This window comes from Mus musculus, chromosome 7, assembly GCF_000001635.26.
Source record: "Mus musculus strain C57BL/6J chromosome 7, GRCm38.p6 C57BL/6J".
In the NCBI taxonomy this organism is placed as follows: Eukaryota; Metazoa; Chordata; class Mammalia; order Rodentia; family Muridae; genus Mus; species Mus musculus.
Genome location: NC_000073.6, coordinates 26,908,552 through 26,980,640, shown reverse-complemented (window position 1 = coordinate 26,980,640; position 72,089 = coordinate 26,908,552). Strand labels below are relative to the sequence as shown.

General features: G+C 43.1%; 1 protein-coding gene and 3 pseudogenes across 4 annotated transcripts; 2 read left to right on the top strand and 2 right to left on the bottom strand.

The window, feature by feature from the left end:
* On the bottom strand, positions 28,089-34,683 carry Cyp2a21-ps (cytochrome P450, family 2, subfamily a, polypeptide 21, pseudogene; annotated as a pseudogene).
* Cyp2a22 (cytochrome P450, family 2, subfamily a, polypeptide 22) lies at positions 41,228-49,010 on the top strand. Of its 4 annotated transcripts, none has more exons than XM_006539859.3 (9): positions 41,228-41,458; positions 41,739-41,901; positions 42,413-42,562; positions 42,774-42,934; positions 44,156-44,332; positions 45,742-45,880; positions 46,325-46,512; positions 47,021-47,162; positions 48,006-48,095. In XM_006539859.3, the coding sequence occupies exons 1-9, from the start codon at positions 41,282-41,284 to the stop codon at positions 48,020-48,022; spliced, it is 1,314 nt and encodes a 437-aa protein (XP_006539922.1). In that variant the 5' UTR covers positions 41,228-41,281; the 3' UTR covers positions 48,023-48,095. The 4 variants fall into 4 exon arrangements, with proteins under 4 accessions (XP_006539922.1, XP_030098310.1, NP_001094937.1 ...); NM_001101467.1 differs by lacking the exon at positions 48,006-48,095 and adding an exon at positions 48,109-49,010 and having other exon boundaries at positions 41,255-41,458; XM_030242449.1 differs by lacking the exons at positions 41,228-41,458; positions 41,739-41,901; positions 48,006-48,095 and adding an exon at positions 48,109-48,468 and having other exon boundaries at positions 42,476-42,562; positions 42,829-42,934.
* Positions 44,978-63,262, bottom strand: LOC115486453 (annotated as a pseudogene).
* Api5-ps (apoptosis inhibitor 5, pseudogene) lies at positions 61,302-61,868 on the top strand (annotated as a pseudogene).
* Positions 63,263-72,089: the final 8,827 nt, after the last annotated feature.

Below are 72,089 nucleotides of genomic sequence, written 5' to 3'. Positions count from 1 at the left end.
CAGCACCAGCTCCGGGTCAACTTGGGCCCTCACTCTGCAGATGGTCCCATGGTCCCCAGAGGACTCTCCACGTGATCTTAGGATCACTGGTGAGTGGAACAGAACATCGCTTCCAATCCAATCGAGCTGGGCCTGTGCCAGCAGCAGGAAAGTAGAAAACCTGCCTGACCAGGGGCTCAAGTCCCTTCTGGTCGGCACCAGCTCCAGGTCACATGGGCATGAACTCGAAGGACAGTCCCAGGATCTCCAGAGGACTCTCCACACGAACTTAGGATCACTGGTGAGTGGAACACAACATCGGTTCCAAACCAATTGTGACGGGCCTGTGACAGCAGGAGCAGGGACACAGGTGCCCTGCCTGACCAGAGGCTCAGGTTCCTTCTTATCTGTGCTGGTATACCTTGGTTTCAAAAGCACCAGACAGCCCCATGGTCCCCAAAGAAGATACCATTTCCAGGAACTGTAACACGCCCAGGATCTTAGAATAACAGGATAAAAGGATAACAGGAGCTTGGTCACACCAGGATCTCAAGGGCTCAGAGGAAGCTTAACTGCCAAGAACTATGACACACACACCCAGAATCTCAGGTTCACAGGAGCCTGGAATCACAGGATCACAGAAAAGGCTGGACTCTGAGGAGTCCTGAATCAACCTGGATTATAGGAAGGACAGGCTCCAATCAGATAGATTGAAGGCAGCAAGCACTTGATATAATCAGATGGCAGGAGGCAAGCATAAGAACAGAAGCAACAGAAACCAAGGTTACTTGGCATCATCAGAACCAAACTCTCCCACCATAGCAAGTCCTAGATACACCATCACTCAAGAAAATCAAGATATGGATCTAAAGTCACTTTTTATGATGATGATGGAGGACTTTAAGAAGGAAATAAATAACGCCCTTAAAGAAATACAGGAAAACACAAGTAAACAGCTAGAAGCCCTTAAAGAGGAAGCACAAAAATCCATAGAGAGTTACAGGAGAACAGTACCAAATGGGTGATGAAATTGAACAAAACAATCCAGGATCTAAAAATGGAAGTAGAAACAATAAAGAAATCACAGAGGGAGACAACTCTGAAGATAGAAATCCTAGGAAAGAAATCAGGAACCATAGATGCAAGCATCAGCAACAGAATACAAGAGATGGAAGGGAGAATCTCAGGTGCAGAAGACTCCATAGAAAATATGGACACAACAAAGAAAATGCAAAATGCAAAAAGATCCTAACTCAAAACATCCAGGAAATCCAGGACACAATGAGAAGACCAAAGCTAGGGATAATAAGTATAGATGAAAATGAAAACTTTCAACTTAAAGGGCCAGTAAACATTTTCAACAAAATTATAGAAGAAAACTTCCCTAACCTAAAAAAAGAGATGCCCATGAACATAAAAGAAGCCTACAGAGCTCCAAATAGACTGGGACAGAAAAGAAATTCCTCCTGACACATAATAATCAGAACAACAAATGTACTAAATAAGAATAGAATACTAAAACAGCAAGAGAAAAGGTCAAGTAACATATAAAGGCAGACCTATCAGAATTACACCAGACTTCTCACCAGAGACGATGAAAGTCAGAAGATCCTGGACAGAGGTTATAGAGACACTAAGAGAACACAAATGCCAGTCCAGGCAAAACTCTCAATTACCATAGATGGAGAAAACAAAGTATAATATGACAAAACTAAATTTACATAATATCTTTCCACGAATCCAGCCCTTCAGAGGATAATAAGGGTAAAACATCAACACAAGGAGGGAAACTATTCCCTAGAAAAGCATGAAAGTAATCCTTCAACAAACATAAAAGAAGACAGCGGCAAGAACAGAATCCCATCTCTAACAAGAAAAATAACAGGAAGTAACAATTACTTTTCCTTAAAATCTCTTAATATCAATGGACTCAATTACCCAATAAAAACACATAGACTAAGAGGATGACTATATAAACAGGACCCAACATTTTGCTGCTTACCTGAAACCCACCTCAGGGACAAAGACAGAAACTACCTCAGAGTAAAAGACTGGAAAACAATTTTCCAAGCAAATGGTCCAAAGAAAGAAGCTGGAGTAGCCATTCTAATATCGAATAAAATCGACTTCCAACCCAAAGTTATGAAAAAAAAAAGGAAGGAAACTTCATACTCATCAAAAGTAAAATCTACCAAGATGAACCCTCAATTCTGAATATCTATGCTCCAAATGCAAGGGCAGCCACATTCATTAATGAAACCTTAGTAAAGCTCAAATCACACATTGCACCTCACACAATAATAGTGGGAGACTTCAACACACCACTCTCATCAATGGACAGATCCTGGAAACAGAAACTAAACAGAGACACAGTGAAACTAAGAGAAGTTATGAAACAAATGGATTTAACAGATATCAACAGAACATTTTACCCTAAAACAAAAGGATATACCTTCTTCACAGCACCTCATGTTACCTTCTCCAAAATTGACCATATAATTGGTTACAAAATAGGCCTCAGCAGATACAAAAACACTGAAATTATCCCATGCATCCTATCAGATTACCACTACTAATGCTGATCTTCAATAACAACATAAATAATAGCCAACATTGACGTGGAAGCTGAACAACACTCTACACAATGATACCTTGGTAAAGGAAGAAATAAGGAAAGAAATTAAAGACTTTTTATGAATATGAAGCCACCACAAACCCAAACTTATGAGACACAATGAAAGCAGTCCTAAGAGGAAAACTCATAGATCTGAGTGCCTCCAAATAGAAACTAGAGAGAGCATACACTAGTAGCTTGACAGCACATCTAAAAGATCTAGGACAAAAGGGAGTAAATTCACATAAGAGGAGTAGACAGCAGGAAATAATCAAACTTAGAGCTGAAATCAACCAAGTGGAAACAAAAAGAACTATGCAAAGAATCAACCAAAATAGGAGCTGGATTTTTGAAAAAAATCAACAAGATAGATAAACCCTTAGCCAGACTCACTAGAGGCCATAGGGACAGCATCCTAATTAACAAAATCAGAAATGAAAAGGGAGACGTAACAAAAGAACCTGAGGAAATCCAAAACACCAGATCCTACCACAAAAGGGTATACTCAACAAAACTGGAAAACCTGGATGAAATGAACAAATATCAAGACAGATACTAGCTACCAAAGTTAAATCAGGATCAGATTAATGACCTAAACAGTCCTATATCCCCTAAAGAAATAGAAGCAGTTATTAATCGTCTCACAACCAAAGAAAGCCCAGGACCAGATGGGTTCAGTGCAGAGTTATATCAGACCTTCAAAGAAGATCTAATTCCAATTCTCCTCAAACTATTCCACAAAATAGCAACAGAAGGTACTCTATCCAATTCATTCTATGAAGCCACAATTACTCTGATACTTAACCACATAAAGACCCAACAAAGATAGAGAACTTCAGACCAATTTCCCTTATGAATATCAATGCAAAAATACTCAATAAAATTCTTGCTAACCAAATCCAAGAGCACATCAAAACAATCATCCATCATGATCAAGTAGGTTTCATTCCAGGGATGCAGGGATGGTTTAATATACAGAAATCCATCAATGTAATCCACTATATAAACAAACTCAAAAACAAAAACCACATGATCATCTCATTAGATGCTGAGAAAGCATTTGACAAAATTCAACTCCCATTCATGATAAAAGTCTTGGAAAGATCAGGCATTCAAGGCCCATACCTAGACATAATAAAGCAATCTACAGCAAACCAGTAGCCAACATCAACGTAAATGATGAGAAGCTGGAAGCAATCCCACCAAAATGAAGGACTACACAAGGATCCCCACTTTCTCCCTACCTATTCAATATAATACTCGAAGTCCTAGCCAGAGCAATTAGACGACAAAAGGAGATCAAGGGGATACAAATTGGAAAGGAAGAAGTCAAAATATCACTATGCAGATGATATGATAGTATATATAAGTGACCCTAAAAATTCTACCAGAGAACTCCTAAAGCTGATAAACAGCTTCAGTGCAGTAGCTGGATATAAAATTAACACAAACCAACCAATCGCCTTTCTCTACAGAAAGGATAAGCCGGCTGAGAAAGAAATTAGGGAATCAACACCCTTCTCAATAGTCACAAATAATATAAACTACCTTGGCGTGACTCTAACTAAGGAAGTGAAAGATCTGTATGATAAGAACTTCAAGTCTCTCAAGAAAGAAATCAAAGAAGATCAGAAGATGGAAAGATCTCCCATGCTCATGGATTGCCAGGATCAACATGGTAAAAGTGGCTATCTTGCCGAAAGTAATCTACAGATTCAATGCTAGCCCTATCAATATTCCAACTCAATTCTTCAACGAATTAGAAAGGGCAATTTGCAAATTCATCTAGAAGAACAAAAAATCTGGGATAGCAAAAACTCTTCTCAAGGATAAAGGAACCTCTGGTGGAATCACCATGCCTGACCTCAAGCTGTACTACAGAGTAATTGTGATTAAAAACTGCATAATACTGGTACAGTGACAGACAGGTAGCTCAATGGAATAGAATTGAAGACCCAGAAATGAACTCACACACCTATGGTCACTTGATCTTTGACAAGGGAGCTAAAACCATCCAGTGGATAAAAGACAGTATTTTCAACAAATGGTCCTGGCACAACTGGCGGTTATCATGTAGAAGAATGCGAATTGATCCATTCTCATCTCCTTGTACTAATTTCAAGTCTAAATGGATCAAGGAACTCCCCATAAAGCAGAGACGCTGAAACTTATAGAGGAGAAAGTGTGGGAAAGCCTCAAAGACATGGGCACAGAGGAAAAATTCCTGAACAGAACAGCAATGGCTTGTGCTGCAAGAATCGACAAATTGGACCTCATAAAATTATAAAGCTTCTGTAAGGCAAAAGACACTGTCAATAAGACAAAAAGGCCACCAACAGATTTGAAAAGGATCTTTACCAATCCTAAATCTGATAGGGGACCAATATCCAATATATACAAAGAACTCAAGAAGATGGACTCCAGAAAATCATATAACCCTATTAAAAAAAAAGGGGTTCAGAGCTAAAGAAAGAATTCTCAACTGAGGAATACTGAAGGGCTGAGAAGCACCTGAAAAAGTGTTCAACATCCTTAATCATCAGGGAGATGCAAATCAAAATAACCCTGAGATTCCAACTTGTTGGGAGCCGCCCTCACATTCGCCGTTGCAAGATGGCGCTGACATCCTGTGTTCTAAGTGGTAAACAAATAATCTGCGCATGTGCCAAGGGTAGTTCTCCACTCCATGTGCTCTGCCTTCCCCGTGACAACAACTCGGCCGATGGGCTGCAGCCAATCAGGGAGTGACACGTCCTAGGCGGAGGATAATTCTCCTTAAAAGGGACGGGGTTTCGCCATTCTCTCTCTTGCACTCTTGCTCTCTTGCACTCTTGCTCTCTTGCACTCTTGCTCTCTTGCTCTCTGGCTCCTGAAGATGTAAGCAATAAAGCTTTTGCCGCAGAAGATTCCGGTTTGTTGCGTCTTTCCTGGCCGGTCGCAAGAACGCGTGTAAGACCACCTCACACCAGCCAGAATGGCTAAGATCAAAAATTCAGGTGACAGCAGATGCTGGCGAGGATGTGGAGAAAGAGGAACACTTCTCCATTGTTGGTGGGATTGCAAGCTTGTACATCCACTATTGAAATCAGTCTGGAGGTTCCTCAGAAAATTGAACATAGTACTACCAGAATATTCAGCAATTCCTTTTCTGGGCATATACCCAGAAGTTGTTCCAACTTGTAATAAGGACACATGCCTCATTATGTTCATAGCAGCCTTATTTTTAATAGCCAGAAGCTGTAAAGAACCCAGATGTCCCTCAACTGAGGAATGGATTCAGAAAATGTGGTACATTTTCACAATGGAGTACTACTCAGCAATTAAAAACAATGAATTCATGAAATTCTTAGGCAAATGGATGCATCTGGAGGATTTAATCCTGAGTGAGGTAATCCAATCAAAAAAGAACACACACACACGGTATGAACTTACTGACAAACAGATATTAGCTCAGAAACTTAGAATATCCAAAATACCATTTGCAAAACAAATGAAACTCAAGAAGAAGGAAGACTAAAGTGTGGATACTTTGCTTCTTCTTAGAATGGGGAACAAAATACCCATGGAAGGAGTTACAGAGACAAAGTTCGGAGCTAAGATAGAAGGAAAGACCATCCAGAGACTGCCCGACCTGGGGATCCATCCGATATACAACCACCAAACCCAGACACTATTGCATATGCCAGAAAGATTTTGCTGACAGGACCCTGACATAGGTCTCTTTTGTGAGTCTATGCCAGTGCCTGGCAAATATAGAAGTGGATGCTTTCAGTCATCTTTTGGGTGGAACACAGGGCCTTTAATGAAGGAGGTAGAGAAATTACCCAAGGAGCTAAAGGGGCCTGCAACGCTATAGGTGAAACAACAATATGAACTAAACAGGACCCCCCCAGAGCTGTGTCTCTAGTTGCATATATAGCAGAGGATGACCTAGTCGGCCATCAGTGTGGGGCGAGGCCTTTGGTATTGGGAAGATCTTATGCCCTAGTACAGGGGAATGCCAGGGCCAGGAAGCGGGAGTGGGTGGGTTGGGGAGCAGGGTGGGGAGAGGGTATAAGGAGCTTTGGGGATAGCATTTGAAATGTAAATGAAGAAAATATCTAATAAAAATTGTAATTTTCCAACTAAAAAAATAAAATGCAGAGATACAATTATGATTATATAAATATGTGTTCATAATTAAACAGTATTTCTTATAGATTGCATCCAATATCTTTGGATTTCTCTGTCATGTGACTGAAGAGTTCTAAAAATGCCACTATAAATAAAATGTTTGATTTCCCCCCCCCCCAAAAAAGAGACATTGTTTTAACTCTTATTTCTTATAAATCCAGTTTCTAGGATAAGAATCACATAAAATGTTATCTAAATTTAGAAGTATCCTTTGAGGCCTAGTTTCCTTGGCTGGTTCATGCCATATGCCATTGTTTAAAATGACTCCAACCCTGAGTTACCAGTTTTAAGCTAATTTTCTTGTTACCAATGTTACACCTTTTTAATCATACCCAATAACTTATAAGCCAATACTCTATGACCAAGATATGCAGAACATATTTATACCTTTAAGACCAGTCAGAATCCAAATGAATTGGCTACACGACTCTTATACATTTAGACCAATCAAAGCATTTTACTTTTTCTTTTTTTTTTAATTAGGCATTTTTTTTTCATTTACATTTAGACCAATCAAAGCATTTTACTTTTTCTTTTTTTTTAAAAATAGGTATTTTTTTCATTTAAATTTCCAGTGCTATCCCAAAAGTCCCCCATACCCTCCCCTCCCCCCCCAGTCCCCTACCCACCCACTCCCATTTCTTGGCCCTGGCATTCCCCTGTACTGAGGCATATAAAGTTTTCAAGACCAATGGACCTCTCTTTCCAATGATTGCTGACTAGGTCTGATACATATCCAGCTAGAGACACGAGCTCCGGGAGGTACTGGTTAGTTCATATTGTTGTTTCACCTATAGGGTTGCAGATCCCTTTAGCTCCTTGGGTACTTTCTCTAGCTCCTCCATTTGGGGCCCTGTGATCCATCCATTAGCTGACTGTGAGCATCCACTTTTGTGTTTGCTAGGTCCCAGCATAGTCTCACAAGAGACAGCTATATCAGGGTCCTTTCAGCAAAATCTTGCTAGTACAAGGAGATAGGAATGAATCAATTCGCATTCTTCTACATGATAACCGCCAGTTGTGCCAGCACCATTTGTTGAAGATGCTGTCTTCAACTGGATGGTTTTTGCTCCATTGTCAAAGATCAAGTGATAATAGGTGTGTGGGTTCATTTCTGGGTCTTCAATTCTATTCCATTGGTCTACTTGTCTGTTGCTATACCAGTACCATGCAGTTTTTATCACAATTGCTCTGTAGTACAGCTTTTGGGCAGGCATGGTGATTCCAACAGAGGTTCTTTTATCCTTGAGAAGAGTTTTTGCTATCCTAGGTTTTTTGTTATTCCAGATGAATTTGCAGATTGCCCTTTCTAATTCGTTGAAGAATTGAGTTGGAATTTTGATGGGGATTGCATTGAATCTGTCGATTGCTTTTGGCAAGATAGCCATTTTTTTACTATATTGATCCTCGAAATCCATGAGCATGGGAGATCTTTCCATCTTCTGAGGTCTTCTTTATTTCTTTCTTGAGAGACTTGAAGTTCTTTATCATACAGATCTTTCACTTCCTTAGTTAGGGTCACGCCAAGGTAGTTTATATTATTTGTGACTATTGAGAAGGGTCTTGATTCCCTAATTTCTTTCTCAGCCGGTTTATCCTTTCTGTAGAGAAAGGCCATTGACTTGTTTGAGTTAATTTTATATCCAGCTACTGCACTGAAGGGGTTTATCAGCTTTAGGAGTTCTCTGGTAGAATTTTTAGGGTCACTTATATATACTATCATATCATCTGCATAGTGATATTTTGACTTCTTCCTTTCCAATTTGTATCCCCTTGATCTCCTTTTGTTGTCTAATTGCTCTGACTAGGACTTCAAGTACAATGTTGAATAGGTAGGGAGAAAGTGGGTAGCCTTTTCTAGTCCCTCATTTTAGAGGGAATGCTTCAAGCTTCTCATCATATACTTTGATGTTGGCTACTGGTTTGCTGTAGATTGCTTTTATCATGTTTAGGTATGGGCCTTGAATTCCTGATCTTTCCAAGACTTTTATCATGAATAGGTGTTGGATTTTGTCAAATGCTTTCTCAGCATCTAATGAGATGATCATGTGGTTTTTGTCTTTGAGTTTGTTTATATAGTGGATTACATTGATGGATTTCCATATATTAAACCATTCCTGCATCCCTGGAATGAAACCTACTTGATCATGATGGATGATTGTTTTGATGTGTTCTTGGATTTGGTTAGCAAGAATTTTATTGAGTATTTTTGCATTGATATTCATAAGGGAAATTGGTCTGAAGTTCTCTATCTTTGTTGGGTCTTTATGTGGTCATGTATCAGAGTAATTGTGGCGTCATAGAATGAATTGGGTAAAGTACCTTCTTCTTCTATTTTGTGGAATAGTTTGTGAAGAACCGGGATTAGATCTTTGAAGGTCTGATAGAACTCTGCACTAAACCCCTCTGATCCTAGGTTTTTTTTTTTGGTTGTGAGACTATTAATGACTGCTTGTATTTCTTTAGGGGATATAGGACTATTTAGATCATTAACCTAATCCTGATTTAACTTTGATACCTGGTATCTGTCTAGAAATTTGTCCATTTCACCCAGGTTTCCCATTTTGTTGAGTATAGCCTTTTGTAGAAGGATCTGATGGTGTTTTGGATTTCTTCAGGATCTGTTGATATGGCTCCCTTTTTATTTCTGATTTTGTTAATTAGGATGCCGTTCCTGTGCCCTCTAGTGAGTCTGGCTAAGGGTTTATCTATCTTGTTGATTTTCTCAAAGAACCATCTCCTGGTTTGGTTGATTCTTTGAACAGTTCTTCTTGTTTTCACTTGGTTGATTTTGCCCCTGAGTTTGATTATTTCCTGTCGTCTACTCCTCTTGGGTGAATTTGCTTCCTTTTGTTCTAGAGTTTCTAGGTGTGTTTTCAAGCTGCTAGTGTGTGCTCTCTGTAGTTTCTCTTTGGAGGCACTCATAGCTATGAGTTTTCTTCTTAGATATGTTTTCATTGTGTCCCATAAGTTTGGGTATGTTGTGGCTTCATTTTCATTAAACTCTAAAAAGTCTTTAATTTCTTTCTTTATTTCTTCCTTGACCAAGGTATCATTGAGAAGGGTGTTGTTCAGTTTCAAATGAATGTTGTCTTTCTATTGTTTATGTTGTTATTGAAGATCAGCCTTAGTCCATGGTGATCTGATAGGACGCATGGGACAATTTCAATATTTTTGTATTTGTTGAGGCCTGTTTTGTGACTGATTATATGGTCAATTTTGGAGAAGGTCCCTTGAGGTGCTGAGAAGAAGGTATATCCTTTTGTTTTAGGATAAAATGTTCTGTAGATATCTATTAAATCCATTTGTTTCACAACTTCTGGCAGTGTCCATGAGTTTCTGTTTCCAGGATCTGTCCATTGGTGAGAGTGGGGTGTTGAAGTCTCCCACTATTAATGTGTGAGGTGCAATGTGTGCTTTGGGCTTTACTAAAGTTTCTTTAATGAATGTGGCTGCCCTTGCATTTGGAGCATAGATATTCAGAATTGAGAGTTCCTCTTGGAGGATTTTACCTTTGATGAGTATGAAGTGTCCCTCCTTGTCTTTTTTGATAACTTTGGGTTGGAAGTCAATTTTATCCGATATTAGAATGGCTACTCCAGCTTGTTCCTTGGGACCATTTGCTTGGAAAATTGTTTTCCAGCCTTTCATTCTGAGGTAATGTCTGTCCTTTTCCCTGAGATGGGTTTCCTGTAAGCAGCAGAATGTTGGGTCCTGTTTGTGTAGCCAGTCTGTTAGTCTATGTCTTTTTATTGGGGAATTGAGTCCATTGATATTAAGAGATATTAAGGAAAAGTAATTGTTGCTTCCTTTGATTTTTGTTGTTAGAATTGGCATTCTTTTCTTGTGGCAGTCTTCATTTTGGTTCGTTGAGGGATTACTTTCTTGCTTTTTCTAGGGCGTGATTTCTGTCCTTGCATTTTTTTTTCTGTTATTATCCTTTGAAGGGCTGGATTCGTGGAAAGATATTGTGTGAATTTGGTTTTGTCATGGAATACTTTGGTTTCTCCATCTATGGTAATTGAGAGTTTGGCCGGGTATAGTAGCCTGGGCTGGCATTTGTGTTCTCTTAGTATCTGTATAACATCTGTCCAGGCTCTTCTGGCTTTCATAGTCTCTGGTAAAAAGTCTGGTGTAATTCTGATAGGCCTGCCTTTATATGTTACTTGACCTTTTTCCCTTACTGTTTTTAATATTCTCTCTTTATTTAGTGTATTTGTTGTTCTGATTATTAAGTGTCGGGAGGACCCTCTTTTCTGGTCCAGTCTATTTGGAGTTCTGTAGGCTTTCATAGTCTCTGGTAAAAAGTCTGGTGTAATTCTGATAGGCCTGCCTTTATATGTTACTTGACCTTTTTCCCTTACTGTTTTTAATATTCTCTCTTTATTTAGTGTATTTGTTGTTCTGATTATTAAGTGTCGGGAGGACCCTCTTTTCTGGTCCAGTCTATTTGGAGTTCTGTAGGCGTCTGGTATGTTCATGGGCATCTCTTTCTTTAGGTTTGGGAAGTTTTCTTCTACTATTTTGTTGAAGATATTTGCTGGCTCTTTAATTTGAAAATCTTCATTCTCATCTACTCCTATTATCCGTAGGTTTGGTCTTCTCATTGTGTCCTGGATTTCCTGGATGTTTTGAGTTAGGTCCTTTTTGCATTTTGCATTTTGCATTTTCTTTGATTGTTGTGCCAATGTTCTCTATGGAGTCTTCTGCACCTAAGATTCTCTCTCCCATCTCTTGTATTCTGTTGCTGATGCTGGCATCTATGGTTTCAGATTTCTTTCCTAGGGTTTCTATCTCCAGTGTTGCCTCACTTTGGGTTTTCTTTATTGTGTCTACTTCCCTTTTTAGGTCTAGTATGGTTTTGTTCATTTTATCACCTGTTTGGATGTGCTTTCCTGTTTTTCTTTAAACACTTGTAACTCTTTAGCAGTGCTCTCCTGTATTTCTTTAAGTGAGTTATTAAAGTCCTTCTTGATTTCCTCTACCATCATCATGAGATATGCTTTTAAATCCAGGTCTAGGTTTTCAGGTGTGTTTCGGTGCCCAGGACTTAGTGAGGTGGGAGTGCTGCGTTCTGATGATGATGAATGGTCTTGGTTTCTGTTAGTAAGATTCTTGTTTGCCTTTCACCATCTGGTAATCTCTGGAGTTAGTTGTTATAGTAGTTTTTGGTTAGAGCTTGTTCCTCCCGTGATTCTGTTAGCCTGTATCAGCAGACCTGTGAGACTAGCTCTCTCCTGAGTCTCAGTGTTCTGAGCACTCTCTGCAGACAAGCTCTCCTCTTGCAGGGAAGGTGCACAGATATCTGGTGTTTGGATCTGCCTCCTGGCAGAAGATGAAGGCCTGAAACAGGGCCTGTCCCAGAAGCTGTTAGCTTCTGTAATCCACATTCTCACCTGTGCAGACTAATCTCAGAGGGATCCAGGAACCAAGATGGCTTCCCCAGGTGCTCCGGTAAATCCCTCCCAGGCAGGGAGGACACCTGTCCTCTGACAGGGTAGGTGCCCGGATGTCTGGAGCTCGAAACGGGGTCTTCTTCAGAAGCTGTCCTCTAGGAATCTTGGGGGTGTCCTCTGACTCCTCACCCAGGTGACCCTGTGGTGGTGCAGACCAGAAGGGACTTGTGACCCTGGTCGGGCCAGGTTTTCTGCTTCTCTAATGCTGGTCCCGTGCAATTGGAATGGAACAGAAGTTGTGTTCCACTCACCGGTGGTCCTAAGATCACGTGGAGAGTCCTCTAGGGAACTTGGGGGGGGGGTGTCTGCTGACTCCACGCCCAAGGAGGCCCGGTGCTGGTGCCAACCAGAAGGCACATTTTACTTTTTCTAGTTATAATTTCAAGACAAAAAGCACTTTGTCATTTGCTGAACCCAATATTCACAATTGCAGAGAATTTTTTTTGGAAAAAACAACGGTCAGCTTATTTGCCTTAGAACTAAGAAGCTGCAGACTCCTTTCTAAAAACAGTTTTTTCAGCAGAGCCTTTCCCGCTGTGCTTGACTCTTGACTAAGGGTGTGGGTTATTTTAAATAAGCCTCTGCTGTGTAAACTGAGATTGATTCAAGAGATGGATAGCCAGCAGATAAAGTTTTAACCATGTTTTCTTTTCAACATGAAACATAGAACAACAGTCATTTAGACAATGAACCAAAAACAGACACGAATTGACACGTGAACAGATTGGTGCACCAAACACAGACAATACAGAGAGTATAGAGAACTTGATGTAACCAGAGCTAAAGGTGTCTCCTGTAGGGGCCAGAGAGAAAGCAGGACTTCTCCAGATTTCCCTCTGTCTCTGGGAGAGCTCTGAAATCCATTTTCCTTCTCTCTAGGTCTCTCTCTCTCTCATGTCATTTGTATATCTAGCATTTCCCCCCTTTTCTCTTTTTTAATTTAATTTAATTTTATTATTTTAAGCCCTATTCCTCTCACCTGATGCAGTTCTTGATGCAGACAAATGCCTGTTTAGAATTTTTCACCCCCATTTTCCACTGTCAACACCAGGCTGATATCAGTGCTGGGCCAATGCTGACTCAGTCTAGTCTGTATCCTTTTAGCACCCTTGTGATCAACAGCCTTCAAAAGATGACATTTATAGTGCTCATATTAATGCTGTATGTTGCTTACTGTGCACGGATACATCTTCTTACTTTTCTCGTGGAGTTCCACCAAGACAGTGTTTCCTCACTTGATCCTTCCATATTCAGGCCACATGTTCGAGGCACCACCTATAGCTGCTCACAGCTACACAAACTTGGTTCCTGAAAATTAGGCTGGGGCTGCATGGGAGAAAATGGCAAGAGACCCAGACAAAGATACTGATAAGGGCCCAAAGTTTACTTAAGAGTCTGAGCTTATATGGGGGTGGGGGGCGGGGCAGATCCCATCCCCCACCATGCCAGGATCTCATTTCATCAGGATAGTGTCAGGAGAACAGGTTTAGCCTCTCAGCAGGTAATGTCTTGGAGGAAACTGCAGAGGTGGCAGAAGAATAGACCTATCTAGGTTGGAAAACTCCGCCCTAGGTGGGCTTGCTCACAATGGCAGAACAGTCTGAGCCAGCCTGCTCATGGCTGGATGAGACTACACCATCCCATGAAAACCACACACACACATTCTTATTGTGCTGCATCAGGCATTTAAAAATTATTTTCATTAAATCTTGAAAAATTTCATGCATGTATATAATGTATCTTGATCATGCCCACTGCTCACTAATAGTATCACTCTTTACGTATGGTCAAGTATTCAAACACATGAATATATTCAGACCACAACAATACACCTGAGCACGTGGGTAGCACCAATGTGACACAGTGGGCTCTAGATATAGTCAAGTTGGCAACCGAGAATAGTCATCACAATCTATCTCATGTCTCTCAGCACTCTGGGGAAAGTCAAGTAGATTTCTGAGTTCAAGACCAGCCTAATCTATAGAGCAAGTTCCAGGTAAAGAAAAGCTTAGACAGAGGCATGTAGATCTCTAAGTTCAATGCCAGTCTATCTTAGACAGTGAAGAAAATAACTGAAAACAGAAAGCTGATGAAGACAAGGGGGAGGCATGTTCTGGTCCCAGAGAGCAGCAGAACATAGCAGCTTTATGTCATGTGGCTCTGGCTTCAGAATCAAGAATAGAAAGGGTTACTGGGACTATTGATGTTGGTTAGCTGGAGCTAAGAAATTAGTAATGATTAAGAAGAGACCAGCATCACTGAGGTGAAATCTAGGAAGTGCTTTCTGAAAGCACAAAGAAACTGTTCCAGAGAGAGACCTCATGCTGACAGCTTTACTTGGTAATGTATAAGAATCAGCCAGATGGTACTGGTTTTGAAGGCATGAAGGGGTCATGGAGAGCAGCTGAGGCTTGGCACTACAAAAAGCCATAGAAGGCCATTGGTGAAGGTGCAGCTTCAGTTGCAATTGATGGCTCAGGACTGAAGGGGTCATGCAAAAGAGTTGTGGCTTGGCACCATGAAGAGAGCCTATGAGAGGCTATTGGTGAAGCCTAGTTACAGCGAAAGACATCAGTGTTTTGGAGATGCCAGCACCATGGGATGACAACCAAGAACAGCAGCAGCAGTAGAGTGGAGTCAACCAGACCCTGGACTACTCCAGATGGTAGAGCTGGAAATGTGACTTAAGCTCTTTAGAGGAACCCAGAAGATCATGTGTAGATTCCAGACATTGGAGCAAGAAGTGTGAAATTGAAGTTGCCTTGGAGACTCCAAGATGTTAGAGATGCCATGACATACCTGCTGTGGGTGTTTGAATATTCTTGGCCCAGGAAGTGGCATTATTAGGCCTTGTTGGAGGAAATGTCACGGTGAGGGTGGGCTTTGAGGCCTTTCTGCTAGCTGCCTGGAGACAGTCTTCTCCTATTTGTCTTTGAAACAGGATGTAGAATTCTCAGCTCCTTCTCTAGCATCATGCCTGTCTGGACACTGCAATGCTTCTTGCCTTGATGATAATGGGCTGAACCTCTGAACCTGTAAGCCAGCCCCAAATAAATGGTGTCCTTTATAGAAGTTGCCTTATAAAGATCATAGTGTTGCTTTACAGCAATCGAAGCCCTAAGACAGCTGCCAAGGAAAGCTGTTAACAGGGAGTGGAAACAGCTAAGAAAAAGAAGTATATGGCAGTCAACAAAAGTTTAAAGGAGTTGGACATCAGACACAGAGTTGCAGAATTCAGACTTTGCCCACCTGGTTTTTTGTCAAGTGTTTCCTCGCTACGCTCCCTACCCTGATGTTGGAAGTATGTGATCTGCTTTTTTATTTTGATTGTATAGAGAATTACAGTTAAGAGAGTTCATGAATTACAGAAGAGACTTTGAACTTTGGACTTTTAAATATTGTTTAAACTGTGATATGCTATAGGGAATTTGGAAGTTGGACTAAATGCATTTTGCACCACATTATGGCTACAAGTCTATGTTAGCTAGGGAGTGGAATATGGTGGTTTGAATAGGTTTCGCCTCCATAAATTCACGTGTTTGAATGCTTAGTCGGGGGAATGGCACTGCTAGGTGGCATGGCCTTGTTGGAGGAGGTATGGCCTTGTTGGAGGAAGTGTGTCACTGTCTAGGTGAGCTTTGAGGCCTCCTGTGCATAGGCTCCATGAAGTTTAGAAGATAGTTTCTGCCTGGCTTCCTTTGGATCAAGATGTAGAACTCTTGGATCTTCCAGTACCATGTCTGCCTGCACTCTGCCTTGCTTCCCACCATGATGATAATGGACTAAACCTTTGAAACAGTCATCCAGACCGAATTAAATGATTTTTTTAAATGGCTTGGTCATGTCACTTCATAGCAATGAAACCCTAACTAATATATATGATCATCAGTAGGGCATGGGTAACCCTTCCCCTTTCTCCCATAAAAAGGTGGCTGACTCTCTCTTAGTAGCCATTAACTGCCTATAGTTCCATAGCTAGGGGTTGGGCCTCAGGAGCTCCTTCTTCTGTTATACTAGAATGTTGATGGGATTCATATTGTACAGGTTTTATGAAGGTAACCATGAATTCACAGGTACAATGACCATGTCAGATCTGGAACACAGAATTTCACAGCTTTCTTTCCCATCTTTGGCTCCATCATCCTTTCCAGCCCCATTCTGTAATGTTCCCTGAACCTTGTGTATGGGGAGGCTGATGCTGATGACCAATCTATGGTTGAGATTCCAATGACCCATCTCTGGTTGAGCAGAGATTCATAACTGGTAAAGTGCTGAAAGTAAGTGACTACTGAGTGCTTATTTTATTGTGGTGAGATAGTTATATTATCATCACCTTTCTATGTTTCTTGAGACTTGCTTTCTGCCCTAAGATGTGGTCTAGCAGTTCTATGAGCTGCTAAGAGGAATATGCAATCTGTAGTGTCTGAGTGGGATAGTCTGTGATGCCTGGTCTATGATTCTGTTTAACTCTGATATATCTATTTAACCTTTTTTTTTTCTGGCTGTTCTGTTCATTAGTGAGAGTGGGGTATGGAAGTCACCTACCATTACTATGTTGGTGTTCATATCTGTGGCCATGCTCACATATATGCTATCTGAAGTTGGAAGTACCTGACTTTCACTTACATGTTTAGAATTTCAATGTCTTCTTGTTTTCTTGGTTGGTATGGAGCAGTTCTGATTAGCTTTGGCTTGAAGTTTATTTTGTCTATGAAGTCTATTAGCTATGCCTGCCTATTTCCCAGTTCCATTTGCTTGGAGAACCTTTCTCAGCCTTTCAATGTAAGGTGCCTCCTGTCTTTGATAGTGCTGTGTTCTTTACAGAGAGTATAATTACAGGTTCTTTACCATATTGTCATTTTCTTTGTTACTTTGAGATGAGGGGCGTGGGGAGGTTGAGACCATTACATTGAGAGTTATTATGGAAAGATGTGTACTGAAGTTGAAAGACTGTTGCTTTTGTCTTGCTTTCTGTGGAGGGCTAGGACCACAGGAGGCTTTCCTGAGACCATGATGTATGAAGAAGAAACACAGTTCCTTCTTTAAACAAGGAACATGCTTGGCAGAGCCAATAATGGCCTGGGGGCCAGGTCCTTGAGGGGAGCTTAGACCTTGAGTCCTGACAACCTTGTGTGTCTGTCACAGGGCTACTGTGTGCTCAGTCTTTGATGTCCTTGGATAACCTGTGTCTCCCTTGTGCAACAGTGCCTGATTACTTCCCAATGACTGTCTCATTTTGTGATAATTTTTGTTGACCCTGGCCCCCCCCTTTTTTTTTCAGGAAAGATGCATACAAGATGAGATGCTGTCTTCTTAATCAGTTTCTTTGGCTTAAGACATGACTTGTGAAAGATCTCCTGACCCCATTTTTTGTTTGTTCGTTTATTTTTAAAAAACATTCTTTACCTCCTCACCTCCCTGTTCCTCCTTCTTAGGGCCCTGTCATTGAAGAATGAATGACCTGTTAGTTGAGGTCATTTTCTCAAAACTTTTATTATTTATTTATTTATTTATTTATTTACTTAGAGACAGGGTTTCTCTGAATAGCCCTGGCTGTCGTCTTGGAACTCACTCTGTAGACCAGGCTTTATTAACCATGTGATTTTGTTTATTTTCCCTCTGTGGTCTCTTGGGTGTGTTTAATGTTCTCTTCAGTCTAAAGTATTCCCTCTATTAACCTCTGTAGAGCTAACTTAGTGGTCACAAATCCCTTTAGTCTGTTTTGATTGTGGAAATATTTTATTTGTCCTTCAATTATGATAGAGGGCCTATTGGATATGAGTAGTCTGGGGGGTGGCAGTTGTGACCTTTCATAACTTGGAATACATCTTGCCCAATCCTTCTGGCCTTAAACATTTCTATTGAATAATCTGTTATCCTGATTGGCCTGCTTCCATGTAAAACTTGGCCCTTTTCTCCAGCAGTTTTCAATGGTCTCTATTCTAGGGTTTTGTGTTTGGAGTAGATGGTTAGAAAGTCCCTGTCTATCTGGTGTTTTGTCTGCCTCTTGTAGCTCAGTGGGCATGGCCTTCTTCGAGTGTGCAGACTTTTCTTCTATGACTTTATTGAATATACCTTCTATGGCTTCGGCATGAAATACTTCTCTCATGACAACATTTTCTAGATCTTTTTTTCATTTAGTTCCGAAGCTCTCCCAGGTTCTATTTACATTTTTCTCTTAACATTTCCACTGACCTCAATGGAACAGTCCTTCAAATTTTTTCTGAACCCTGACTTTCAACCCTCCACATGACTCATTCCATTGGTAGGACAACCACTGAGCCAACTGAGTTTTCATCTCTAGCATCTGCTCAGTTTCTTTAACAATTCAGACTGAGTCCTGTTGTCCTTTCTTTCACTGGCTTTTAATGCAGTTTCTTGCTATTTTCTTGGGACCCATTCACATCTTCTCTGGGCCATTTGAGCATACTTATAGTCTTTCTCTTGAATTCCTGGAAATTCTTCTAAGTCACTCTCATTGAATGTCATTCTGATGCAATTGGTAAGGTTTGGAGGAAATAAAATATTTTGAGGTCATGGATTTTCATGCTGATTTTGTTTCTGTACCAGAAATTAGTTTGTTGCTTGGGTGTCTCTCTCTTTCTCCTTCCTTCCCTCCCTCTCTCCTTCTCTCCCTCCTTCCCTAGTCCCTCCCTACACCCTTTGTCTAACCCTCTTCTAACCCCCCCCTCTCTCTCTCTCCACACACACACACACACACACACACACACACACACACATCACTAATTTAACTTGGGGACTTGAGATTAAGAAATAGCCACAAGTCATGGACCCTCAGTTGGCCTGCTATAGCCCCTGGTGAAAAGACTCTGAGGAAGGCAGTTGTAGAGAGCAATAGGTCCAGAGACCAACAAGTTGAAGGATGCAGGTAGCAGGAGGCTCAGGTTGGGCAGGAAAATACACAGGAAACTGTTGTTTCACTCTCTGTGGCTAGAAGCACATTTCATCAACTGAGAACAATTTTCATCAACTTGAGTTTGAGAGCTCTAAACCTGAGGTCCACTGTTGGGTTGGCCTCTGGAGCTCTGTATATGTCATTCGAGAATGCTATAGAGCCTGAGAATTTTGCAGATCCAGGGTCTGCTTTTTACCCACGGAGGTATTCCTCCAGAAAGGTGGCTAACACATAGGAGGTCTTGAAAGTTCTCTTCCAGGATCAATCTTAGTGCTGAGATTGCTGCTCACTCTCCCACGTACTACATCCACTTGGATATACTTCTTACCTAGTCACCACAATTTAACTGGTCTCAGGAGGAGGGAAGAAGGTATGCCATTCTCACAGACTGCAAAGCTAAATGTGGCCAGCAGAGGCCGCTATTATTCAAGAAGTCAAGCTACCAAGGGGAGGTCTTCACAGGCAAGGAGAGGGGATGGGGTGGAGGATGAGGTTGGGGATATGGGGGACTGGGATAAAGGGGACCATTAGGGAAAAATCCACAAGTTTGATTGTCCCTCCTCCACCTCATGTACATAACTGGCAGTATCAAGCTTTCAAGGGCCCAGAATGGAGCTGCTCACCCCAACCCCTTCTTTCCATTGACTGTGGGGAGCGGGTGTGGCGGCAGTCCCAAAGGCGCCAGGGACTGCAGCTAAGTCATATGACTTGCACCTGACTTCCTCATATAAGACACAAACATCTTGAGTGCTGCGCAGGTGTACCAGGATACAGGTGAATCCAATTTGGTGGAGATTTGCCCCTGCTGCCCTGATTAGCTGAAGCTGCGTGCCTGGTGAGGTGGCGTGGCCTGCTGTGTGTGGATGGGAACTGAGAGTATAAAAGAGTGAGAGGCCCAGGGTTCGAGGGAGATATAAAAACAAGGGAGATATAAAAACAAGGGAGATATAAAAACAAGGGAGATATATAAACAAGGGAGATATAAACAGGGGAGATATAAACAAGGGAGATATAAACAGGGGAGATATAAACAGGGGAGATATAAAAACAAGGGAGATATAAACAAGAGAGATATAAACAAGAAGAATCAGGACTGAATAAACGTGTGCAGAAGGATCCTGTAGCAGCGTCGTTCTTGCTGGCGAGTTGGGGGCGCGCGCAAGAAGTGGTGCCGAAACCCGGGACAAGAAACATCTTCAGGCATGAGCGAAGACCCCCTGCTACAGGAAGGATTCAGAACTGCATCACTGGGAAGGAGCGGTTAATAAAGTGTTCCCGTAAAACAGACTGTTGAGAAGGATCCGGCGTGGATTCAGAACTCTTCAGCTGGGGAACGGTACTGATGAAGAGAAAGAAGAAAGATGAAGACTGAATAAACTGCTGTTAGAAGGACTGGTGGTCACGTCGTTCTTGCTGGTCGAGAGTGGGCGCGACAATTGGTGGCCCGTACGGGGAACCGACTCCCCCACCGAGTTCAGAACTTTCAGCAGTCAGTGGTTGCCAGCAGGGTAAGTTCACGGTGAGTGAAACTTGCGACCCCAGGAGTTTGGGAAGGACCTCAGATAAAATAGAGGTGAGCATAAAGTTGCCAAGAAGTAGGCACAAAGTAACCCAGGAGTTTGGGAAGGACCTCGGATAAAATAGAGGCGAATATAAAGTTGCCAGGAAGCAGGCACAAGGTAACGAAAGGTTCCCGGCTTTGGGACAAGTTAAGGTTCCCGGTTTGGGGACAAGTTAAGGAACTATGATAACCTCAGTGTAGTGATCAATAGATCCTCGCTGTGTAGTTATGCTTTTTTCTCCTATTGACCCTTTGTGGGTAGGTCTGATAGTTTTGGTCTTGTTTGTTCTGATATATGGACTCTGTTACTGTTTGAAATTGTGTGTAGAGGCAGTCAAGACAGGTCAGAAAATCCTTATAGAGCAACAAGAAAGTATGTCGGAAGAGAAGGGCTTAAAAAGAAAAAGGAAAAAGAAAGGAGACACAGTGTTATCAGGTGGACAGAAAGGACAAAACAAAAGAGCTGAGGTGGAGGAGGAAGGCGAATTAGCTTCTGTGCCTCCTCCCTATGCCTCCTCAGCAGCCACCTGTAGGTGGACCTTCTGTCTGGAGATTTGGAGAGGATCGAGTAGATCCGGTGTTGATGTGGGCGAGAGGGTCTGTTTGTGTGTTTCCACAGGACCAGACGGAACCTCTTTGGGTGCCGGAGAGATTGGTGAGACGCTGCAAGAATGAGGCTCCTGATCCAGTTGCCCTTGTGGATGTGGTGGATGGTCCCACAAGCACAAACGATGGAGCCGAGATGAGAGATCCTTTCGGTATTCCAGAAGCCGATACCAGCTCGACATGACATTCAAATTTTTCCACGCTTTTTGATCCCTGAATTCCCCTTAAAGAGATAGCCTCTCTGGCCATCTATCCCTTGCTTCAGGGAAGATGAGCGGGGATGAGAGCCCTGGGATGTATGCTTGTTATCGTGTGTGTGTGTTGGGCACATGTGTTAGGTGCAGAGTGTGCGGGTCCGCACTTTCGCCATGGTAGCGTAGGCTTTTGCTGCAGTGGAGGCGGGACAATCTCCTCAGATTCGGTTTGCCGCTCTAAAAGAAATTATGCTGCGTTATGCCGTGGGGTGCGAGGCTAAGCACTGCACAGAGGATAGCTTGCTGTTGGCATCCTGTGGAAGGCACGTCTGATTGCATGAAGGTTCAGTGTCCTAGTTCCCTTCCCCTAGGAAAAACGACACGGGAGCTGGCCAAGACCTCTCTGGGTGATGAGCCTAAGGGATGGTTTTGTGTAGGGCCCCTATGCTTGCACACTGGGGATCAGACCTCTACCTTCACCCATGAGGCTTGCTTGCAGCAATTAAGATCTGGCCATAGGTTAATTAACATCCTGGCCTTTTGATGCACCTGCCACAAGCAAAACACAATCTCCCCAGGTGTGGCTTGGCATGATAGAGAGGTAGTCAGTGATAAGACTCCCTGGGCATGTCACCAACCTAAGACAGGGATCAAACCAATGCTGTTTGTCACCCAAGGACGGGTAAGGGGCATGGCTGCGGGGGGCTTTCTACAGACATTCTCTCTGCCAAAAAAGAAAAAAGGGGGAATTGTGGGGAGCGGGTGTGGCGGCAGTCCCAAAGGCGCCAGGGACTGCAGCTAAGTCATATGACTTGCACCTGACTTCCTCATATAAGACACAAACATCTTGAGTGCTGCGCAGGTGTACCAGGATACAGGTGAATCCAATTTGGTGGAGATTTGCCCCTGCTGCCCTGATTAGCTGAAGCTGCGTGCCTGGTGAGGTGGCGTGGCCTGCTGTGTGTGGATGGGAACTGAGAGTATAAAAGAGTGAGAGGCCCAGGGTTCGAGGGAGATATAAAAACAAGGGAGATATAAAAACAAGGGAGATATAAAAACAAGGGAGATATATAAACAAGGGAGATATAAACAGGGGAGATATAAACAAGGGAGATATAAACAGGGGAGATATAAACAGGGGAGATATAAAAACAAGGGAGATATAAACAAGAGAGATATAAACAAGAAGAATCAGGACTGAATAAACGTGTGCAGAAGGATCCTGTAGCAGCGTCGTTCTTGCTGGCGAGTTGGGGGCGCGCGCAAGAATTGACCCTTGAGATTATTGGTTGTTTGAATTATAGATTTAGAAAAATGTTTATTACTAATTAGTATCTTGACTTTATTGTAGATTTAAAAAAAGAATCTTTTATCTTTTATGTGTATGGGTGGTTTGCCTGCATGGGTGTTGACCACCATATATGTATCTAGTATCCACAGAGATAAGAAGAGGTTATTATATCCCCTGGAACTGGAGTTACAGATGGCTATGAGCCACTATGTCAGTGCTGGGAATCGAACTCTGGTACTCTGCAAGAGCAGCAAGTTCTCTTAACTACTGAGCTGTCTCTCCAGATCTAAGAAAATATGGATGTTATTTTTATTATGTTTTAAAATTTATCTAATTGTATTTACTTTATTATTGGGGAAATCTGTTGTTTTTCTTTGTTCTTTTCCTTTTTAATGATTTCTAATTTTCAGTCTATTGCCTTCCTCTCTGAAACACACCTCCACACTCAATTTTCTTGTGTTTAACCTTGCTTTCTAGGTCTCTGTGGTAGTTTTTCCATGTTTAGGTTTGTGCTCGCTGGTGATGTGTTAGTGGCTATAATGGACCTTGTATGGCTGTTATAATAGTACTGAGAACAGGGTCTTTAGAGTGATTGTTCAGTAAGAATATCCCTAAATGGGACCAGAAGGCAGATGTAAACCAACAAATGTGCAGATCTCAACACAGAAACACAAGAAAGTAAGGTATCAGGGCGCCTCCATAGAGACCTTAAGTACTCAGCTTCTATGTTCCAAGACTCTGGAATGGATCTTTGAAGTGACCATGGGGTCTAGTGCTTGTGGTCCGCTTGGCTTTTGGCCACAATATCTCTTTCCCTCATAAGAGCCCGGACCTCATCCTCTGCCCCATCCCCTCTCCTTGCCTGCAAAGACCTCTGTGGAATAGAGAATCTCCACGGCTCCTGTGGAGCCCTGGGAGGGGTGGAAGATTAGCATGAAGTTTCAGTAGGACTTTTGGCTGAACTGGACATTGTAATGCAGGATCACAACTGTCAGAAGAATGGGACAGGCCTTCAAAAATAGTAATGGCAGCTTTGGATATGGCTTAAAGAGCCCTGCTAGCCACGATTTCTAACTTGCAGATTTTCTATGGATTACTGCCCAGATCCTTGGGGAAGCTTGCAAGGTTGGTAGATCCTACCAACCAAGGTTACATCCCTACTTCTTATTCCTGTTCTTGATGGATGCTTTTCATTTGTTGTGTGTGTGTATGTGTATGTGTGTGTGTGTGTGGTGTGTGGTGTGAATGGAGGAGAGGGATGAAATTTTCTCATTAATTTATTTATTCATTTTACATCCAGGTTACAGCCCCTTCCCTCCTCTCCTCCAGTCCCACTGTTACAAATCCCTCCCCTTACAACCCTCCTCCCCTACTGAGAGAAAGGGAGACCCCCTTGGGTATGACCTTGCCCTGGGACACCAAGTCACAGTAGAACTGAGTGCATCCTCTCCCACTGAGGTCCAACCAGGCAGTCCAACTAAGGGGAAAGGAATCCAATGTCAGGCAACAGAGTCAGAGACATCCCCCAATCCAATTGTTAGGGAATCCACATGAAGACCAAGCTGCACATCTGCTACAAATGTGTGTGTGTGTGTGGGGGGGAGTGGGTCCAGCCCCTGCATGCTCTTTGATTGATGGTTAAATCTCTCAGGTTAGTTTACTCTGTAGGTCTTCTTGAGCGTTCTTGATGCCACTGGTTTGTTTAGTTCTATTACCCACTCTTCCACAAGCCTTCCGAGCTCTCTTGATATTTGAGAATGGGTCTCTGCACCTGTTTCTATCAGTTGTTGGATGAAGCCATTCAGGAAACAGTTATTCTAGGTTCCTGTCTGCAAGTATAGCAAAGTATTAATAGTGTCAGGGGTTGACTCTTCCCAACGGGGTGAGTCTTAAGTTGGGCCAGTCATTAATTGGCCATTAAAGAGGGATTTACTTATGCTACCCTTGGCAAATATAACTAATTGTGGCTCTATCTGACAGTCTAGGGATCTCTTTCGGAGGATATTTTGGTCAGAGCCAACTGATTGACATGCATTGGTACTGAACACATTGGCAATGCCTTCTCTTCTCAGCAGCTATCAACTGTCAATATCACCTTGGTCTTATTATTATTTTTTAGTGGGTGTCTATTAAGTGCCCATAGTTCCCGGTTTTATAAAGACTATACTTTTCAAGTATATCCTATATTTAACCATATTTATCCCTCATTAACCTGTTTCTCTTCTTATTCCTTTCCATTCCTGCTAGTCTCCTTCCTGCCCCTGAGTCTTCCTTTCTGTTTGTGTAATATGACCTTTCTTTCTTTCTTTCTTTCTTTCTTTCTTTCTTTCTTTCTTTCTTTCTTTCTTTCTTTCTTTCTTTCTTTCTTTCTTTCTTTCTTTACTGTTTTTCTACCAAGAAGAAAAGCTCCCTGCTCCAGCTGCAGTGAATCAGGCAATATAAGGAGAGGGATTCTACCTCTACTCGGGGTGGGGAGGGGGACCTCTCCTTTCTCTTCTTCCCAAAGAGAGGCCTTGACAACAAAAGCTAAAGAGACCACCGTATATTCCAGAATAGCTCATATGGGAGTACAGAATCAGACTACCGAGTTTGAGTTCAGTGCTGGGAGTTACGTGACCTGAACAATCAGTGGCCATGTCCAGGCACTCATCATGCTTAATTTTAAGAGACAAACATTGCTACTTACTGCAGAAATGGAAGCCACTTACCCACAGCCTCCACACCCAGTGATTACACTTAGCAGATTTGTGGCCAGTCTTCACTCCCATGACTGTCTTTTGTGACATCTGGAGCTGTGTGTCCCCAGGACTTGTGAGTGAATTGCTCCAACTCCCCAAGTAGTTTATTCCTTAGCAATAGATCTGAACACATATCCTAGATGAAGACTATGATGCCTGTACTCTCTAAAGCTGGCTTGTACGCAAGAGAAGTCACTTTCAGGGCACATTCCCCATGAGAACCACATTTCCCTCCTACAGTTATGGCCACCTGTCTGCCTTCACTGGCAGGGCTGCATGCAGTCCTTGCGGGTACTTTGTCCTCCTGTTCTCCCACACCCTTGCTGTGTGGCCAGGTTTAGAGGTGAGACTTTGTACTTCGCTGAATTTTCTTTCTGTGTCTCCTTTCCCCCTTCTTGGTAAGTTTTTCATCTTTTCATTATTTCCTTGGGACATGGTTTCTCTTTTGCTGCTATGGCTCTAACGGTTTAGAGGGGAGAAAGGAAAGGGGGAAATGATGTAATAATATCATAATTTCAAAAAATTAAGTTATTTTTAAGATAAAAAAGCAAAAATGTCATTTTGGTGAATCTTTCCACCCAGTGGGAACGATTTTAAAACAGCATTTATGAATTTGACATTTCTTTAAATGCCATGCCATGAGTTTGCCTACACCTTCTGCTATGGCTGCTCTCATCCTATTAGTCTGTATATATTTATTTTTGTTCCATTATTTAAGTATTTGTGATTTATCATATGATATTTCTTTCAACCACTGTTGTATAAGTCTACATTGTTTTTACTGTTGTGATTCAGCCACTGCTTAATTTATACATGTATGAACAACATCAATTGTACTTCATTAATATTTATGTTTTTTAAAAAGACTTATTTTTAAAGTTATGTGTATTTATGTGTGCCTGTGTGTGTGTATGTGTGTGTTTGTATGTGTGTGTGTGTGTTTGTATGTGCATGTAGGTGCATATGTACATGTGTATGTAGAGGCCATGGGCCAACACTGCATGTCCTCTTCAGTCTCTCTCCACTTTTTCCCATTAATTAATTTATTTATTAATTTTACATCCTGATCAATGCCAACATCCTGTTCCCTTTCTTACAACCCCTCCCCCATATCCCATTCCCTTCTCCTCTGAGAGGGTTGGGTTCCCCCGGGTATCTTCCCATCCTGGCACATCAAGTCTCTGTAGGATTAGGCACATCCTCTCTCACTGAGATGAGACAAGGCAGCCCAGTTAGGGGAACGGATTCCACAGACAGGCAATAGCTTTAGGGATAACCCCTGATTCAGTTGTTGGGAACCCACATAAAGACTGTGAGATGTACATCTGCTACATATGTGCCTGGAGCCTCTGTCCAACCTATGTATGCTTTTTGGTTAGTGGCTCAGTCTTTGAGAGGCCCAAGGGTCTACTTTTCTAGCCCCTAGGTTAGTTGACTCTGTTGATCTTCCTGTCTCCACTTTGCTTTTTGAGACAGAATCTCTAATGAAGTCTAGAGTTCAACATTTGGCTGGATTGGGCTGCCCAGTGAGCTTCAGGAACCTGGCAACTTTCCCTCACCTCCCAGCGTTAGGGTGACAGGCTTGTGCCATTACGACAGGCTTGTGCCATTACAACAGGCTTGTGCCATTAAGACAGACTTGTGAGGGGTGTTGGGAATCCAAACTCATGCCTGCCCAGCAAGCACTTTTCCAATTGAGCCATTGGTCCCACCCCACCCCATCACCTCCCCATCCCTCATCTCCTCTCTTCTCTCCATTCTCACTTAATTCTTCCAGGAAGAATCTGCAGCTTGTAGGGTTGAAATTTACCACCACGGAGGGCTTGCAATACAGTTCCCAAAGATGTCATCATGATACCCTTATTCCCGTTTCTTGCTGCTGAGTATGCCTTATACTGGCATCATGAAAGTAAGAAGCCTAAAAGGTGCTGGCTGCTGTGTACTCTGCTCTTGAGACTGTGCATCACACAGGCATCCACTAACCAGATTTACACTAGTGCACTGTAGTATATGCTTTTCACACTCTAAGTGGTTCTGACCCCAGATAAATGAGCAAACACTTGGCCTTTGGAAACCAACTTATTGCAGAAGATATACTCGTGCATAGCCGGAGGAAACTCTGCAACACACTTAGGTGTACATCCATGAATCAGCACACACTCATGTCATTGTGCTGGCCCTGAGTATTCTCTGTAAGTAGATCAAAGCATAGCTGGGTGGATGGTGGATCCAGGCCCGCTGCCCATCCAAAGCTCTGGAAATACCTCTGCACAGGTTGATGTGGCAATAGACATGAGCTTTTCTGTTTTATTTGAGAGGTGGTGATGTTTGAAAATCTACCCAAGGCCAAAGCACACAGATCTTTGTCCAAATGTTCCTGAGCTCTTGGATTCTGTGAGACTTTGGTAAACTTACAAATACAGTTAGGTTAGGGACATATAAGATCAAGAATGTGATTCACTAATAAAATGAGCATAAACTCTCTTCCCCTTCCCATGCACTTATGAGTGTTAATTGAGATCACAAGACCCTTTAGCATAAACTTGACAAAGACTACTTATGCCATAAATAATATCTACTTTTATTATTTTATTATTCCTATTGACAACATAGTATAAATTTCCCCCTTCTCTGGCTACCTTTGAAATATCCTCTGCAAGTCTACGCTGTGTCCTGTGTTTCTTCTGTACCTTTGACCTTTTCTAAGTTTCAACCCCTGACTTGTCTGGTCTCAATCATTCCCTTTAACCTCATGCAGCCCAGGCTCAATGGGACAAGAAACTCAGTGTAGTTTGGTGGGATAGTGGCAAAGCTCACGAGTCTAGGAGACACATCGATGTCCTGGGGTGCCTGTGTGGATTTGAAGTGGAAGTTCTGCATGATGTTTGTGAGGAAGAGGAAGAGTTCCATCCTAGCCAGTTCTTCTCCAAAACAATGCTGTTTTCCTAAAGAGACAAGACAGGGGAAAGTAAAGCCAGTTTTTGCCAGTAGCAAATCCCTGGCTGGTTTCTCCATGGTAGCAAGTGCTGAGATCTTTAAGGAAAGCTCTAATCTGTGAGCATCAGTTGTACTTGTACTTGAGGTGTGTTGATCCACACCAGGCTGTAACAATGAGAAATGTGTATTCCCTTTTGTTGCAGAATATTCAATCACACTGTGAACCCTGAGATTGTGTTATTTACTGGAAAAACCTGTTTCTAGTTGTGTGGCTCTGCCTTAGCACACACCTTTAATTTCTCTGGCAGGAATACAGACAAACCTTCAGTATACACTTTTACAAACAATGAAGATAAAGTTAGTTTGTAGAAGGAAGCACTCATGTTTGAAAGTGATGTCTAATTGAGTGGCAGACAAAGTGATGAATCAGAGAAAGATTTGACAGAATGGGATATGCTCAGCTCTCAGAAGAAAAGCTGAAAGGGAAGTTACTTAAGAGAGCAGTGCAGACGAAGAAAAATGGATAAAAGAGGCAGTTTTACTGGGACAGTTGTACAGAGGCAGGTTGTAGAAAGAAAACAAGCTAGACACAGGTAAAGATAGAACAAGCCAGAGAATGAGAAGGAGACAGAAGATTAGGACATATTGCCAAAGTTAGTATGAGGCCAAGCAGAGCAATTCAGGAGAGGCCAAGAGAGAGAAGCCAGATTGAATGGCTGCCATGTGGCCACATCTTTTCTAAGAACTGGTTGGTTGTATGACCTGAGAAAGACCTCTGACTCAGTTTGAGCTTGCATTTCCCCTCACCTATTATTAAAGTTTGACCATCACTTTTCCAGAGTTCTGATACATGTTGATTGAGAATTATGGGAGCTGCAGCTAGTGTTCTCAGAGTTAGATACAAGAGACTATTCCAAGGTGGAGAGAGATACATGGTTGCCTCAAATGGAAGCAATGAATAAGCTATCTCTGTTAGTGTGAGCAGTAGTCTGGCACTAGACAGTGGGTTCTTACCAATGGAAAAGGGCACAAAGGCATCACTCTTCTTAAACTGTCCCTTGTCATCTAGGAAGTGCTTTGGGTTGAAGTCTTTGGGGTTGAAGAAGAACTTGGGGTCTTTCAGCACAGAGCCCAGCATAGGAAACACTTCAGTACCCTGGTGATGATAAAGAGACTCGATCAGGTAGATTTAGATGAGTGTCCTGCTGGCCTTCAGGGGTTAGAAGTGTGAGCTAGGATATCCCAGGTAAAGATGAAGATAACATATGTGAGTTGTGGGGGCTTTGAGGGAGGAGCTTTGAAGAATGTGAGGTTATTCTTGAGATGGAGATATGGGGTATGTAGGACTCATGTTCTATTAGAGAGGATGAGTGAGTGACATGGGCTCTGTCTTTTGGGGTGGGAGGTTGAGAGCTATGCAATTCATGTCTCTCAAGTCAAGATTTGAGGGGTATTAAATTTATGTAGCCCTAAACAGAATGTATGGCAGACATGAGACTCCTGTCTCTAAAACAGTCAAGATCTTGATCAATTAAGCTTATACTTCTTGAGAGGCATGGATTTAAAATTCCTGGGTGGGAAAGTCTTAGAGAAAAGCCAAGATATAGGAGTTCTAAGTAAGAGGGCAGTGGGTGTGGTGGCAGAGAAAATCTGTCACTGAGGAACCGAGAGAGGGTCTGGGTGGACTCTAATGAGGAGAAGGTCCTAGAGGCCCATGAAGAGGGCTAGAGGTCACTCTAGGCTGGGTGAATCAGCACCTTGGGGAGGAGGAAATCTCGAAACTTGGTGTCCTTGGTGACCCTTCGAGCCAGGCCCATGGGGATCATGTCTGCAAATCTCTGAATCTCATGGATTACAGCCTCCGCATAGGGCATCTTCATTCGGTCCTCATACTTGGGCTGCCAGTTCCTGCCAGTCACCCAATCAATCTCCTTGTGGACCTTGGCTGAGAAGAACAGGGATTGGTTTAGGTATCCAAGAACTTCATAGTGGAGAAACTCAGACAGGATGGAGGCCAGGGAACATTGTATGGCATTGTAGATCATTTTCACAACATGCAAATCATGCATTGGTGAAACTGCTTCTTGGGATCTGTGTGAATTGCACCAGAATTATATGGAAAGGATGTTTAGCTGGTGACCTGGGGAGCAGAAAGTAGCTCCTTTCAAGTACAGATGAGCAACACACCAGCCCACTGGTACCCACCAGCTGTGGCTCTGTCTAGGTAAAGCAGGGAGTAGCTAATTATCTGAGAGTCCATTTTTTTGAGAGATGTAGGGGATATTGTGGCAGACAAGTTCAGATGCAAGATGCAAGTTTAGAGTCTGTATTCACGTCACACTCCACTTAACCCCTGCTTTCCTGTTCCTTGAAGCCTTCCTTACCCTCAATATCTGGGTGCTTCATGAGCAACAGAAAGCCATAGCGCAGGGTGGTGCTGACAGTCTCTGTGCCAGCAAAGAAGAGATTTTGTGTAGTCAGCACCAAGTTCTTCATGTAGAACTCAGTATTGGGGTTCTTCTTCTCCTGCAGGGAGGGGAAGATTCAGGTCAAATCCTCTCCTTACACTCTTGGTATCCTTCTAGTTTTTCTCCAACTTGAACTCACTTCTCTTTGGCTCAGACCTAAGGTGGAGAAGGGGAACCCTGGCTATTCTCCTGGTTTCAGACCTTTGAAGTGACCCAGTGCCCTAAATGTTCTTCTGTCAGTCATCACTTAGCTGGTTGTTCAATTGCTAGTGACCAACTGAGTTGTCAATTTTTTTTTTTAAGATTTTTTATTTATTATTATAGTAAGTACACTGTAGCTATCTTCAGACACACCAGAAGAGGGAGTCAGATCTTGTTACGGATGGTTGTGAGCCACCATGTGGTTGCTGGGATTTGAACTCTGGACCTTCGGAAGAGCAGTCGGGTGCTCTTACCCACTGAGCCATCTCACCAGCCCGAGTTGTCAATTTTTAAACTGTAGAAATATTTAGGAAAGTAAGGCTGGAGAGCGACTGAGAAACAATGGTACAGACGTCATGTTGGAGGAAGTCAGGGAAAAGTAGAGATGGGTTTTCTGAGATAGATAACAGAGCTCTGTAAAAATTACTTTTATGTGTACCGAGTGTTCTACCTGCATGGGTGTCAGAGTGCTACTTGTGTTCAGTAACCACGGAGGGAAGAAGAGCGCATCGGATCTACTGGGACTGTAGTTACATGGTTATGAGCTGCCATGTAGATGCTGGGATTGAATGCCCCACCCCTGCCACTGTGGGAAAGCAGCCAGCACTCTTAACCACTGAGCCATCTTTCCAGCCCTTAGACAGAATGAGTGTTAGGCAACAAGATTCCAACTCTTCATTATGAGCCTTAATATTTTCTAGAGGAATCTCATCCCTCAGTCCTTTGCACTCAGACTGCATAAAGTTCCCTCTCAGCTGGGTACCACATGCTGATAATCCAAGACATCAGAAAGCAGACCTGGGAGGACCACCACAGGGTTGAGACTTGCCTGGCCTACACAGCAAGTTTCAGGCCAACTAGGGCTACATAACAAGGACTTATCACAAAACACCACCGTTACCCCCCTTCTGTTCTGCACAGGTGAGAGAAGGTCACGGAAAAGCTAGGTCACCTGTTCTACAGATGCGAATGACAAGGACAGGCAAAGTTAAGGGGTATGTTACATCCATGCATCAGCCTGAGACAGTGAGGTAGGATACATGGCCCTCCTGCTGTGATATAAGACAAGTTGCCTATATTCTCAGAGCTGCAGCCTCCTCATTTGTAAGATGGGAGTCATAGCACAACCTTGCCCAAGAAATGTGAGTACTGAATAAGTGGATATCACTAAGCTTTTAATACACTGGCTGCGATCTCAGTCTGTCCATTCTCCTGAGACTGAGCAGTGGACAGAACAGTGGTGCTGCGTGGTTAATGTGTGAGGTTTATAATGAGGGACTGATCTGAGTGGTCCACTGTCCCCTCCACCCCAAGTGTGATTTCATCTTGCTTCCTTGGCTTTGAACCTCCGGCCACACTCCCTAGCTTCTGGGTTTCCCTCCAGCATTCGGATGAGGAAGGAGTCGATGAAGTCCCTTGGGGAATTGGGATCCAGCGTGCGCTGATTGTGTTCCACTTTCTTGGTTATGAAGTCCTCCAGGCCCTGCAGCTCCTTAAAGGCCTGTTGCTGGGGTCCTGACAGGTGTTTCATCACAGAAGAGAACATCTCATAGAGCTGAGGGTAGAAAAGGGAGGAAAAATCAAGGAAGCTGTCGGCATAAAATCCAAGAGGTGGCATCTGTCTTCAGGCAAGGGACTTCTCTGTCACTTGTCCTGGAGTTCAGATAACCAGGTGGTGCAAGGTGGCAACACAGTTTAAATGTGATGGCTATTATCCAATATTTTAAGTGAGGTGGATTTGGTTGCATATATGGGTTTGGGGTTTTTGAGTATGGCTACATTGGATGACATCCAGTTGCTGGGCTGAAGTTACATCTGTAGATGCTTAAGTATTTGAGTGACTTTAGCTGGAGGCAGCTGTTTATATACTAGCAGGATTTGGATTGGTGAAGGTTATCAGTTTGTCCAGTATTAAAACAGGTAATAAAGGAGGAAATGTGTGGAAGCTTCCCAGCATCATTCAAAACAGTGTCAGGAACTATATATAATCACTGAACTATTTTTCCCCCATTAAAAACAATGTTATGGAATTTCCAGGAAAGCAGTTACAACAGGAGATTATCACATCAAACAAGTCTAAATCAGCATTAGAGATAATGTGTATGTGTTCCTTCAATCTGTGGTACTGATGACAAATCATGTGTGTACATATGTATGCATATATATGTACATGTATATCACTTGAAAATAAAACTGTCTATGGACAAACAGGACTAACAGGAGGAGGTGTGAGAAAGGGAAGGTAGGGGTGTGAGGGTGACTATGCTCAATACACAATATACACTTGTCCAAATTATTTTTTAATTTGTAGTTTAAGCAGTGTTGACATTCATGTGTTCACCTGCTCTGTCATTCAAATGGCTTCACAGATGGCCCTACTTAGGTGTGTGAATGAGCTGTTTTGGAAGACCCTTACTTAGGTTTTTGGTGGACACTCTGTGTAGAAATTTTGCTTAGAGCTGCAGATGTTTGGGTAGTTCCATGGCTGAGTAAGGGGTACTCATCTACGTACTCCAGTGGGCTAGCTCAGAATATCTTTGCAGATGGCACATGCTCTGAGTGAGCTGGGTTCTGCAGCACCAGATGCCCAGCAACTCAAGAGGGGAGGAATATTCAGGGGACCTGTCCCATCGTGATCTTGTGTTAGAGATTAAAATGAATTGTGGTGGTAACGTGTGCCCAGCTGAAAGAGCTGAGTGGCTCTCTGTGTGTGTGTGTGTGTGTGTGTGTGTGTGAGAGAGAGAGAGAGAGAGAGAGAGAGAGAGAGAGAGAGAGAGAGGCAGGGAGGGGAGGGGGAGGAGGAGGGGAGGAAGAGGAGGAGGGGGACGGGGAGGAGGAGAGGAAGGGGAGGGAGAGTGTGAGGAGAGGGAGAGGGAGAGAGGGAGAGGGAGACAGATTATGGGTTTTGGATTCAGGCACAGCTGTTGAGAGTGTCTGTGTATTGACATTTGTTCTTGAGCAACCTGTAGAGATAGTTTGAAGGTACTTGCTGGAAGCACTTTGGGAGTGAGCTGGCAGCAGAGGTAGGGTAGGACAAGTTTGAAACAGATTACCTGCCCCATGGAGGTAGCAGTGAACTGGAAGCTTCCCAGCATCATTCAAAGCAGTGACAGGAACTCTTTGTCCTCATAGTCAAAGCGGTCCCTGAAGATGATTGAGCTAATGACATTGGAGACTGTTCGGCTAAGGTAAAAGGTGGTGTCAATGAAAGCACCTATGGGTGGGGAGAAGGAGGAGAAAGGAGAGGGAGACATTGGAACTAGGCAAAAAGCATTGCCTGGGTGTTAGCTTCAGATACTTTGAATCAGAGAATTATAAATGGCACTGGCTACAATGCTGAGCCAAAACCCCAGACACTAGATTGCACAGTGGGTACCAGCATGCTCTTCCTTGTTTGTTTCTATCTGGGGACATGGTATGGTGCTGCTTTGGCTGTCTAACCCTTGGTAGGTCCGCTTGTGGTGCTCTGCTTACCGTTCGTCTTCCGAAATGAATCAATGAGAAGGCCCACCTCCTCTTGGATGTGCTCCTCAATGCCACGCTTGCCCAAGAAAAAATGGCTTTTAAAGACAAAACAGGGACAGTTATATCCCCTAAAGTCACCAAAAGCACATCTTGCTTTTGTCTTGTTCGTTTTACATTTTTTTTTTTTTTTTGCAAACTGATGTTAAAGGTCAGTCTGCAGCAGATCGCCACTGACATCCAGTTACTTCCAGTTCTTATGCCATGGTTAAATGGTGAGACCCATTAACTAATATGTGGAATAGTCCAGACACCATCTTAATCTGGGGAAGAGGTTCTGTCTGTGTTTTTTCACAAAAAGAAGACAGAGCACGATGGCTGCCTGAAAGACTTGTTCGTCAAGTGGACACAGATCCTGAATCTTCTAGTAAGCATGATTCTAACCTCATTGATGGCCAAAAAAGTTAATTTGGAGTACATCCTCCACTTTCAGAGAATTTTTGGCTTCTCTGCTAATTCTCAAAGCCAGCTCCTCCACACCAGGATGTCAGAGTCTGATCTTGATCATTGCTAATTTGCAACTGAATAAAGTACCTGGACTTCCACAAAGAAGCTTTTATCCTGTTGCTTTTCATCTATCTCTACTTTGTTTTTCAAGCAGGTCAGTCTCTCCTTACAGCCTGATTTCAGCAAGCTTGCAGCCTTGCCTCCAGCAAGTGCACGTGGCAGAAATTCATCAATATGAAGAAGCATATTATGTATTGTGGCTTTGGTCTGATTTGGGAATAAGGTGTGCTATGAGGGCCAGACAGTCAATGACGGGCAACCAGATTTTGGGGCCATATCAATCTAAGACAGAGGTACATGCCAAGAGGCCGTGGTTTGTTAATAATACACCACAGAGCCATGTTTGTGTAAAATAAACAAACAAGCTGCATGTACGCTCCTTGATAGATAAGAATAGCTCGGGAAAATCTGAGATTTTCTAAGCCAGGCGCAGCCACCAGCCACCATAACTCCCAGGCAGGATTATGGAGCATAAATAAATTTTGTGTCTCGGTCCAGCTATTTTTATTATATAATCGGGGGGGGGGGAATTGTAGCCTCCCGCAGGCTGAAGCAGACTGGTATAGACCTTGTTGCCACTGAGGTGGGGCCACCTGTGGTGCAGCTTTCTGACTGGGCTGGCTTCTTTTGAAGTGACAACTGCCCTGAGATTCTGCTACCTGAGGAGAGGCTGAACCTGTCTTTTTTTTTTTTTTTTAAATATTGTTATTAGTTATTTTCCTCATTTACATTTCCAATGCTATCCCAAAAGTCCCCCATACCCTCCCCCCCACTCCCCTACCCACCCACTCCCGTTTTTTGGCCCTGGCATTCAACTGTACTGGGGCATATAAAGTTTGCAAGTCCAATGGGCCTCTCTTTCCAGTGATGGCCAACTAGGCCATCTTTTGATACATATGCAGCTAGAGTCAAGAGCTCCGGGGTACTGGTTAGTTCATAATGTTGTTCCATCTATAGGGTTGCAGATCCCTTTAGCTCCTTGGGTACTTTCTCTAGCTCCTCCATTGGGGGCCCTGTGATCCATACAATAGCTGACTGTGAGCATCCACTTCTGTGTTTGCTAGGCCCTGGCATAGTCTCACAAGAGAGAGCTATATCTGGGTCCTTTCAGCAAAATCTTGCTAGTGTATGCAATGGTGTTAGCGTTTGGAAGCTGATTATGGGATGGATCCCCAGATATGGCAGTCTCTAGATGGTCCATCCTTTCTTCACAGCTCCAAACTTTGTCTCTGTAACTCCTTCCATGGGTGTTTTGTTCCCAATTCTAAGAAGGGACAAAGTGTCCACACTTTGGTCTTCATTCTTCTTGAGTTTCATGTGTTGTATCGTATATCTTGGGTATCCTAAGTTTCTGGGCTAATATCCACTTATCAGTGAGTACATATTGTGTGAGTTCCTTTGTGATTGGGTTACCTCACTCAGGATGATGCCCTCCAGGTCCATCCATTTGCCTAGGAATTTCATAAATTCATTCTTTTTAATAGCTGAGTAGTACTCCATTGTGTAAATGTACCACATTTTCTGTATCCATTCCTCTGTTGAGGGGCATCTGGGTTCTTTTCAGCTTCTGACTATTATAAATAAGGCTGCTATGAACATAGTGGAGCATGTGTCCTTCTTACCGGTTGGGACATCTTCTGGATATATGCCCAGGATAGGTATTGTGGGATCCTCCGGTAGGACTATGTGCAGTTTTCTGAGGAACCTCCAGACTGATTTCCAGAGTGGATATACAAGCTTGCAATCCCACCAACAATGGAGAAGTTGAACCTGTCTTCTTGAGACATTCCTGAATAAACAACATCCTGGTGACCAAGTGCTGACAGCATGGCAGTATGGCAACAAAGCACCAAGGATGGACTGGTGGGGGGGGGGATGGGCCTTCCCCCTTATAAGCACAATCTCTTAGTATACTCTCGGACCTTGATCAGAAAAAAAATTTGCCTTGGCTTCATTATTCCTTTCTCGCAGTCTCTCTCTTTCAGCCCCAGTCAGCCTTCTGGAAATACCCGGTTCATGTAGGCCGTGGGCTGGCTTACTACAGCATATATGTTCAGAACTAAGAGTGCATCTTGGTAGATTTTACCTTTGATGAGCATGAAGTGTCCTTCCTTGTCTTTTTTTAATAACTTGAGGTTGAAAGTCAATTTTATTCGATATTAGAATGGCTACTCCAGCTGTTGCTTGGGACCTTTTGCTTGGAAAATTGTTTTCCAGCCTTTTACTCTGAGGTAGTGTCTGTCTTTGTCCCAAAGGTGAGTTTCCTGTATGCAGCAAAATGTTGCATCCTGTTTATGTAGCCAGTCTGTTAGTCTATGTCATTTTATTGGGGAATTGAGTCCATAGATATTAAGAGATATCAAGGAAAAATAATTGTTGCTTCCTGTTCTTGTTAGAGTTGGGATTCTGTTCATGTGGCTGTCTTCTTTTAGGTTTGTTGAAGTATTACTTTCTTCCTTTTTCAAGGGTATAATTTTCCTCCTTGTGTTGGAATCTTCCCTTTATTATCCTTTGAATGGCTAGATTCATGGAAAGATATTGTTTAAATTTGGTTTTGTCCTGAAATAGTTTGGTTTCTCCATCTATGGTAATTGAGAGTTTTGCTAGGCATAGTAGCCTGGGCTGGCATTTGTGTTCTCTTAGGGTCTGTATGACATCTGTCAAGGATCTTCTGGGTTTCAGAGTCTCTGGTGAGAAGTCTGGTGTAATTCTGATAGGTCTGTCTTTATATGTTACTTAACCTTTTCCCTTGCTGCTTTTAGTATTCTATCTTTATTTAGTGCATTTTTTGTTCTGATTATTATGTGTAAGGAGGAATTTCTTTTCTGGTCCAGTCTACTTGGAGTCCTGTAGGCTTCTTGTATGTTCATGGGTATCTCTTTTTTAGGTTAGGGAAGTTTTCTCCTATAATTTTGTTGAAGATAATTACTGGTCCTTTAAGTTGAAAATCTTCGTTCTCATCTATACCTATTATCCATAGGTTTGGTCTTCTCATTGTGCCCTGGATTTCCTGGATGTTTTGAGTTAGGATCTTTTTCCATTATGCATTTTCTCTGATTGTTGTGTCCATGTTTTCTATGAAATCTTCTGCACCTGAGATTCTCTTATCCACCTCTTGTATTCTGTTGGTAATGCTTGCATCTATGGCTCATGATTTCTTTCCTAGGAATTCTATCTCCAGAGTTTTCTCCCTTTGTGAATTCTTTATTGTTTCTACTTCCATTTTTAGATCCTGGATGGTTTTGTTCAATTCCATCACCTGTTTGGTTGTGTTTTCCTATAATTCTTTAAGTGTTTTTTGTGTTTTCTCTTTAAGCGCTTCTCCTGTTTAGCTGTGTTCTCCTGTATTTCTTTAAGGGAGTTATTAATGTCCTTCTTAAAATCCTCTACCAGCATCACGAGATATGATTTAAAATCCAAATCTTGCTTTTCCAGTGTGTTAGGGTTTCCAGGACTCGCTGTGGTGGGAGTACTGGGTTCTGATGATGCCAAGTAGTCTTGGGTTCTGTTGGTAAGGTTCTTGCATTTCCCTTTTGCCATTTGGTAATCTCTGGTGTTAGATATTCTTGCTGTGTCTGCCTGGAGCTTGTTCCTCCTGTGAGTGTGTAAGCCTGTGTCAGCACTCCTGGGAGACTGACTCTCTCATAGCAAGACCAGTGCACAAAGGGCTGCAGAACAGCCCCACCTCCTGGCTGCAGATGTAGGCCCATAAGACCTGTCCCAGCTGCTCTGCTGCTTCTGCAGCCTGTGCATTTCTGAATGGACCCGCCTTAGAGAGGCACCAGAGAGAAAATGGAGACCTCCCCTGAGTCCCAGGGTCAGAGTGCTCCCGTTAGTGCACTTAACCACTGAGCCAAATATGCTTATCTAATCTTACTACCTCCTCTGAGCCCAGTGACAAGTACTTGCCAAATTTCTATAAGAGACACCAAGAGCTCTCCACAGTGGTGTAGTTCTGAATGGACCAACTATCAAAGGTGTCCCAGCAACCCACAGTGAGCCCTTTCTAGGATCAAGTGGAAGTCAATCTCAACTCATATCTGATACTTGCATACAAAGCTGCTAGGACCACCCTCAGGAACCATGTGGTGCCACACCCTCAGGCCCCACCTGGTGCCACCCTTATACTTTAATGAAAGCAACTGCCAAGCCCCTTCAGCACCAGAAGTAGAAAACTAAGTTTAACTCATTCAATACCAACTTCTTTGCTAATATAGTGTCTACTTATGTCGCTGATTTCCTCGGTCTATCTGATATCATAACTGCCAGTGGATCTCTCTGCCCACTTCTGATGATGTTTTCAAAACTCATCTGCCTCTAGCCTTGGTCCTCATGTATCTCCCAGAGAAGGCAGTGCCAGGTAATGGAGTAACCTTAATGAAGTCACCATTGAAACAGCCCAGTTGGCACTAAGACCCAAATGACCAAGCATACATTAACTTAACCTTCTCAGAATACAACATAATCACCAAAAGGTTGTTGTCCTTATCATACCTTAAATAACTGAGTTTGGTGGTACATTTCAGCAGGTAAGACCCACCAAGCTTGATGTTCATAGTTCAATGCTAAAGTCCACATGATCAAAAAAGAGAATCAAGTCCCTACAAGTTTTGTTCTGACCTCCACTTATACACAGTGACACATGCACATGTAATGTACACACACACACACACACACAAATAAATAAATAAATAAATAAATAAATAAATAAATAAATAAAGAGATGTTGGATATTTCGGTTTGGGTTTTGAGACAGAATTTCTCTTTGTAACAAGCGCTAGCTATCCTAGACTTGCTTTGTAGACCAGACTGGCCTTGAACTCAGAGATCCACCTGCCTCTGCCTCCTGAGTGTTGGGATTAAAGGTGTGTGATACCACACACAGAAATGTTGAATTTTTTTTTAAAAGAAATTCAGCAACATAAGATCAGCATGGTTATTTGCTCCTCCTCTTCTTATAGCTTCAGTATTCCAGGGTCAGCCTATGCTCTCCACACTGGTGTTGTCCTAAATTTCTGTCATAAATCTTCCCTTTGTCTACTAAGAACAGGCTCTGAAAAACCAAGAAATGCTGCTTTTAAAAATCTTATGCACCTTCAAAGGGAACTTTCACTTCACATGCACCCACTGTGCACAGCTTGTATGGCAATTAAGATACAGGATGCCCACAGACTTGGATTCGGGAGCTTGACCCAAAGGTCTTTCACCAATGTGCTCCATGCTTGCCCTGTGTCCTGTGGTAAACATGGATACTAATTACAGAAGTCACCTGTATCACAGTGAGCTACCATAAGGGTCTTAATGGGAACTCAGTAGGAGTCTTTGCCAATTAGAAGCCTTCTGACAACTGGGGTTTCCCAATATTCAAGCTGTTATTTCACAAAACTTCTATAAGTCCTTCACTAACATTATGAGTTATTCTCCTCTAGTCTGTGAAAAGATCTGATAAAATATACCTGTGGTTTTCTACCCTTTTCCAAGCCATGCATAGGCAGGGAAAGTTGCTCACCCTAACCTGAAGTTGAGGATCCTTTTAGAACTCTGTGCACCCATTAGTGGTGGCACATGCCTTTAATCCCAGTGCTCAGCAGGCAGAGGCAAAGGGATCGCTGTGAGTTCAAGGCCAAACTGGTCTACAGAGTGAGTTCTAGGATAGCCAGAGAAACTCTGTCTGTAAGAGAAAGAAAGAAGAAGGGAAGGAAGAAAGGAAGGAAGAAAGGAAGGAAGGAAGGGAGGGAGGGAGGGAGGGAGGGAGGAAGGGAAGGAGGGAGGGAGGGAGGGAGGAAGGGAAGGAGGGAGGGAGGGAGGGAGGAAGGGAGGGAGGGAGATAGTGGGAAGGGGTGACCGGGAGGGAGGCAATGAGCCTCTCGAAGGGGCACCACAACCCAGCAAGGCTTTAAGCATTTCAAATTAAGCCTAGCACCCAGAGGTCTTCCTCTTTGCCCATGTTGTGGGTGTTGCAACACAGACAGAGTCCATGTAAGGAGATAGAATTGCAATCCAAAAGACTCAACTAGGTAAATAGGAGCAAAGGCCATCTTCTGCCCATTCTGTCCCTGGGCGTATAAAGGTAGAATCTCAGCCTTGGCTATCAGCCTGTCAGTCCTCACTGGCCATCATGCTGGGCTCAGGGCTGCTCCTCGTAGCCATACTGGCCTTCCTGAGTGTGATGGTCTTGGTGTCTGTCTGGCAGCAGAAAATCAGGGGGAAGTTGCCCCCAGGACCCATTCCTTTGCCTTTCATTGGAAATTACCTGCAACTGAATAGAAAAGATGTATACAGCTCCATCACACAGGTATCACTGGATGAAGGGATGGATGGGACATGGGACACAGACAAGAGTCTGTGTGATTGCAGACGTTTTGTGTCAGAAAATTCACAGAATAATCCAAAGTCTCTTACTAGTGGGGTTTAGAAGGCTCTGGAGCTATTTCAAGACTTTGGTTTGTTTTCTGTTTGTTTGTTTGTTTGTTTGTTTTCAAGCATTTCTTTGTAGGATATCACATAATCTGACCTCTGTACTGGTCCAGTTAAGTGAGTAAGTCCTCTAACAGCCCCTATTTCCCCCACATCAGCTCCAAGAGCACTATGGCCCTGTGTTCACCATCCACCTTGGGCCTCGCCGGGTTGTGGTGCTATATGGATACGATGCAGTCAAAGAGGCTTTGGAGGACAACGCTGAGGAGTTCAGTGGACGAGGCGAACAGGCCACCTTTAATACACTCTTCAAAGGCTATGGTGAGGAGGATCTGAAATCTGTGATTGTAGACAGACTTTTTTTTTTTTTTTTTTTTCTTCGAGACAGGGTTTCTCTGTGTAGCCCTGGCTGTCCTGGAACTCACTCTGTAGACCAGGCTGGCCTCGAACTCAGAAATCCACCTGCCTCTGCCTCCCGAGTGCTGGGATTAAAGGCGTGCGCCACCACGCCCGGCTGTAGACAGACTTTTGCTACTTTGTGGGCTCTTCTTTCTTCCACCCTTCACCCTCTTTGCCTATTAACCTTCTAACACTAGGCAGGAGAGAAAAAGAGAGAGAGATGAACAGGAACAAATTTAGCAGATTTTTTTTAATTAGGTATTTTCTTCATTTACATTTCCAATGCAGGGTCTGTTTTTGTATATTCTGTGTTCTTTCCATCTCTATCCATCTGTCTCTCTTCTTTTCTCTTAGAAGCCTTTTCCAGTGTGGACCTGGTCCTTCCTTAGCCTCAGTCTACTTCTCTCCAACCCTCATGTTTTTATCTTTACAGGTGTGACATTCAGCAATGGGGAACGAGCCAAACAACTCAGACGCTTCTCCATAGCCACACTGAAGGATTTCGGCTTGGGCAAGCGAGGTATGGAGGAGCGCATCCAGGAGGAGGCAGGCTGTTTGATCAAGATGTTGCAGGGCACTTGTGGTAAGCAAGAGACCCTTAAGTGTTTGGGGAAGAGAAGTAACATCCCCTGCACCAAGAGGGCTGTGGAGAAGGAGGGTGGGGAAGACCACCTACCAAACCATCCCCGAAATCTGGTGCTGAGAGTTTGGTGCCTCACTCCAAAGCCCATACCATCTTCTAGCTCTTCTCCCTCATAATTCCAATGTCTTCCCAACAATGTCACTCATCTCAGGAGCCCCCATTGACCCCACCATGTACCTGAGCAAAACAGTCTCCAATGTCATTAGCTCCATTGTCTTCGGGGACCGCTTCAACTACGAGGACAAAGAGTTCCTGTCACTGCTGCAGATGATGAGTCAAATGAACCAATTTGCTGCTTCACCCACAGGTCAGGTAACAGACTCCAGCTCTGCCAATTGCACTTGCAGTGTCCCACATTGGCCATACCCACAAAGGGCAAGGACCACCCCAACTCATATACCCAGAAACATAAGCTCCCCTCAAAACCAGCCTTTACCCTCAGACAATTAACCTTTACATCAGAACTCATGGGAGCTATCGAGTACTCAGAACCTAATGACATCTGGATACCTTAAATAGCCTGAGAACAAAGCCCTCTACTTGGCTGTCTTCTCCATGCAGGTTTCCCCAGCTTAGTCTCTAACAAATCTTCTGTATTGTCCTCCTGAAAGTTGAGACACCTGCCCAAGGGAAACAAGTGACCACCTCAGGTCACCTCCTCCATTCCTGAACACCTACCTGGTTCTGCAAAATCAAGGCCAGTAAAGTTATTCAGCCCATACATGCTGCTCTCCCAAAATATCCCATTGGCACAATGGCACAAAAGTCATCTGCTTGTCCCATGTGAATTCAGGAATGAGTAGACAGGCACCTCAACCAATGACTGAGCGCAGACCTCAGGACAGACTGTTTTCCCAAACAACGATATGAGTGTCTCCCAGCCACACACAGCCTACATCAAAACAATGTCTGATAGGTGTGTACACACCTTATACCCTGAACCATCCCACACTGAAGTCCTGACTATGTAGAAAACAGGTTCTAATCCCAAACAAGTATCAAGACAACTAAATTCAGCCCTCCCGGATGCCTAGACCTCTAGATTCACGAGTCACTGTGACACTCTTTCCTGAATGCTAGAAGCCTGGAGTCATGGTCTGATCCAAAAATCAGTTAAATAGTTGAATGTCTACCAGTGTCCTCTTTGGAGCCACCTCATCTGGACTGTAAGACAATGACCTTCATTCTTTAAATCGCTTCAGCGACAGGTCAGTGGTTTAAGAGCATGCACTTCTCATCCCGAGGTTCTGAGTTCAGTTCCCAGCACCTATTACATCTCACAGCTCTAGGAAATCTGGACTTCAGACACCTGTATTCATGCACACACACTTAATTAAAAGTAAAATAATAATAAATAACAATAACCACAAAATGAATGTAAAGAGTTCTTTAAAGAATAAAGTTGCTGTTTATTGTAATCCAGCCTCACATACATACATTAGTACATGGATGGATGCCTTGAGACAAGTCCCACTCCCACTGGGTGTTGCTACTGACACGTCTCATTCCCATCTTTTCTCCCCCCACCCCCAGCTCTATGACATGTTCCATTCAGTGATGAAGTACCTGCCCGGACCACAGCAACAGATCATCAAGGATTCTCATAAACTGGAAGACTTCATGATACAGAAAGTGAAGCACAACCACAGTACCCTGGACCCCAATTCCCCACGAGGCTTCATTGACTCCTTTCTCATCCACATGCAAAAGGTTATCACAACATCTGGGGATGGGACATCTAAACCAGGGCAGCTGGAAATCACCCTAGAAGAGGAGGAACAGAGGTCCATTAAGTCCCCATGATGCTCCTCACAGAGTCGATCATAATTAAACATCACTCTTCTATTTGTTGAGCCTTCCTTATGTAAGCCAGCGTATGGGCAAGCAAATTAACATGCTAACCAATATCCCAGTGTTCCCCTTTGAGACACTGTTATCAGTGCATCCTGCTATTTGCCTAGTTATCATGCACTGAAGCTACTGTTGAAGATCCTGTGGAGCTTAAATTTCACAAAGAGTGAAAGTGTGCCCAGAGTTGCATGCTGACTTCATGCAGCCAGAAAACCATGCACTCTTGCCTCTCTGTGGCTCTCAGGCTTTTGCTCTTGGCCATGTGCTTTCCAGCATTTCATATCTCCATTAGGAAATACACATTAATACATATCAGTGGGCTAGGCAACTTAAGTGTTTTACTTGATATCAAAGGACTTCTTTCACAACTGAGAAGAAAGGACATAGAATTCTATTGCACATGAAGGTCAAGGGTCTGTTTAGGGGCTCTTCTATGAGTTGAGGGAGGAGAGAATGAAGTTTAAACTCTGATCTGTGTCTCAGATCTATCTCTAATAACACACTCCATCATGGCATCTGGGTTCTTTCTCACAGTCCTTACCCCTCACTGTCTAAATATCCCAACCGTGACATGAGTGGCAGACAGTCAGTAGACAGAGAAGTGAGCAAAGCTTCTCATCCAAACCCAAGGCTCCACACAACCTTGAGATTACCTTTCCCATAGTTGTCTGGACCCTTTGAGAATAAGATCCAAAGAAAAGTCCAGAAATGGTGCCTGTTGGGTCACTCTCCTCCATGAGGAACTTAATCCACAGTTGATGGCTATTGAGAGAAGAGGAAATCATACTCCTTAGTGGTGTGGCTACTAGTAAATTATCCTTTCTCAAGTAAAGAACCCTTTACCCATACTCATGCAGCCAAGCCCAGTTATAAGCAGTTGCCCCCCCAAAACCCCCCAAAAACAAAAAAAACCCAGGAAAATAGGAAGGAGGCTTATTAGGGATAAGAAAGAGTTCCACAAAGTGGAAAATAGAAGATAATAGAGGGAAATATGGTTAAAGTGCATTTCACATATATGTCTAAAAAATGAGGACTCAAGGTTCAGTGGGTGTGGAAGGGGATTCATCTGGGAGGGGGAGAGGTGTGAATATATTCACAGTAAAATAAATGAAATTCTCAAAGAGTTAATAAAAATATTTGTAAAAAAATGACTAGAAAGTTTTAGAAAATTAAAATCCTTAATGTTCCCCAAGAGGATGACAAACTGATAGATTTGTGTTCTCTCTCTCTCTCTCTCTCTCTCTCTCTCTCTCTCTCTCTTTCACCAGGAGAAAAATTTTAATTCAGAGTTTCACATGAAGAACCTAGTGATGACATCATTGAACCTCTTCTTTGCTGGGTCTGAGACAGTCAGCTCCTTACTACGATATGGCTTCCTGCTACTAATGAAGCATCCAGATGTGGAGGGTAAGGCTGGCTGTGTGACAGGGAAGAAATTGGGAACTCCAGATGCTCCAACTTTTTCCAACTTGACAATGACCCTCACCTTTCCCAGGTCCCTGGATGCTCAGATATGCCCTGCTATGCAGAGACAAGAGCATATTAAATGCACAAACAGAGTTCTCACTAACAGTTACAATATTAGACATTCCCAAATTGATTTTCCACTGGCTGCCAGATCCTTGCTCTCTGGTCCCTGGCCTGACTCCTTCTTCTCCCCACCATGATTCTGTCATGAAAAGGATAAAATGACCCTGCCCAACATTTAGATATGGAAATATGTTTTCAATGGCCTATATGCATGTCACTTACAGAGACATGTACTACATACAGTGTTACACATATGAACTATTGCACCTGCTTTGAGGCTCCTGGACTTTTAAAAACACCCCATCACCCCTTGTCTTCCAGCCAAGGTCCATGAGGAGATTGACCGAGTGATTGGCAGGAACCGACAGCCCCAATATGAGGACCATATGAAGATGCCCTACACCCAGGCTGTGATCCATGAGATCCAGAGATTTTCTAACTTTGCTCCCTTGGGCATTCCTCGAAGGATTACCAAGGATACTTCCTTCCGTGGCTTCTTCCTCCCCAAGGTATAGCCATGGACATCAGGAGGGGCCTTCAGCCCACTTCCTGATGCCTCAGGGCCCCTTTCCATCTACAGCTATCTAACTCCACTCTATTCCCCCAACTACTATGTCAGCCTCACCAGGGTCCTCTGATTAGACAAATTATTGTCACCTCTCCTAGACTTAGTGTCTCTGGAGATTTACATGTCCCCAACTTCTTGTTCCATCCTTTGAACTCCAAGTTCTATCTGCTCCTCTGCCTTGCTATCTTCCAATATCTCAACTCCTAAGCCAGAGGCAAAGGCCTGGTGTCACTCTAGCAGCCTGTCTCAGAACATGAACCCCATGGAGCTCAAATCTCCTACTCCTGGTGGCACACATCACATCACCTCAAAACTCATACTCCCTAATATCCCTTACTCAGGAGACCCCCAACTCTGTGCCTTTCAGATCTCTTCAGTTAGATCCTAACACCTTTTGTGGTCCTTTCTCCATTTAACCATCTTCTTAAACTCCATCTTCCCTCTTCCAGGGCACTGATGTGTTCCCTATAATGGGTTCTCTGATGATAGATCCAAAGTTCTTCTCTAGCCCCAAAGACTTCAACCCACAGCACTTCCTGGATGACAAGGGACAGTTGAAGAAGATCCCTGCTTTTCTGCCCTTTTCCATTGGTAAGAAAACACTGGGTTACCAGACCACTGCTCACACCAACAGGGGTAGCTCATGTCAGCTCCCCTCTCTGTGATACAGCCTAGCATCAAGCCAACCAGTTGCAACCCCTGGACCTCCCAAGCATCAGACATCCTAGATGCCTATCAACGGGTCAGTGGGATCAGTGATTTCTTTCAGAGAGCGGGGGGTGGGGGGGCGCAGTTTTTAATGCAGTTTTAAATGAATTTTTGTTTCCTTTTTAAAAAAAATTATTTAATGTTCACTGGCGTAAAGTTGTCAGATACCTTGGAACTGTAGTTACAGACACTTATGAGCTACCATATGGGTGCTGGGAATTGAACCTGGGTCCTTTGGAAGAGAAGACAGTGCTCTTAACCACTGAGCCATCTCTCCAGCCATATATTCAGTCTCTTTAAAAGAGGACAACAGTCAAGTGGTGGTGGTACATGTCTTTAATCCATGCACTGGAAAAGCAGAAGCAGGTAGATCTGTGAGTTCAACACCAACCTGGGTCTGTGTAAGTTACAGGACAGCAAAGACTACTCAGAGAAAACCCTGACTTAAAAAAACTAAAAATAAATAAATAATAGATAGATGATAAATAGATGCATATGTACATACATGTGTACTTATATACGTAGATGATAGATAATTAGATGAAGAAATGAGTGAGGCCACAGCAGAGCATTCACATTGGAAATATAATTGGTAATTGGTAGAGTAAACATCTAGACTTCTCATTGTTCCAGCCTCCCATGGGTTACCCCACTTTGTGTGTAGGAACATTGGGGTTCTGAGAGACTTAGGAGCCTTTCCTAATGATCCCTCACACTCCACTGTAGAAACCCCTTCTCCCTAAGAGAACACGGCTGCACACTGGGTACTGAAGCAAGGCATCAGTGAGAGCTGCCTCCACGCCTGTGCTCTTCCCTCTCTCCTCTTCAGGGAAGCGATCCTGTTTGGGATACAGCCTGGGTAAGATGCAGCTGTTCCTGTTCTTCACCACCATCTTGCAGAACTTCCGATTCAAATTTCCAAGGAAACTAGAAGATATCAATGAGTCCCCCAAACCAGAGGGGTTTACCAGGATCATACCAAAGTACACCATGAGCTTCGTGCCCATCTGATTCTGGGTTGAGCCAAGGTGGATCAAGAGGGAGGGAGAGCCTGAAGTGGTGCCAGAAGGAAGGTGGAGTGGAGAGAGAAGATGAAGGGGTTAAGAAGGGACCACGTGCATGGAAGAAATAGAAGACTACTCACCTTGGTAAAATTGTAACAGTAATAATAAAAAGAAAGAAACACCTAGTGGGCAGCAGTAACAACAGCTGTCACTCATCCAGAAAGGGTCACTCGCCTCTGCAAAACTGTCCCATCCTTCTCTCATTCAGTACTCGAAACAAGAGCAGTGTGTTCCCAAGCCCAGTGTACAGGTCGCAAAGATGAAGCTTACAAATTTGAATCTAAACTGAGGTTTAAAAATTTCAGGTTAGCTAAGTCTGAGGCATGGCACTCTATCCCCAGCATTCAGAGGGAGGGGAACATGAAACTCTAGGAGGCCAGCCAGGATTACACAATGAGAACTTATCTCAAAAAAGCAGCAACAGCAACAAAAACATCGTTTAAATTGCATTCTCATAGACCATAAGAGTCCAGCACGTACTTAAACACACAGATTTGTATCTACAGCCATTTGGTCAGGTTTTTCGTTCTTTTTGTTTTGTTTACCGATTGTGTTTTTCTTTTTGCTTTGTACATCACTGTTAGGGACATTTAATTTGCATTTACTTAGTAGTGTGGGTAGTAGAACATGCCATGGGTCACATGTGGAAACAAAAGAATGATTTTTGGAAGTGTCGTCTCTCCTTACAATACTTGGATCCCAGAACTCAAATTCAGGTGGTCAACATTGACAGCAAGCACTTCTACCCACTGAGACATCTAACTGCCCATTTAGGCAGTTTAAGCACTCCTTCCTTCCTTCCTTCCTTCCTTCCTTCCTTCCTTCCTTCCTTCCTTCCTTCCTTCCTTCCTTCCTTCCATGATGATATATATAATATATATCTGGGGCTCAGTATATATATATATATATAGTAGCTTCCTTCAGACACTCCAGAAAAGAGCATCAGGGTTATGAGCCACAATGTGGTTGCTAAGATTTGAACTCACAACCTCTGGAAGACCAGAGGTCTTAACTGCTCTTAACTGCTGAGCCATCTTTCCAGCACTCTTTCTCTCATATATATATATATATATATATACACACACACACACACACACTCTATCTGCATGTTCACCTGCATGCCAGAGAAATCACATGATCATATTACAGATGGTTGTGAGCCACCATATGGTTGCTGGGAACTGAACTCAAGACCTCTAGAAGAGCAGCCCATGCCCTTAAATCCTGAGCCATCTCTCCAGCCCCCTAGACAGTTTCTTAATGTCACCCTTTCCTCAAATGAAACAACAAGGACTTGGGATATTATTCTATACCCTGAATAATCCTGTCTGACGTGTTTTTCCATAGCCCTGGCAGGCAACTGATCTGGCTCCAACACATACTTTCCAACAGTCTTGCTTTCTCACATACACCTTAATCACCTGAACACCTGTTGTGCCTCACCCCCTGTGAAAGGTAAGGCCACTGTGTCTGACTTAGTCTGAGAGATAAAAATCACTTGGACAGAAATCCAGGAGAACATTAAATTATCATAGATCAGCAAGCATGTGTGTGTTCATGCATAGAGTGCACATGGCTGTGTGATTGCCCATATGCCCATGTACTCTGCATGAGTTTCATGGGTCTCTGGGGCTCAGCTAAAAGGCCCAGAAAAAAGTCTTTGAATCTCCTGCCTGCTCCCACATGATTCAGTGTAAAACCTATACATCAGTCTGGGATCCCTTTCTTCATAAACTAAATGCTGCATATAGGAATGAAGAGATATCTTATCATATTAAAAAGATTGCCACTTGTGATAGCTATTCTTGGCTGTCAACTTGATCATATCTGGAATTAACTAAAGCCCAAGGACTGGGCACACCTATGAGGAATTTTTCTTGACTGAATCATTTGAAGTGAGAAAACACATTCTAAATTCAGATCTTTGGAGGTGAAAAGGTTTACCTTAAATCTAGGCCATATCTTCTATGTCCTAGATAGAAAACATGGAAGAAGGAAGCTCTTGCTCTTTGGCTGTTTGGCAGGTCTCATTCTCACTAGCAGGTCTATTCCTTCACTGGCATTAGAAACTACTTCTCTGGGATTCCAACACATGTAGAAGACTACATGAGACATCCAGCCTCATAAACTAAACAACTAGTGTATTTGTGGACCCTTTGATGGAAGACAACCATTGTTGGATTTGCTGAACCACAGCTTCTAATCCAATCATATATTATATACACACACATATATTATACATATAGAATACATATTTGTATTTATATATTATATATCTAATTTATATATATTTATGTTACACATGTAATATAAGTAATATAATATAGAGAGTGTGTGTGTGTGTGTGATTCATTCTCTCAGTTCTGTTTCTCTAGAGCAGTGGGTCTCAACCTTCCTAATGCTGGACCCCTAAATACAGTTCTTCATGCTGTGGTGATGCCCAACCACAAGATTATTTCATTACTACTCCATAACTGTAATTTCTAGTTATGAATCACAATGTGAATATATGATACACAGGACATCTGATATATGATCCCTATAGGACGTGTGGTCCACAGGTTGAGAACCACTGCCTAGAGAACCCTGAGTAATACATAAATGGTTCTAGGGTAACAGAAGTATAAGGATAGATTTTTAAATATCTGGAACAAGCTTTTAACTTGCCAACACCTATAGTTACTGAAGTCTCTCATAGGAGCTTGGAAAATACAGAAAGCCCAAGATGTGTGCTATTTAACAAACTCTGAAGACAAATGTTTTTGATTATCCTAATTCACCTATTGTGAGATGCAAGGAATCTAGTTATTCTGTACATAAAACTTTTGACAATTTGTGGGAAAGTAAGGAAATGATGATGTGGGTTGGTTGCTTCTAGGATCTCTGGATAAATTGACCAAGGGGGGAAAAAAACAAGCTCTGTGATAAAATTAACCAATTCCTAGCATCTCGGAATACTGTGAAGGAAAACAACTAAGTTATAATATTGACCAGCTCCAGGTGCACATAACCTGTAGTGGCTATTCCTGGTTGTCAACTTGACAATATTTGGAATAAACTACAATCCGGAATTGGAAGGCTCTCCAGTGACCCTTATCTGGAGGCTTGGAGATCCTTATCTGGATCTTGGTTTGAAGATCTTGAGCCATAGTGGCTATGGATTCCAGAAGATTGAATCTCCGAGTTTAAGGAACACACCTTTAATCTGGGCTACGCCTTTCATCTGGGATTAAAGGTGTGGTGGAACACACCTTTAATCTGGGCTACACCTCTTCTGCTGGAGATAATATAAGGACATTGGAAGAAGGGAGTCTAGCTCTTGCTCCTGCTCCTTCGCCTGCTTGCTACGTGAGACTGAGTAACTGCTAGATCCTTGGACTTCCATTCACAGCTGCAACTGAACAATTGTTGGGAATTGGGCTGCCGACTGTAAGTCATCAATAAATTCCTTTACTATCTAGAGACTATCTGTAAGTTCTGTGACTCTAGAGAACCCTGACTAATACAGAAGTTGGTACCAGGAGTGGTTCTAGAGTAACAGAAGTACAAGGATGAATCTTTTAAAATACTGGAGTTGGCTTGTTGATCCACCAGCACTTTCAACTATTGAAACCTCCCCAGATTCTCTCCCTCCTGGGAGCTCAGAGAATTTTGAAGACCCATGGTTGAAACTATATTCCGAACTTAAAGAAGCTAATGACCTTGATTTTCTTAATGAATTAGGTGATTCAGTGCACAAAGCTTTCTACAAGATGGGGAAAAAATCGGAAAATGATTTTACTGGCTGGCTGCTCTTAGTATCTGTGGAAAAAATGATGAATGAAAGGAAGGAGTTGTGTGATAAAATCGAAAGGCTCCAGACACAAATAAACGATCTAAAAGTTGCTAAGTGTGTCCTTGAGGAGAATCTTCTCTCTTGTAGCAATAGAGCTCAAGTTGCAGAAAATCAAACAGAAACTCTCATTGTAAGGTTGGCTGAACTACAGCGAAAATTCAAGTCTCAGCCTCAGAGTGTGTCGACAGTTAAAGTAAGGGCTCTAATTGGCAAAGAATGGGATCCTACAACATGGGACGGGGATGTGTGGGAAGACCATGTTGAAGCTGAGAATTTTGAATCTTCAGATTCTCAAGGGTTTGCTCCACCTGAGGAAGTAGTACCCTCAGCCCCACCTCTTGAAATAATGCCTTCCCCACATGAGGAAATTAATTTTGCAGAGTCTGATAAACCAGCAATGACTTTCACTACGGATGTTTCTCAAGGCCCACCAATAGTTTCTTCTAGACCTGTAACCAGACTCAAAGCAAAACAGGCTCCTAGAGGGGAGGTAGAAAGTGTAGTCCATGAGGAAATTCGCTACACTACTAAGGAGCTTAATGAGTTTGCTAATTCATTCAAGCAGAAACCTGGTGAATATGTGTGGGAATGGATTTTAAGGGTGTGGGATAAGGGTGGAAGGAACATAAAGCTAGAGCAGGCTGAGTTTATTGACATGGGTCCTCTGAGTAGAGATTCTAGGTTTAATACGGAAGCTCGCATAGTTAAAAAAGGTGTCAAAAGTTTGTTTGAATGGTTGGCTGAGGTGTTTATCAAAAGATGGCCTACTGGAAATGACTTGGAGATGCCTGATATTCCGTGGCTTAGTGTTGATGAAGGGATTTTAAGACTTAGGGAAATTGCAATGCTAGAGTGGATATATTGTGTAAAGCATAATTGTCCACAATGGGAAGGTCCAGAAGATATGCCCTTCACCAGCTCTATAAGACGCAAATTGGTGAGAGGGGCACCAGCACATTTGAAGGGTTTTGTTCTTTCCCTTTTCCTTGTGCCAGATCTTAGCATTGGAGATGCTTCTGCTCAATTAGATGAATTAAATTCACTGGGTTTAGTTGGATTCCGAGGTAACAAGGGCCAGGTGGCAGCATTGAATCGCCGGAGACAAGGTGATTCTAGTTATTATAATGGACAGCGTAGACAAAAGAATGTTTATAATAACATACCCAGTAATGGTCAGCACAGGAGAGGTGAAATTTATAATGGCATGACTCGGTTGGACCTTTGGTACTGGCTAACCAATCATGGTGTTTCCAGGAATGAAATACATAGGAAGCCTACTGCATATTTGTTTGATCTGTATAAGCAGAAAAATTCTCAAACAAATGAAAGAAAGGCTACATTAGATCGTGGTAAACAGCCAAATGAAAGAAAGGCTACATTAGATCGTGGTAAACAGCAATCTCGGCCAGTGAATCAATTTCCAGACTTGAGACAGTTTGCAGATACAGAACCCCTTGAATGAAGGGGTGGCCAGGTTCCGCTGAGGATCTTGATAAGACACTCAAAGATTTTGCTGTTACCCTTTCTCCAGTTCTTCCCCAGAGGGACCTACGGCCTTTTACAAGGGTAACTGTACACTGGGGAAAAGGAAATAATCAGACTTTTCGGGGTCTGCTGGATACTGGTTCTGAGTTGACACTGATCCCAGGGGATCCCAAGAAACATTGTGGCCCTCCAGTTAAAGTAGGGGCTTATGGAGGGCAGGTGATTAATGGAGTTTTGACTGATGTCCGACTCACAGTAGGTCCAGTAGGTCCCCGGACACATCCTGTGGTGATTTCCCCAGTTCCAGAATGTATAATTGGGATAGATATACTCAGAAATTGGCAGAATTCTCATATTGGTTCCCTGAACTGTAGAGTGAGGGCTATTATGGTTGGAAAGGCCAAATGGAAGCCTTTAGAGTTGCCTCTGCCAAAGAAAATAGTGAATCAAAAACAGTATCGTATTCCTGGAGGCATTGCAGAAATTACTGCCACTATCAAGGACTTGAAAGATGCAGGGGTGGTGGTTCCCACCACATCTCCGTTTAACTCTCCTATCTGGCCAGTGCAGAAAACAGATGGATCATGGAGAATGACAGTTGATTATCGAAAACTAAATCAGGTGGTAACTCCAATTGCAGCTGCTGTACCAGATGTAGTTTCGTTACTTGAGCAAATTAACACATCTCTTGGCACCTGGTATTCGGCTATTGATCTGGCAAATGCCTTCTTCTCAGTACCTGTCCATAAGGACCACCAGAAGCAATTTGCTTTCAGTTGGCAAGGCCAACAGTATACTTTCACAGTTTTGCCTCAAGGATATATTAACTCTCCTGCCCTGTGTCATAATTTAGTTAGAAGGGATCTTGATCATCTGGATCTTCCACAAAATATCACATTGGTGCACTATATTGATGACATTATGCTGATTGGACCAAGTGAGCAGGAAGTAGCAACTACTTTGGACTCATTGGTAACACATGCGTATCAGAGGATGGGAAATAAATCCAACCAAAATTCAAGGACCATCTACCTCAGTGAAATTCTTAGGAGTCCAGTGGTGTGGGGCATGCAGAGATATTCCTTCTAAGGTGAAAGATAAGTTATTGCACCTGGCCCCTCCTACAACCAAGAAAGAAGCACAACGTTTAGTGGGTCTATTTGGATTCTGAAGACAACACATCCCTCACTTGGGTGTGTTACTTAGGCCTATTTACCAAGTGACTCGGAAAGCTGCTAGCTTTGTGTGGGGCCTGGAACAGGAGAAGGCCCTTCAACAGGTCCAGGCTGCTGTGCAGGCTGCTCTACCACTTGGACCATATGACCCAGCAGACCCGATGGTACTTGAGGTGTCTGTGGCTGATAGAGATGCTGTTTGGAGCCTCTGGCAGGCCCCTGTAGGTGAATCACAGAAAAGACCTTTGGGATTTTGGAGCAAAGCTCTACCATCATCTGCAGACAACTATTCTCCCTTTGAAAAACAGCTCTTGGCCTGCTATTGGGCCTTAGTGGAAACTGAACGTTTGACAATAGGACACCAAGTTACTTTGCGACCTGAACTACCCATCATGAGCTGGGTACTATCAGACCCTGCAAGTCATAAAGTGGGACGCGCACAGCAGCAGTCTATTATCAAACGGAAGTGGTATATACGTGATAGGGCCAGAGCAGGTCCTGAAGGCACAAGCAAGTTACATGAAGAAGTTGCTCAAATGCCTATGGTTTCTACTCCTGTTACAATGCCATCTGCTGCCAAACATGCGCCTATAGCCTCATGGGGTGTTCCCTATGATCGACTGACCGAAGAGGAGAAGACTAGAGCCTGGTTTACTGATGGCTCTGCACGTTATGCAGGCACCACCCAGAAGTGGACAGCTGCAGCATTACAACCCCTTTCTGGGACAACCCTGAAAGACACAGGTGAAGGGAAATCTTCACAGTGGGCAGAACTTCGGGCAGTACACATGGTATTACAGTTTGTTTGTAAGAAGAAATGGCCAGATGTACGATTATTCACTGACTCATGGGCTGTAGCCAATGGATTGGCTGGATGGTCAGGGACTTGGAAAGATCACAATTGGAAAATTGGTGAGAAAGACATCTGGGGAAGAAGTATGTGGATAGATCTCTCCAAATGGGCAAAGGATGTGAAGATATTTGTGTCCCATGTAAATGCTCACCAAAAGGTGACTTCAGCCGAGGAGGAGTTCAATAATCAAGTGGATAAGATGACCTGTTCTGTGGACAATCAGCCTCTCTCCCCAGCCATCCCTGTCATTGCTCAATGGGCACATGAACAAAGTGGCCATGGTGGTCGAGATGGAGGTTATGCTTGGGCTCAGCAACATGGGCTTCCACTCACCAAAGCTGACCTGGCTACAGCTGCTGCTGATTGCCAGATCTGCCAACAGCAGAAACCAACACTGAGCCCCAGATATGGCACCATTCCTCGAGGTGACCAGCCAGCAACCTGGTGGCAGGTTGACTACATTGGACCACTTCCTTCATGGAAAGGACAGCGTTTTGTTCTTACTGGAGTAGATACTTATTCTGGTTATGGATTTGCCTTTCCTGCACGTAATGCCTCTGCTAAAACCACCATTCACGGATTGACAGAATGCCTTATCTATCGTCATGGTATTCCACACAGTATTGCTTCTGACCAAGGAACTCATTTCACAGCCAGAGAAGTACGACAGTGGGCCCACGATCATGGAATACACTGGTCTTACCACGTTCCCCATCATCCTGAAGCAGCTGGTCTGATAGAAAGATGGAATGGCCTTTTGAAGACGCAGTTACATCATCAATTAGGTGGTAACAGCTTGGAAGGCTGGGGTAGAGTTCTTCAGAAGGCAGTATATGCTTTGAATCAGTGCTCAATATATGGTACAGTTTCACCCATAGCCAGGATTCATGGGTCCAGGAATCAAGGGGTGGAAAATGGAATAGTTCCACTTACTATCACCCCTAGTGACCCTCTAGGAAAATTTTTGCTTCCTGTCCCCATAACTCTAGGTTCTGCTGGCTTAGAAGTTTTGGCTCCAGAGAGGGGAGTGCTCCTACCAGGAGGTACAACAAACATTCCATTGAACTGGAAAATGTCCCCCTGGTCATTTTGGGCTTCTAATGCCCTTAAACCAACAGGCTAAAAAAGGAATAACAGTGTTAGGAGGGGTGATAGGTCCAGATTACCATGGGGAAATTGGATTACCTCTTCACAATGGTGGTAAGCAAGATTATGTCTGGAGTGTAGGAGATCCCTTAGGGCGTCTCTTAGTACTACCATGTCCTGTGATTAAAGTCAATGGGAAACTACAACAGCCTAATCCAAGCAGGATGACAAAGGACACAGACCCATCAGGAATGAAGGTATGGGTCAATCCTCCAGGAAAAGAGCCAAGACCTGCTGAGGTGCTGGCTGAAGGTGAAGGAAATACAGAATGGGTAGTAGAGGAAGGTAGTTATAAATACCAATTAAGGCCACGTAACCAGTTGCAGAAACGAGGATTATAAAGTACTATGAATGCTCACTGTAAATTTACTAATGAGTTTGCGATTGTACGAGGGATAGTTATATCATGTTAGGCGTATTTACAACCTTGTTATTGTTTCATGTGAACATGAGATATTATTTGTGTCAAGTTGACAAGGGGTGGATTGTAGTGGCTATTCCTGGTTGTCAACTTGACAATATTTGGAATGAACTACAATCCGGAATTGGAAGGCTCACCAGTGACCCTTATCTGGAGGCTTGGAGATCCTTATCTGGATCTTGGTTTGAAGATCTTGAGCCATAGTGGCTATGGATTCCAGAAGATTGAATCTCTGAGTTTAAGGAACACACCTTTAATCTGGGCTACGCCTTTCATCTGGGATTAAAGGTGTGGTGGAACACACCTTTAATCTGGGCTACACCTCTTCTGCTGGAGATAATATAAGGACATTGGAAGAAGGGAGTCTAGCTCTTGCTCCTGCTCCTTCGCCTGCTTGCTACGTGAGACTGAGTAACTGCTAGATCCTTGGACTTCCATTCACAGCTGCGACTGAACAATTGTTGGGAATTGGGCTGCCGACTGTAAGTCATCAATAAATTCCTTTACTATCTAGAGACTATCTGTAAGTTCTGTGACTCTAGAGAACCCTGACTAATACATAACCAGTCTAAAGGATTCTGAGTGCAGCCTGGAAAAGGATCTTCTCACCAGCCAGCCCTCACCAGCCCGCTCCAGAGGTCAAGTTGCAGGAAACCATACCAAAGCCCTCTTTATAATGTTGGCTGAACTACAATCGAAATTCAAGCCACAGTCTTGAGTGCATAGGCGGTTAAACTAAAGACATTGATTTAGTAGAGAATGGGACCCTGTAACTTGGGATGGAGCTGGATGGGAGGATCCCTTGAGGCTGAACCCTCAGATTCTCAAGGGCTTATTTCACTCAAGGAAAGAGTCTTTCTACCCTCAGCATAAGATGCACCCCTGTCCACACCACCTGCCTCTGACTGAAGAAATTAACCTCCATTGTCTTCAGTGACTTTCCCTGAAGGAAATCCCAGGCAAGACACACTGATGGCCTTCAGGACCCACCAATAATTACCTCTAGGCCCATAACCAGACTTAAAGCAAATCAGGCTCCTAGATGGGAGGTAGAAAGGTGTGCCAGGTCAGTAAAGAGAATAATGAATTTGCTAATTCATTCAAGCAGAAGTCTGGGAAATCTATGTAGGAATAAATTTCAAGGGTATGGAATCATTATTTAAGGGTGTGGAAGAAAGATAAAACTTGATCAGCTTGATCTATTGATAATGCTATGGCATTCGAATACACTGGGAAAGATGAAAAACTTAGAGTCAATTCAAACATAGATTAAATGAGTTTGTCCTTACAAAGGACAGCAGCATCAAAGCCAAACAGCATGCTCCGCAGAAGTGGAAATAAGGTAGACTTTATAAAGGCACATATCAGAAAGCTATGTGAAATCCACAGCTGGGCAGGAAAGTGTTTTACTTTCCTCGGGTTTTTTTCTTTCCCACTGTACATTAAGAAAAAGGCCCTTTTGTCCTTTTCCCATAGCATAAGCATATGCAGGGTTTACAGAAGCAAAGACAGTGTTCATTCACAGTCCATTTTCCATCTTATCTCTCCTGCAGGCCACTAGGGTCTCCTAGGCACTCCGGAGCAAAAGGTTAATAGGCCTTAACAGATGCCTGGGTCCATAATAGGTGTCTTAAGTCTTCACAGGGGACCTGTGTCAGTTATTACCCAGGTCTGAGCACTGATGGCCTGATGACTGGGATAGTGCAGTTCATTGTTGGGCAGGCAAAAAGAGAGGGCTGTCATGGTTAGGGCTAGCTGTCACATACCCACAATATGGAACCTCTGAGTGGAGATTCTGGATTTAATCTCAAAGCTCACACAGGTGTTTTTGCTTTTGCTTTTGTTTTTTTGAGTGCCAAATTTTTGTTTGGATGGTTGGCCAAAGCATTTGTCAAAAGATGGCCTACTGAAAAGGAGCTGGCGATGTCTGATATCCCTTGGCTTAGTGTTGTTGAAGAGATTTTAAGGCTTAGTAAAATTGCATTGGTTATGTGGGTAAACTGTAAAACCTAATCCTTCACAGTGGAAAGACCCAGAAGACAGGCCCTTCACTAATCCTCTAAGGTGCAAAACTGTCAGAGGGGCATCAGTACATTTGAAGAACTTTGTTGTCTCCCTTTTCTTTGTACTGGCCTTTGGGGTTAGATGTACTGCTCCTCAGCTGGAGGAATGAAATGGCAGAGCCCCAAAGTAGCAGGCCCAGGTGGTAGCACTGAATCACCAAAGGCAAGGTGATTGTAGCTATCGTAGTAGGCAGCTCAGCAAAGTAATGTTCATAATGACTTAGCCCATTAATGGTCAGCACAGGCGAAGTGATTTCTATGGAGGAGTGACTCATACAGACATTTGGTGCTAGCTAGTTAATCATGGAGTTTTCCAGGCATAAAATAGAGAAAATGCATGCTGTATTTTTTTAAGCATATAAACAGAAAAGTTCTCCGATCAAAGAAAGAAGGCTTCCTGAGACTCTTTGCTGCCTCACTCCTCATTTTCACAATTCCTAGTGGGAGGAATGTGACACTGGTTTTAGTGTGGTGCTAGAGAGCCCTAGAATACAGTGATTGCAACTGTAGTAGGGAGAGGGAGATGCAGGTGATGCTTCAGGGAACTATTTATTCACCAGCCTCTTCTACCAAGATAGTGGACTCTAAAATAAGATCATACATGTGAGTACACACACACATAAAATATGATCATATATGTGAGTATGCACACATGCATTCACACATACATACATAGATATACTCACATATGCACTCTCATAAACATACACAAACATACATACACTCATATATCACACATACATGCAGATACACATCCACACACATTACAACACACTCACACACAAACACACACACACACACACACACACACACACACACACACTCTTTCCAGACTAAGCCCAAGCAATGGTGGGTTGAATATTTTCTGTGTGCCAGTCACTGACTCCATTCCCATGATTTCATTCCTTTTCTGGAGTGGAACAAAGAGCACACATGGATGGCTTAAAACTGATGATATGCCAAATCAGTTTTAGGAGCTACAAGTTCAAAACCAAGGTTCAGCAGATCCATAGCATTTGAAATATGTATGTGAGAGTTCTTCCTTTCCTTCCCTCTCCTCTAATGACTGCAATGTCTGCAATTCCTGGGCTCACCCCTGAATCACTCCAGCCTCTGCCTTGTGATCACATGACAGGCTCTGTATGTGTTTGACCTTGTATATGTACTTTTTTTGTCTTTGTTTTGTTATGTGTGCACATATGTGTTCACATGGTAAATCTGGGCACACATATATTCAGGTAGTTATGCACACGTGTATTCATGCATGTGTAAGCCAGAGGTTGACATCAAATGTTTCCTTAACCAGTCTCTGCTTTCCCTACTATGGCAGGGTCTCCTGCTGAACCCAAAGTTCACAAATCCATCTAGTCTAGCTAGCTGTATTGTCCAAGGAATCCTGTCTCCACCTCCATGTCAACCTGACTTTTAGGTAGGTGTTGGAAATATGTTTCATTCTTCATGTTTGCACAGCAAATACTTCATCCATTGGGCCAACTCCTTAGATCCCTCATGGACACTTTCTCATAAGAACACAAGTCATACTGTATTAGAGGCCCCCCTACTCCAGACTGATCTCATTTTAACTATATCCTGTTTCCAAATAGTTCACACACTGAGGTCCTCAGGTTAAGCCAGTAATACCTAATACTCATTATCTTAGTTAGGGTTACTATTACTGCAATGAAACAGCATAGCCAAAGCAACTTGGGGAGGAAAGGGTTTTTATTTGGCTTACTCTTCCACATCACTGTACACCATAGAAGGAAGTAAGGACAGGAACTCAAGCAAGGCAGGAACCTGGAGGCAGGAAGTGATGCAGAGGTCATGAAGAGGTGCTGCTTACTGCCTTGGTCCCCATGACTTGCTCAGCCTGCATTCTTTTTTTTTTTTTAAGATTTATTTACTCATTTTATGTATACGAGTACACTGTAGCTGTCATCAGACACACCAGAAGAGGGCATTAGATCCCGTTACAGATGGGCAATTAAAGAGCTGCCTCAGTTTGCCACAGAAGAAAACCTTTAGAGAGTAAAAGATATTCTGACCCAGCTTTTGCAGATAGATGACTCTGCAGAATTTAATTTGATGAACAATGCTCTCTTAAGTATATTTGAGATGGATGCAAAAGAACATTAGGTGGCTTGTTTAGCCAGATTCTTCCATGAGAAGACAGTGTTAGAAAATGAGCAATTAAATTCCTGTCCACAGAACACAAGATGCTCCTAGATGAAGTGTTAACTAAGGAAGGAGAGGAGATCACTCTCACTGAATCCAAAATGACCCAAGAAGATGTGACTGGTGAAGTGTTTGTTTTGTTCATGAACATACTGTCTGGCTTAAAAAGCTTACAGGCAGTGAGTGGAAGACAGCAGCTGGTAGAACAGGCAGCAGACCAGACAGCAGAGCAGGCTGACCTGGAGCAGACCTTCAACCCCTCAGAGCCTGACTGTGCGGATAGGCTACTGCAGTGCACGTGGCAGGCGGTGTCTCTGTTCTCTAAACATGTCCATTCTACAAGGTGTGTGACATATTTCTGTGAGCAGGTTCCTTAGGGACCCATCCCATCTACAGACACCAAACCCCAACACTACTGCTGATGCTAAGAAGTGATTGCTGACAGGAGCCTAATATGGTTGTTCCCTGAGGGGTTCTACCAGCACCTGACCAATATACATGCAGATACTCACAGCCTAAGCCCAGGGACCCCAGTAGAAGAGTAGGGGAAGGACTGAAGGAGCTGAAGGGGATTGCAACCCCATAGGAAGAACAATATCAACTAAATGGACCACCCAGAGCTCCCTCCCAGAGACTAAGCCACCAACCAAAGACTACATATGGAGGGATCCATGGCTCCAGATACATATGTAGCAGAGGATTGCCTTATCTGTTATCAATGAGAGGGGAGGCTCTTGGTCCTATGGAGGTTTAATGTCCCAGCATAGAAGAATGCTAGAGCAGTGAGGTGGGAGTGGGTGAGTGGGTGGAGGAGCACCCTCAGAGAGGCAAAGAAAGGGATGGAAGGGTTCTGAAGAGGTAACCAGGAAGGGGAATATCATCTGAACTGTAAATGAATAAAATTATTTAAAATAATAATAATAACGTTTGTAAGACCAGGAAAGGGATACCCAGAAGACCAGGGAGACAGGTAGAGAACCACAGAAATGCAGGAAGAAACAGAATTCTAAAACAATCTAGAAAAGGCCACAGAGCAAATTAACATTGAACAGGCAAATGGATCAAAAGAGAGAGAGAGAGAGAGAGAGAGAGAGAGAGAGAGAGAGAGAGAGAGAGAGAGAGAGAGAGAGAGAGCGCTTTGAGTGGGCAGGCAAGTCAGGGAAGGCCATGGAACCTGCCACTGCACATCTGTCTGCCTACCTCCCACATGTGCTGTCATCCTCACCATAGTCTTTGAAGAACCAGTCCAAGAAAGCTTGCTCTCCACGGCCACTGAATTGCTCAGCCTGGTCCACCAGAGCCTCCTTTACTACATCATATCCCCATGGCACCACAGCAGAATGAGTCCCCAGGTGGACGGTGAACACAGGACCATACAACTCCCTGATCTGATAAAAGGAGAAGTTAGAGAAGCCATTGCTGGAACTGCCCGTGTCCTGATGTCAGGTATATAGATGCATTAGGATCTGGTGTCAAGCCTCTAACATATGTCTGCATCCTGACCTAGTCAGTCCTCTGCCTCAGAATCTGAGCCACACCAGGCATGCTCCACACCCCAAATGTACCATCTCTCTGCCCAGTACTACCCTTAAGAAGGAATCATAAAACTTCTTTGTGTCCAGTTCCAGAAAGTTGCCAAGGAAAGGTAATGGGGTGGGTCCTGGAGGAATCTTCCCTAAGACTTTCCTCTACCTCAACACAGACATTGTGATCATGGCAATGAAGCAGGTCAGAATAGCTACCAGGAGCATCCCAGAGGTCAGCATGGTGGCAGTGGAATGGACAGGCAGATGGTTATCTCTGGGATGGTGTATCTTTATACTCTAGGCTAAAGGGTGGCTCGGGCTCCTGTTTAATAATTATCTTTTTTTCCCTCCTAGCTATTGCCCTGTGTTGCCATTGCCTTGGTTATGAAACCAGCAGCAACGAAAGAGGAGGGGGTCACATGTAATGGATTTTAGGACAGAAGAAAAGTGTACCAGGCTTGCAGAATGGGATGAGAGTGTGGATTAGGACATTCCCAGAATTGAAGATGTAGTAATGTCTGCATGTGAACAAAGCATCCAGATAGAGGTTGAGGGTCTCAAACAGAGACAGGACATCACAGACACATGGATTGGTGGTCTTAAAAAGAATCCAGGGGTTTGGGACTTTTATTTTGATAACATGGAACATGTTGCTGTGGATTCAGGACCCTTTAGTGAGAATGCATCAAAAGTTAATATCTTAGGAAGAGAGATTCCAGAGTTGTAATCTGAAGATGTGGGGTTAATAGAGGATCCAGACCTGTGGGTGTGGAGTTCCTGGCAGGTGATGTGTATTGAATGTCCAATAGGACACTGCAGGCAGCACCAGAACCCAGGTGTTATCTTCTCTTTGACTTTATGCTGTCTCCCAATTCCAAGAGTTCTTAAGGAAGCCTCAAAATAAGGCCAGAACTGATACAATATAATGATATAACCAATACTTTCCATTCCCACATGTGACAGGGAAAGAGGAAGGCAGTCAGCTTCTCATGTCTCTGGAACAATCCCTGGGATGAGGAGAAAGGCAGGGGATATTCCAGGTGGCAGAGGGACTGAGCTGGTCTTATGAAGCAATAATACCAACCACCAACACAGAGGGAAATCACAACTGTCCAAAAACTTCCAAATTAGTTCTCAGTAAAATTAGATCTTAAAATTGCTTACACAATGGTCAGGTTGTCAAATTGCCTTCAAAGTATTTATGTTTATACCTAGAGTCCTGGCTGCTCTCAGCCTTGGTCAGAGAAACTTCTTTATGCAGTAGACAGAAATCAGAGCAGAGTTCATTGATCCACTTAAACTTGAGCTTTGTACAAGGAGATAAGAGTGGATCAATTCACATTCTTCTACATGCTAACTGCCAGTTGACCCAGCACCATTTGTTGAATATGCTGTCTTTTTTCCACTGGATGGTTCTAGGTCCTTTGTCAAAAATCAAGTGACCATAGGTTTATGGGTTCATTTCTGGATCTTCAATTCTATTCCATTGATCCACCTGTCTGTCACTGTTCCAGTACCATGCAGTTTTTATCACAATTGCTCTGTAGTACAGCTTGAGGTCAGGCATAGTGATTTCACCAGAGGTTCTTTTATTATTGAGAATACTTTTTTGCTATCCTAGGATTTTTGTTATTCCAGATGAATTTGCAAATTGCCCTTTCTAACTTGGTGAAGAATTGAGTTGGGATTTTGATGGGTATTTCATTGGATCTGTAGATTTCCATGAACACGGGAGATCTTTCCATCTTCTGAGATCTTCAATTTCTTTCTCAGAGACTTGAAGTTCTTATCATACAGCTCTTTCACTTGCTTCTTTAGAGTCACACCAAGGTATTTCATATTATTTGTGACTATTGTGAAGGATGTTGTTTCCCTAATTTTTTTCTCAGCCTGTTTATATTTTGTGTAGATAAAGGCCACTGATTTGTTTGAGTTAATTTTATATCCATCACTTCTTGGCCTTTTGGCTAAGATCAAGTGTAATTTTATATACAGCCACTTCACTGAAAGTGTTCATCAGGTTTAGGCATTCTCTGGTGGAATTTTTGGGATCACTTATATATACTATCATATCACCTGCAAAGAGTGATATTTTGAATTCTTCCTTTCCAATTTGTATCCCCTTGACCTCTTTTTGCTGTCTAATTGCTCTGGCTAGGACTCCAAGTACTATATTGAATAGGTAGGGAGAAAGTGGGCAGCCTTGTCTAGTCCCTGATTTTAGTGAGATTGCTTCAAGTTTCTCTTCATTTAGATTGATGTGGGCTACTGGTTTCCTGTATATCGTTTTGATTATGTTTATATATGGGCCTTGAATTCCTGATCTTTCCACGACTTGTATCATGAATAAGTGTTAGATTTTGTCAAATGGTTTCTCAATAAGACCAGAGACACTAAAACATATAGAGGAGAAAGTGGAGGAAAGCCTCAAAGATATGGGCACAGGGGAAAAATTCATGAATAGAACAACAATGGCTTGTGCTGTAAGATTGAGAATCAACAAATGGGACCTCATAAAATTGCAAAGCTTATGTAAGGTAAAAGACACTGTCAATAAGATAGAAAGGTCACCAACAGATTGGGAAAGAATACTTACCAACTCTAAATCAGATAGGGGACTAATATCCAATATATACAAAGAACTCAAAAAGCTGGACTCCAGAAAATCAAATAACCTCATTAAAAATGGGGTACAGAACTAAACAAAGAATTCTCAACTGAGGAATACCAAATGGCTGAGTAGCACCTTAAAAAATGTTCAACATCCTTAATCATCAGGGAAATGCAAATCCAAAGAACCCTGAGATTCCACCTCACACCGGTCAGAATGGCTGAGATCAAAAATTCAGGTGATAGCAGATGCTGGCAAGGTTGTCGAGAAAGAGGAACACTCTTCCATTGTTGGTGGGATTGCAAGCTTGTACAACCACTCTGGAAATCAGTCTGGTGGGTCCTCAGAAAATTGAACATAGTACGACCAGAGGATACCACAATACCTCTCCTGGGCATATATCCAGAAGATGTTCCAACTGGTAATAAGGACACATGCTCCACTATGTTTGTAGCAGCCTTATTTATAATAGCCAGAAGCTGGAAAGAACCCAGATGTCCCTCAACAGAGGAATGGATACAGAAAATGTGGTACATTTACACACTAGAGTACTAATCAGCTATTAAAAAGAATGAATTTATGAAATTCCTAGGCAAATGGATAGACCTGGACGCCATCATCCTGAGTGAGGTAACCCAATCACAAAAGAACTTCCATAATATGTACTCACTGATAAGTGGATATACACCGGAAACTTAGAATACCCAAGATGCAAGATACAATTTGCAAAACACATGAAACTCAAGAAGGGACACTTTGTCCCTTCTTAGAATTGGGAACAAAACACCCATGGAAGGAGTTACAGAGACAAAGTTTGGAGCTGAGACAACAGATGGACCATCTAGAGACTGCCATACTGGGGGATCTATCCCATAATCAGCCTCCAAACGCTGACACCATTGCATACACTAGCAAGATTTTGCTGAAAGGACCCAGATATAGCTGTCTCTTGTGAGGCTATGCCGGGGCCTAACAAACACAGAAGCAGATGCTCACAGTGAGCTACTGGATGGATCACAGGGCCCCCAATGGAGGAACTAGAGAAAGTACCCAAGGAGTTAAAGGGGTCTGCAACCCTATTGGTGGAACAACAATATGAAATAACCAGTACTCCCCAGAGCTTGTGCCTCTAGCTGCATATGTATCAGAAGATGGCCTAGTCAGCCATCATTGGAAAGAGAGGCCCATTGGACTTGCAAACTTTATATGCCTCAGTACAGGGGAATGCCAGGGCCAAGAAATGGTAGTGGGTGGGTAGGGGGGAGGGTATGGGGAATATTTGGGATATCATTGGAAATGTAAATGAAGAAAATAACTAATAATTTTTTTAAAAATTGGGGCACAGAGCTAAAGAAAGAATTTTCAACTGAGGAATACCAAATGGCTGAGAAGCATCTTAAAAAATGTTCAACATCCTTAATCATCAGGGAAATGCAAATCAAAACAACCCTGAGATCCCACCTCACACCAGTCAGAATGTCTAAGATCAAAAATTCAGGTGACAGCAGATGCTGGTGAGGATGTGGTGAAAAAGGAACACTCTTCCATGGTTGGTGGGATTGCAAGCTTGTACAACCATTTTGGAAATCAGTCTGGTGGTTCCTCAAAAAACTGGACATAGTTCTACCGAAGATCCAGCAATATCTCTCCTGGGCATATACCCAGAAGATGTTCCAACTTGTAATAAGAACACATACTTGACTATGTTCATAGCAGCCTTACTTATCATAGCCAGAAGCTGAAAAGAACCCAGATGTTCCTCAACAGAGGAATGGATACAGAAATTGTGGTACATTTTCACAATGGAGTACTACTCAGCAATTAAAAACAATGAATTTATGAAATTTTAGGCTAATGAATGTATCTGGAGGATATCATCCTGAGTGAGGTACCTGTAATATCCAAAATGAATTCAAGACTACCCAGTATCTTCCCCCTCGAAAAGGACTTTCCAAACTGTACTAGCAGGCAAAGTGCAGAGCCAGATAAGGAAGCTGGCTGACTAAACAAATATAGAAACATAGTTTTAATGGTCAAAATGATTAAGCCTGCAGCTATCAAAATAATACTAGCTGTTCTCAGAGCATAACCATATCAAGATTATCAATTCTTCTGTCCCCTGCCTTACACTGAATTCTGCCAAAACCACAAACCACCCTGACCTTGTCCCTAGAATCCCCCTGACTTTGATAGCTGGGACATTAATAGCTGACCCATAAGTTCAAAAACATACTATTACTTTTTTGACCAAATCATAATAACCCACCATGGGGGCAAGCAAAGTGAGTCACTAGGCCAAAGGGTAACTTAGTCACTATACAAACTAACCAATGCCTGAAAGGGTTACTTGCTACACTAATGAGAACCCTGTTGCTCAAATCTGCCCCATATAAAGGAATAAAAAGTTTGTTCTTTCTTTGTTCTTGGTCTCTCCTCTGGCCTGCATGCTGAGAGGGGAGTCCCCAACATGTTGGATCAATAAAAATCCTCATGCATTTTGCAGTGATGGTGGCGGTCTCTGTGGTCCTTGTGAGTAAGGGTCTTTTGACAAACTCCAACATAACCCAATCACAAAAGAACACATATGATATGCACTCACTGATAAGTGGATATTAGCCAAGATACTTATAATACCCAAGATACAATTTACAAAACACTTGAAACTCAAGAAGAAGGAAGACCAAAGTGGTGATATTTCGTTCCTTCTTAGAATGGGGAACAAAATACCCATGGAAGGAGTTACATAGACAAAGTTCAGAGCTGAGTCAGAAGGAAGGACCATTCAGAGACTGCCCCACCAAGGGATCCATCTCATAAAAAAAAAAAACCACACCCAGACACTATTGCATATGCCAGCAAGATTTTACTGACAGGACCCTGATATAGCTGTCTCTTGTGAGGCTATGCCAGTGACTTGCAAATACAGAAGTGGATGCTCACAGTCATCTCTTGGATGGAACAAAGGGCCTCCAGTGGAGGAGCTAGAGAAAGTACCTGTGATGGTTTATATATTCTTGGATCCGGGAATGGCACCATTTGATGGTGTGGCCTTGTTGGAATTGGTGTGACCTGGTTGGAGTAGGTGTGTCACTGTGGGTGTGAGCATAAGATCCTCACCTTAGTTGCCTGGAAGTCAGTCTTACAATAGCAGCCTTTGAATGAAGACATAGAACTCTCAGCTCCTCCTGTACCATGCCTGCCTGGATACTGCTGTTATTAGACGCATTCTCACGACCGGCCAGGAAGAACACCACAGACCAGAATCTTCTGCGGCAAGGCTTTATTGTTACATCTTCAGGAGCAGAGTGCAAGAAGCAAGAGAGCAAGAAGCAAGAGAGAGCGAGAAGCAAGAGAGAGAGAAAAGCAAGAGAGAGAGAAAAGCAAGCAAGAGAGAGAGAGAACGAAACCCCGTCCCTCTTAAGGAGCATTCTCCTTCGCCTCGGACGTGTCACTCCCTGATTGGCTGCAGCCCATCGGCCGAGTTGACGTCACGGGGAAGGCAGAGCACAAGTAGTCATAAGATACCCTTGGCACATGCGCAGATTATTTGTTTACCACTTAGAACACAGCTGTCAGCGCCATCTTGTAACGGCGAATGTGGGCGCGGCTCCCAACATCTCCCCCTATCCTTTTAATAAGAGCAAATAGGCCACCCATATTAATGAGAGTGGAGATAGAGGTCAAATCCCCAGTGTGTAGGTAAAGGAGCCATGTACAGGATTAGCTCTTAGGCTTACAGGCTTTTACCCAGAGCAACCCTGACCTGCTCCCGTGTCGTTTTGCCTGGGGGAAGGGAACTAGGACACTGAACCTTCATGAAAGATGACATGTCTCCCTAGAATAGGCTCATATATGCCGCAGAGCCTTTCCATTGCAGTGCTTAGCCTTGCAACTCTCTCGGGCTGCTGAAGCACACTCACTCCATCTCGTGCAATGAGTCTAGCCTCGTGGGATGTAAGAGCTGAGTGGCCAGCGACCTATTGCCTAAGCATAGATAACCATATATCAGGGGGAGCACCATGTTCTAGAGCTGCAAGCGCCTGGGCAATAACCACCTTGTCTCTCCTAGTTTGGGCCTTAAGCTTACAGACCAATCAAAGAAGCAACACTAATCCACAGCAAAGTGTATCTCCAAATAATATTAATCCCACCCATTTTTTAAAGAAAGAAAATGCTGAGGAGATCCAATTGGGTAATCCTTTGGTCAGGGACAGGTCCAAGCACGTGGAGTTGACCTGAAGTCTCAATTCCCGAAGGATCTGTTCAAATTCAGCCATCCAATTCTGTAACATATACTGAAAAAGACTTTTTGACAAATTAGCTGCCCTAGTAAATTTAACATACTGAATGGAAATAACACACAATCCCGGAAACTTTTGTTCACATCCCAGCTGAGTTATTTGTCATAATACATCTAGTTGTATCTGGACAAGATCTATGAGTTGATTAACCAGCATGAGACCTCTCTGTATCTTGACATTAGCTGAGGCCTGTTTATCTATGACTGTAGTCACTGAGGCTGACAAAGTGTTAATGGTGTCAGTTGTCTGGACCTGTCCAGACAGAGCCAAGGCTGTCTGAATTAAGGCCAAACCCAGTTCCTAGTTAGTGGTAAAAAAGCAGGAGAATACTTGAGCATTATACATCACCGTCATTGGGAGTGGAAATGTCGACATTATCCCCCAACGCTGCTCTCTTTTTATTATTGACGCCCTGGACATCACCAAGACGAGGGACATTAGTATTCCCTTGGTCAGTCTGGATTTTTCGGGTGAGTCTTTCTGGTAACCAAAATGGGTTGTCTTCATTCTGTGGGAAAACACAGATAGCTCCCCTGGATCTTATCAAAATAGGATCCGGGCCATACCATTTATTATCAAGGACATTTTTCCATTTAACCATCTCATTGGGCCTATCTGGCTCTGAACAATGACGTTCAGCCGCAGTATGGCCATGAGCATCAATATTTAAAAAATTGAGTGTAAAGAGTGCCAAAGACACCGACACTCTTGGTGCTCGGGGTACAGTCTCCTCAAAAGTTCCCCTCTTCTGTTTTATAAGATAGGCTTTGAGGGTGCGATGCGCACGCTCAACAATACCCTGTCCTTGAGGGTTGTATGGAAGTCCAGTCAGGTGGGTCACGTCCATCTGACGGCAGAACTGTTGGAATTTTTGAGACGTATAAGCTGGTCCATTATCAGTCTTAAGGAGTCTGGGTTTCCCCCAAGCACTCCATGCCTCAAGACAATGTTGAATCACATGTGAGGCTTTTTCTCCGGTTAACGGAGAAGCAAACATGATGCCAGAACATGTGTCAATGGACACATGGAGATATTGAAGTTTTCCAAAGGAAGAAACATGTGTAACATCCATTTGCCAGACCTGTAGAGGTCGAATACCGCGTGGGTTAATTCCCACATGAGGAACTGGCAAGAACTCACAGCAGCTTTGACATTGAGTAACAATGTCACGGGCTTCTTTTCTTGTCAAGGAGAAACGACTGCGTAATGTTTCAGCCGTCACATGAAAATTGTTATGAAAATTTCTTGCAGCCTCTACCGGGGATGATAGGGCAGCAGCCACCACTTTAGTGGCCTTATCTGCCAAATCATTTCCCAGAGCCATGGGGCCAGGTAGGCCTGAATGGGCTCTAACATGAGTAATATAAACAGGAGATCTTCTAGATAACAAAACTAATTGTATCTGCTGAAAAATATTGGCAACTCTACTGGAAGGCTTAATCACTCCAGCCACTTCTAAAAGATTTACTGCATTAACCACATAATAGGAATCTGACACAATATTAAGGGGTTTTAAAAAGGTTTTTAAAACTTCTAAGACCACTAAACATTCTACCACTTGAGGTGAATTTTCATTATACTGTTTGGATACCACTTTACCATTAGCCACATAGGCACCTATGCCAGTTTTTGATCCATCAGTATATACCACAATCCCATTTTTAAGTGGGTTTCTTACTGTTATTTGTGGAAACACAACAGATTGATTTTGGGCAAACTGTAAGATTGGATGTTTTGGATAATGGTTATCTATTTTTCCTGAAAAGGAGGTAACTAAAACTGCCCAATCATTAGATGCGGCTGCCAAGGTTTGAACCTGTGCAGCGGTATAAGGTACAATTAAAAGATATGGACTTTGCCCAAAGTGGGTGATTGCTGCTTTTAGGCCTTTAAGGGCAAGCTGTGCAATTGCATCAGGATACCAATCTATTATTTTAGCTGGGGATACGTTTGGATGGATCCACAACAATGGCCCATTCTGCCACAAAACTGCAGTTGGCAATTGTGCTGTCTTAAAGACACACAAACTGAAAGGTTGCGAATCCTCAATACGTTGTAATTGTGCATTCTGTAAGGCCTTTTCCACTTTTTGTAAGGCCTGGTTAGCAGCTAGAGTAAGAGTCCTAGGGGAGGAGATATGAGGATCTCCTTCTAA

Excerpts from the sequence above, each read along its gene's own strand:
- Cyp2a22 (NM_001101467.1), top strand. The coding sequence starts at position 41,282 with ATGCTGGGCTCAGGGCTGCTCCTCGTAGCCATACTGGCCTTCCTGAGT. Across the intron at positions 41,902-42,412 it reads TACACTCTTCAAAGGCTATG|GTGTGACATTCAGCAATGGG; the intron begins GTGAGGAGGATC and ends TTATCTTTACAG. Across the intron at positions 42,935-44,155 it reads CTGCTTCACCCACAGGTCAG|CTCTATGACATGTTCCATTC; the intron begins GTAACAGACTCC and ends CCCCACCCCCAG.